Source organism: Capricornis sumatraensis, chromosome 8, assembly GCF_032405125.1.
Source record: "Capricornis sumatraensis isolate serow.1 chromosome 8, serow.2, whole genome shotgun sequence".
NCBI classification, from domain to species: Eukaryota; Metazoa; Chordata; class Mammalia; order Artiodactyla; family Bovidae; genus Capricornis; species Capricornis sumatraensis.
In genome coordinates this window covers 75,256,094-75,324,296 of record NC_091076.1, presented here as the reverse complement: position 1 = coordinate 75,324,296, position 68,203 = coordinate 75,256,094, and the positions used below count along the sequence as shown (strand labels likewise).

Below are 68,203 nucleotides of genomic sequence, written 5' to 3'. Positions count from 1 at the left end.
AGGGCTTCACCAGACACAGAAGGTTATGTCACCCACCTCCCCATGGAAACTCAGATCCAGCCCCCAGCCTCCCCATGGACCCATTCCTGTGTGCACACCGAGACCCTACCCATGCTCCACAGAGAGGCAGCCCCTGGCAGGGAGAGACAGGACTCCAACTGGGACACCTTGGAAACAGGGCATTAAAAGGGGGCCTTGTCCCCTGAGGGCCCAGTAACCGCAATCATCAGGCTTCTGCAGCGCATGACAAAGCCCTGAATGGGAGACAGGAAGCTGGGCCCTAACTCAGTTCTGCCCTGGTGTGTGGCATGACCCTAGACAAGAAACCTAACTGGTGTGTTTGTCTCTCTGGGAGTAGATAGGAGGATAGGCTTTAGATGGTCTGGAAGTCCCCCAGGTTCTTCCTTGGGGGAGCGGGGAGCCCCATCCCCTGTGGAGAGTGGCAGGGTAGCTTCTGTATTCAGGATTACATTCTCCACTGTCACGCATCTCAGAGGTGCTGTGGTTCTGGTAAGCTCCGTCCCCTGTTCATGAGTTTGCAGCTTTGACTGAAAAGATAATCCTGTACAAAGGGCTGAGGGCAGAATGCTAGGACGAGACAGAGCCTGGGGAACCAGAATTATGTCCTGTGCTCCACATACAGGTTCCAGGGCCCAGAGATGACCCCAGCATGGACGTGCAGCTAGCAGGTGCCAGAGTTGGCACTGACCTGGGGTTGGTGCAATACCTGGGCTGGGAGCTCAGTTCCCACCACAGGCTGCTCCAGATCCCACATCCATGGGCAGGTGCATCTCGTGAAGGTGTCGGCCGCAGTGAGTCATGGCATAGGCAACAGGTGATGCAGCACGAGGCAGCCCTCCCCACGTCCGCCCCACTGTCTCTTGTGAGCAGAGTTAATCCCCAAGCTGGTGTTTCTTGGCGCCTTCGAGGTGTGTTTTAAATTCTGCGAAGTGACTAAAAATATGCATCGTCGTGTTGGGTATGAATGACTGTGACTAGTGGGTTAGGAAAACATTTCATTCTGAAAGTTCTTGTGCTGCCTCTTTCCAGCTTGCTGAGTGCAGGCCTGCAAAGCTGGATGTGGGAAGTTCCACTGGGTGGCCCAGAATGGCAGGTGATCAAACAGGAAAGGACAGACCTAGGAGCTCTGTGGGGTTGGGACTGAGCCCTGGCACTGACCTTCATAATGATGTGATGATGCCAGGTAGAGGACAGAGCCCAGCCGGAGGATGTGGCCAGCTGTGGGACTGTCGGCAGAGGCAGAACCATGGCTCTAAGCCCAACACCATGGTCCCCTTCCCACTCCCCCAAATTCCTCATCCTTTCAGCCACAGCCCTGCCCAGGGAGCCGTTTTAGCTCTTAACCCGAAAGAGAGACCCAAGGAAGAAAAGTAATATACCTAAGGTCACATACCTAGTAAATGATGAAGTAAAAGTGTTAAGTTGCACAGTCGTGTCTGACTTTGCGACCCTATGAACTGTAGCCCACCAGACTCCTCTGTCCATTGGATTCTCCAGGCAAGAATACTGGAGTGGTAGCCATTCCCTTCTCCAGGGGATCTTCCCGACCCAGGGGTGAACTCTGGGTCTCCTGCATTGCAGGCAGATTTTTTACTATCTGAGCCACCAAGGAAGCACAGTAAATGATGAGGCTTGCACTAAACCTTGAGGGTAGGGTGTGTCTACCCTCTAATCCAGTGTTTCTTCTACTGCCCCACAGGAATGGGGGCAGTAGCTTCTCTTAGCTTCTCCAGGACAGAGCTTCCTCATCATAATGGGAGGCTGAAGTCAATGATGGCTAAAGGGCCTTCTAATATTCATTCATTAAGTTTAGATCATAATTTCAAAACAAATAGGGCACAGGACATTAGTGGTCCATGTCCCAAAGGTGAGTGTATTTGGGAAATGGTGAAGTAAACATAGAGCATTAGGTTCCCTCACTGAGGAACTTTTCAGAGCCTTTAATCTGAGAGTGTACATTGGGAGTCTCCCATGGGGAGGTATAGGCTGCCATCTGCCCATGTGTATGAGGCCACAGAACATCTTGGAAGATGAACACAGCTTTGCAGAACACACTCAGAGAAATACTGGCTCCCCCACGTCTGCTAGCTGGGAGCTCAGTCCACCTCGTCTCTGCTCGTCTCCCTACACAGGAGTGTCTCCAGTGCTTAGCCTCAGTCTCCTCCCTGCTCATGTGGCACACCCTCCCTCGGCAGCTTCTCACTCGTGCTTGGGTTTTCAACAATTATCCACATCCCTAGGACATCCCATCCTCCATCTTTAGATGTGACCCCATCTCCAAACAGTAGGTCTATATACAGTTTCCTGCACATTCCCCCCAAGACACCCTCAGCACCTTAAACTCAGCACATCCAAGACTGAACTCGTCATCTTTCCCCTCAACCTGCTCCCACCCAGTATCATTTATCTCTGACAAATAGCAGCAGCATCCACACTGTTACCAAGCGGGAAACCTAGAGGCCATTTGGGGCTCCTCCTTCAACTCCCACTTCTAGGGCCCGTTCCCTTTTTTCTTAATATCTTCAAATGTCTTCATTGCTCACAGACTTAGCTCTAACCTTTCATGTCTCACTTGGACCCTTTTAAAGCTCAACAACACCTGCTCCAACATTCCCCTCCAGTCTTTTCTTCATATTTCTTGCCATAATTTTCTAAGTCACACATACAAACCCTATCATTACCTTGCATAAAACCTTTCCATGGCTCTCCACTACTATAAGACTAAAAATATCTAAGTTCTTATCTATGAAACAGAAACAGATGCACAGATATAGAGAACAGGCTTGTGGTTGCCAAGGGGCTGAGGGGGTGAGAGAGGGATGGAGTGGGAGTTTGGGATTAGCAGATGCAAAGTATCATATATAGAATGGATACACAACAAGGTCCTACTGTATATCTTATACTAAACTGTAATGGAAAAGAACATAAAGAATATATATATATGTATGTATGTATGTATAACTGAATCACTTTTCTGTACAGCAGAAATTAACATGATACTGTAAATCAACTATACTTCAATAAATTTTTAAAAAAATATGAAAGTTCTTTAACATATCTCCAATAACACTTCATGACCCATGCCAATCTCCAGCCTCAGATCCTACTGCCCATCTCTCAAAATTACACTCATCCATACTGAAAATGGAGCTCCCTAGACTCACTCACAGTTATGATACTTTCTGGAGCCCAGAGGAGTGGCAGGAACTGGGAGCAATCATCTCTAGTTGCCCCCTACCCTCAACACAAAAGTCTTGTCCTGGTAACACAATGATGGTTCAGGACCACGGAGAGCGCCACCTAGGTAACCCCCTCCCCTGGCTTTTTGGTCTGGTTCTGCCTAGCTCACTCTTCCCCCTTGTCCTTCAGAAACCCAGCACAGACATGACTTCCTCCAGGAAGCCCTCCCTGACCTACTTATTGAAATTGTCATTTCCTCTAGGCTACTTGAGTACCCTGTGTACCCCTCCATCGCACCAAACTCATTGTGCTGATTATGTTTGTACATCAGTCCCCCGCTCCCCCTCACCAGCCCAACAACAGATTGTGAGCCTTGAGGGTTCAAACACTACCTGATTCATCTCCATAGTCCAGGGCAGAGGAGGTGGCTCAGAGAATGTTTGTTGAGTGAATGAGTAAATGACATTTAGCAGGTGCAACTCAGGAAGTGCGTGGTGATTTGCATCATGTATCTGTTGTTCTTCGTGATTCAGAAACCAGCCAGATTCCTCTCCTGGCCTGAGAAAGGCATTTTCTCCCCTTTGACTCCACCCTCCATCAGCTTCCATGTGCCATTTACATCCACCCTTTGACTACCTTCTCTACAGGTCACCACCCAAGGGTAGGGAGAGGATAGCTCCTCTCTGCTCCTGCTGTTGCCAAGCAGGGGACTTGGAGCCCCTCCACCTCCCAGCTCAGAACGCTTCGTCTCTGCCTCTCCCCTGCTCAGAACAGATGGCTCTGAGTCCCCACTAACAGAGAAGTTCCTGTTCTGTTATTTGAACATTTTAAACACTTTCTGAATTATAGAAGCTTCCATCTCCTTTGATCATGGACTCGGACTCTCAGAAATGAAGAATCCCTTGAAGGACACTGAGTCTGGCCTCTTCCCTGTCCCACGAGAGGCTGCATCTGAGAGAGGGCCAGTGGCCTGCCCAAGATCACTGTAATGGACACAGTCATTGGTATTTGTGTGTGTGTGTATATATATATATTTGGCTTCTTTTTTTTTCTTTCATTGCTGTTTTATTTTGATGCTCTTAAATGCATCCTGGTTTCCTGGTCTTAATGGAGCTATATATAAATCAAGGCATGGGCTAATGATCCAATCGGACTCTCCCATTCAGGGCTTGAAATCTTGAGTAGGGTGGGAAAAGGATAGGGAAAAATTGTCTGGAGCTCTCGTGAAGGTCCCCCAGTAAGATGGCCCAAGAGCCCTGGCTCCTGAATCTCCACATAGATGCTGTGAGCTCCTGATGTGCTTCAACAAATCCCCTTCTTGCTTAGGCTATCAGTCAGTTTCTGTTGCATACCAGCCTACAACCTTAACTGATGTAGTCCCATACCTCCCTGTACAGGATAAAGCTTGGCTCCAGCAGCCTCTCACTGCACCCTGCCAGCTCTGTTAGAGAGTGCATTAAACCAGCAAGCTCACAGGCTCATCTAGGCATGCAGGAGAGATAAGAGTCTTCAGAGAATGAAACAGACTGATGTCTGGTGTTGCAGGGATACAAGCCAGGATTGGGGTGATCATCTCAATGTGTGTGCTCAACCCTCCAAGCCTGAGGTCAAGGTGGAAGAAGAGGTTAATCATCCAGACCCTATCAACACCTGCTTTCATGCCCAGACACACAAATGAGCAGATACGGGTGCATGCACAAGGACAGGCACACCTGCATACCTGGCATGACACCTGGGAGCTGGAATGCGACGTGTGTCCAGGAAGCACAAGTAACACATAGCGTGAGCAGGTCAGCTCTGAGGGCCTCATCCTGCTCAGCAGCGAGGTCCCCCATCGACATTCCCAACGAGTGAGTCCAGAGTATCAGAGACTAGGGTCGCCCAGCAAGTGCCCTTTCGGCCAGAAAGGTGTGTTCTACTGACCACTCCTCCTGCTGAGCCTGAGTGGCTGGGCTCTCAAAGATCTATAGCTAGGACCTCAGCACAGCAAGGTCTGAGCGACCAGCCCCACTGGGGCAGGGGCTGGGAGTTGAATACAGCTAGGGTTGGGTTGCTTACAGAACAGATACTGTCTCCCCCGCCCAGAGTCCGCCACCCCGGCGCTCCTACCCTGCCTCAAAACACTTAGGATGATAACATCCTATAAACTCCTAGCAGGGCATTCTGTCTAGCTCAGTCCCAGAAAGCACCACCCTGCCCTGCCTGGCAACCTAAACTCCAGAAAGCACTTGAGTCAGAAGGGACTACCCTGATTACAGGGTCCAAGCCCCAGCTCCTCAACTGGCACGTGAGCCCTCTGGTCCCAGCCAGTCTCTCCTGCCTCCTCTCCTCTGCTTCCACACACACACACACCCCTCCTTTCTGACCACACCACACCTCTCCATGACTCACCACATACCTTCTGTCTCAGCCCCTGTGTCTCTGCCTGTTCCTCCACCAGGGATTCCCTTCCCCGTACCTTCTCTGGCTATTTCCCAGCTTCTAGGTCAACTTCTCACAACTTCTGAGGGATGGAATCACTTCTTCTGCCTGTAAGTGGTCCTCACTGGGCCCAGCTAAGTGTTTTCTGGTTCCTTCTGGGGCTATGAGGTCCAAGAGCATGGTTGGAGTTACTGCCCACCACCTAGATGGGCACCCATTGGTACCAATGTGTTTCTGGAACTGGCATAAATGAGATTTCTGATCTTTTCCCCAGCCCCTGGACTCAAGCTGGGGAGGTGGCAGCCGATGACCCTCAGGAAGCCTTTGCCCATTTCCTGGGAGCTGAGTCTCACAGGGGTCCTCCCCAGGACTGTAGGGAGAAGGTTCAGACCCTGGAGCTAGGCTTCTGTGGACCCAGTTCATGAGAAATCACGAGGTATATCTCTGGGTCAGGAAGATACCCTGGAGAAGGGAATGGCTACCCACCCTAGTATCCTTGCCTGGAGAATCCCATGGACAAGGGGAGCCTGGCAGGCTACAGTCCATGGGGTCACAGAGTCGGACACAACTGAGGGACTAACAGGCTAGAAAAGCCACATGCAATACACCTCTTAAATAGAGCCAGAGTCTGAAGCTGAGAGAGGACAGAGAGTCGCCCGGGTCACACAGCCAGTGAATCCCACACTGACTGCCTCCTTCTCAGGAGAAATCAAGTATGATAATGTCATTTATAACAAGAAATATATGTTTGGCTGCTCATCCTGTTTCTGGCATTGAGCTCCTAAAACCCTTGGAGTTTGCTAGGTGATGAGATCCTAAAAGTGTCTCCTGTTAGGTGACTTTTGGAACTCACCTAAAGACAAGGCTAACAGCAAACCCTGCAATTAGAAGGTTGGAACTTTTGGTCCCAACCCTGCCCCAAAACCACCTCCAGGAAAGGGAGGGAGGCTAGAAATTGAGATCACATTCCAATGGCCAATGGTATAATCAATCATGCCTGAGTAATGAAGCTTCCATAAAAATCCAAAAGGGAGGTGTCGAGAGAGCTTCCAGGCTGATGAACACATGGACCTCTGGAGAGCGTGGAGGCTCCATGCCCTTCTCCCATACCATACGCTGGCTGGGACCGAAGGAGCAGATGCCAGATGCTCAGATGCCCTACACATCTCTTTTAATAAATCCTTTGTAATAAACCAGCAAGTAAATGGGTTTACTAAGTTCTCTAGCACATTAATGGAACCCCAGGAAGGAGTTGTGAGAACCTTGGGTTTACATCCACTTACCACCTGGGCTTGTGGTTGGCATCTGTAGTGTGGGACGGGCCTGGTAGGGTCTTATAGGACTGAACCCTTAACCTGTGGAATGTGATTATTCTCTGGGTAGATAGGGCTTCCCTGATAGCTCAGATGCTAAAGAATCACCTGCAATGCAGGAGACCCTGGTTCGATTCCTGTGTCAGGAAGATCTGCTGGAGAAGAGATAGGCTACCCACTCCAGTATTCTTGGGCTTCCCTCGTGGCTCAGCTGGTAAAAACAATCCTCCTGCAATGTGGGAGACCTGGGTTTGATCCCTGGGTTGGGAAGATCCCCTGGAGAAGGGAAAGGCTACCCACTCCAGTATTCTGACCTGGAGAATTCCATGGACGGTATAGTCCATGGGGTTGCAAAGAGTCAGACATGACTGAGCGACTTTCACTCACTCACTGGGTAGACAGTGTCAGAGTTGAACTGAATTGCAGGATACGCAGCTGAGACGAGAGGATTGCTTAGGGGTATGGGAATGACCCTCTCCCTCCCATGCCCATGTTGTACTTGGGAGCAGAACCCTAAATGAGGACCCTCAGGAATCGTTTTTCTTGTAACCTCAGAGCCAGCCCATTTCATGAGCTCCAAGCATCAGACGGTGGGGGGCGGGGGCAGGCAGTCAGCCTGATGATGGCTGCTCCAGAGGGAGGGCTGAGACGGGGAAGTTGGGAGTGGCAGATGTGGGTTGAGCTGGAGAGTCCAGCTCCTGGAGCTCGTCCCCTCCAACCTAAGGGGCAGGGAGGACACCCATAGTGGGCAGGGATGGAGCAAACAAGGATCAGGAGGTGAGCGTGAGTCTGGGTCACTACTCTGCCCACAGCCGCTGAGAGGCAGACCCAGCGGCAGCGATCAGAAAGCGAACAGTGATTGCCTGGCTAGGCACCAGGGGAGAGGGCAAGACGCTTATGCTCATGGTGGAAAGAACATGCCTCCTCACTGCTACCCGCCTGGAAGCTGCTGATCTCCTGCAGGGCCTGCTGCGCCCAGCCGCTCTGAACCCGGTGAGTCCCACCAAGCCAGCCCTCCCCATGGGGGAGGGAGGGAGGGATGCAGAGCAAGGCACTCATGCACAGCCATGCGAGCCCCCCAGCTTGGGTCTGAGGCGGCTGGGTCAGCGCAGGCAGAGGATCTCCATGGATCTTGTGGCCACACCCCGACACCAGCACCCGAGTAGAGACCTATCTTCTAGAATACTGATTCAGCCCCCACCTTGAGTTCAAAGGCTGATGCACACAGAGCTGTGTCCCGTGCCCTCCCGACCCTGCAGAGTGGGGAAGCAGGGTCAGAGCGGACAGTCCAAGGTGGGCACGCCTAGAGACCCACGCTGAGCAGCCGTGCATTCTCCGCCCAGACTGCCCACCTCCTCCTCTCCAGCTCCTGATCCCAGCAGAGACACCTTGAGGCTATAAATAACATGATTGTCTAAAGGCCTATATCCACGGGCTTTGTACCGGCCACACTTTAATCGGGCCTGCTGGAAGCCAGGCTGAGGACTCCGGGCTGGAGTGAGTGGCTTCATGCTGGGTGCAGGCATAGGCTCAGGCTTCCCGCGGGGGTTGCTGACAGCTCAATTCCCAGCCCAGCCACAGGCGCTGCCAGCTCTCCAGCTGGGAGCAAAGAAACGGCAGGTGCAGCTCGGCCAGGGTCCTGGAGCCACAGTCAAAGGTGGGCAGAGGCACTGATCCAGTGGAGGTCACCCAGAGGGGTACGGACAGGGCAGGTGGGACCTCCTTGCTGCCAGGCAGAGCCTCAGGGGTCTTCTGGGGAGGCACCCCTGCCAGAAATCAGGCGTTGGTTCTCGCTCTCAAGGATCCCTGTGGGCGGAAATCACTCAGCCAGCCCCAAAGGAGGCAGAGGTGGTTGGGGACCATGCCTGGGCACAGTCTGCTACAAAATCCTCCAGCTTCCATTTTCAAAGTAAATTCCAGATCCAACCTGTTCTCCCCACCTTCAATGCTACCACCATGGTCCCAGCCCCTCTGCTTTCCCCTGATGGCTACAGAACCTCCCTTTGGCCTCCCTGTTTCAACACTGACCCAACCCCACCCTGCCACAGTCTGCTCTCAACACAGCAGCACCACAGTGGTGCTTTTATGATGTCAATCAAACACCCTGGGGCCTGTGCCCTGGAAACCCCATAGCAGCTCCTATCTCACTCAGGGTTAAGGCCTCAGTCCCTACAAAAGCCCTCAGTCTCCCCACGCTCTGGTCCTTTTACTGTCGCTCTCGTCTCTGCCGCTGGCCCCCCTTGCTCCTGCTTCAGCCATAGCGGCCTTCTTGCAGGTCCTCAAACACAAGCCGGTACATTCCCACCCCAGGGCCTTTGCACGAGCTCTTCCCTCCACCAGGAGCACCTTCCCCCAGACAGCTGCAGAACTCATTCCCTCCTCCAAATCTTTGCTCCAAGGTCACCTGTGCAGTGAGGACCTCTCTGGCCACCCTTTCAAAGACTGCAACCTGCCCCGCCCCCCCGTTCCTCTCGCCCCACTTTCCTGCCTTATGCCTCTCATAGCACTTATGACCTCAAACACACTCTGTCTTTTACTGCTTCTGTTTGTTTCTTGTTTGTTTCTCCTCACATGGGCTTGGACTTGATGTTCACTCCCCAGGATCTGCAATCTTGCCCGGCACATAGCAGGGGCGTACGTGTGCATGAATCAACAAATGAATGAACGGATAAATTAATACATTCAGGGGGTGGCCAGTGCTCTTTGCTCCTATAGGGTCAGCCCTGAGCCCAGCATGGGTGCAAAGGAGCAGGGTACCTGTGCCAGACTTCTGGGCTTGGGCCTGGTCTCTCTCTAGGTGCAGCGCAGTCAGCAGGAAGCAGCCGCCGCCCAGGGCAAGGACGAAGGCACAGCACAGGAAGCTCCGCTGAAGGCTGAGGAAGCGCTGCAGGTAAGTGTCGGGGCGCCCCGCCCGCAGGGCGCTGGAGATCTGCAGAGGAGAGAGGCGGGGTCTGCCAGGCCCACCAGGAAGCCACTGGGCCTCCAAGTGCAGCCCTTCCCTGGAGCCCCACCATCCACCCAGCCTTACAAGTCCCGTGAGGTAGGGGCTGCCGGCGTCTCCCAGGATGTGGCCCACTGTGATCTGAAGCGCCTCAGCTGTCGCCCGGCACCTGGGCACCACCACCGACTGCAAAACACAGGAACACCAGGGGATGTCCCTGAGCGAGGACAGGGATTGCTGGCCCCTCAGACCCTCTCCTTCCTGTTCCCCCGCTGCCAAGGACCTGCCTGGTGGGGCAACAGGCTGGCCGAGAGAGTAGGGTGGCAGGGGGTCACTGACCCCAATGCCTGAAGCCCCACCACCGAGACATTAGCCTCTCAGAGTCTCAGGAAGGCTCCCCAGTCCCTCAGGATGCAGCTGCCAAGCCCCCAATGAGGGCCACCCCTCTTAAGGGTTTGCTCTTGAAACAAGGGGCCCAGGCAGGGCTGTGACAACAGTGAAGGGGTGGACAAGTCCCAGGTCAGGGGTGCGGAAGGCAGCGGTGGGCTGGGGAATGAAGACAGGGTGCACAGCCAGGTGCCCATGTGGGCACCCAGGTGGGGTGGTGTGGAGGGCTCAGTCTCTCTCAGGAAGCCCGTCTGGGCAGAGACCAAAGGCAGCCTTGCTGAAAAGGCCCACCTGGAAGGGGGTGGGGAGGTTAAAGATATGAATTCTGAAGTCAAACTGTCTGGGTTCCAATCCCACACCCTTCACTCACTAGCTGTCTGACTCTGGGCAAGTCACTTCACATTTCTGTGCCTTAGCCTCCTCATCCCTATATGGGCATAATCATGGGACCTACATAAAGGGTTACTTTCATGATCATTCCTCATCCGGTACCTGAGGACATTAGGCTGAAATAAACTGAACCTGCTGTGCCTCCTGCTTGGCAAGCCTTCCCTTCTCTGGTCCAACTGGAGCATCCCCATTCGTCCTTCAGGACTGACCTTCAAGAAGGTCACCTCCTCTTGAAGCCTTCCCAGAGTTCAGGTGCCTGCCTTGAGCTCCCACAGCCCCTGTGTGCACCCCTAATTGAAGGCACATCCCCCACAGCTGGAAGGGTTCATCACCCTCCTCCCCTTACCCTTACATGGTCTGGCAGCAAAGCTCCTGCCTAATTTCTCTTGGAGTCCCTGGGGGTTCAGCAAGGCACCAGGCATGGCAGGGGCTAGCTGACAGCTTGCCAACTGAACAAGTCAAGTAGAATCATCTTGGAGACTGATCCCAGGAGAAACCCTGCTAGAACCCAGAGCTGCAGCAAGAGGATAGGAGGGAGGGAGGGAGGGAGGCAGGAGGTTCAACTAGAAGCCACAGGTCACACGGTCCCAACAGGACATCCACGGGGGAGCTTCCCACACCAACGCCTTATTCCCAAGGCCTAGTTGGCCATAATCTCAGCCCATCAGAGAATAATAACAACATAATTATTATTATTATAATAATTACTAACATTCATTAAGTGCTTCCTGTATGCATTTTATGTATCTCATATATATATATATATATATATATATTTTTATATAACCACTCAAGCAACCCATGAGGGAGACACAATTCCTATCCACTACTACAATTGATGAAACCCTCCACAGAGAGGGTGAGTAACTTGCCCAGGGTCACCCAGCCAGCAAACAGTGGGACTAAGATTTGACCCCAGGCCTTCTTCTCAGGATCTGATGGTTGACCATCCTGCTGTTAAAAGCAAAAAGGAGCCTTTCTAGCAATATTTACATGTTTGTAACAGAATGTTTGGAAAACAGTGAGAAGAACCAAGAGGACAAGCTCACCTCAAGCCCTGCAAATGGGGAACTGGCAAGGAGGGCAGAGAAAGGGACTCCAGACAGGGTGAGCCAAGGTGTGAAGGCCGGAGCCGCAGGAATGGAGAGAGGGGCTTGTGGGTGGGCAGAGCAGAGCAGCAGGAGTCACTCTTAAGGGTGACCGGCTGGTCCTGGAGTCACTGGCACTTAGCCACTCTGTCCAGGTGGTGAGAGAAGCTGGGCCTCCCACCCATCGCCAGGACCTGCCAACAGGCCTGAGGAGGAGCTGACCTCAGTTTGCACCTTCCGCAAGTGCTTCCTTCTCATTCCACAATTATGTGATTACTCACTGGTGCCTTTGGGCAGAAGGGCAGGGCCTCCCAGAGACAGCAGTCCCCAACCTTTTTGGCACCAGGGACCTGTTTCATGGAAGACAATTTTTCCATGAACGGGGTACGGGATGGTTTCAGGATGATTCAAGCACATTATATTTACTGCGCACTTTATTTCTATTTTATTACATCAGCTCCACCTCAGATCATCAGGCATTAGATCCCAGAAGCTGGGGACCCCAATCCTAGAACATAGGCTCTGAATGGCCACAAAAGTCCATGCAGGGGCCAGGGTTGCTTGGAGAGAGAAAGTTCCCTTCCTCCCTTCCCAGGAACTCCGACCTGCAGGACCCAGACCGGCTCCTGCTGCCAGTGGCAGGGAGGCAGGTCTCCCCCTACCTGTTCTGGGTCCCCAGGGTCTCCACATAACCGGGGGCCAAGGTTGGGCCTCGCCAGCAGCTGGAGAGCCAGGCAGGTAATTTTAGAAGCTTAGAGGCTTTTGGGTTCCCAAAACTCCAGGCTCACTCTATTCGGAGACAAAAACACCTCTGTTTTTGACTTGCCCTTCTTAGAAGAGCTGTTCCCTTTATAGCCCGGGGCATAACCAGCGCCAATCAAGGGCCCACAGAAAGTTGGAGTGGCAGTCACCAGGTGCAAACCTCCTGGCAGCCTGCCTCACGCGCCCCAACTCAGCCCTCACACCCAGACACCCCTGGGAGGGTGAGACAGACAAGTGAGCAGACGGCTCCCCAGGGGCAGAAGGCAGAGCAGGGAAGCATGGAGACGCGCGGATGGAGGGAGACGTGGAGGGTGCTGATCCCCCAGGGAAGGGGGCTCTGCTGAAGAGGTGGGAGGTGATCCCGGTGGCAGGAGTCCAGCATCCCAGAATACAGACCTGGGAGAGGGAGCGAGTCCCCCTTCTACCCGACTCCCCACAGCTGGGGATGGGCAAACTAGAGGGGGCCCCAGAGAGAGGAGGGTGGGAAGGGAGCCAGAGACACCATCAGTGGACCGGGGGAGATAGGGAGCTCATTTGGGGATATACAGTCTCCAGTCTTCCAGGGAGCAAGGCCATCCGAGGCCCAGCCAGGCTAGTGGGGAGGTTGCGGACGAGAGTCTGAAGTGGGTCTTGGCTGTGATGCGCCAAGATCCTTTTTATTAACCAAGCCACCAGGAGGCAGGGGTTTCCCAGGATGCAAGGAGTGAGCTGCCCATCAGAGGGGTATGTAAACAGGGGGTGGACGGGACTGGTCAGAATTTTGCAGAAGGTTCATGAGTTGGGGAGCTGGCTGCACTAGAATAGTGTCCTCCAGTGCTTTCTGAGAAGCAGCTCCGCCAGGATCACGCAGGACAGTTCAAGAGCAATGCAGATCCCTGGGCCCCCAACACAGACACAACTGAATCAGACTCTGAGGACACAGGGCCAGGAAAATGAATTTGTAATGAAAGTGAAGTGGAAGTGTCAGTCACTCAGTCAAGTTCAACTCTTTGTGACCCCATGGACTGTAGCCCACCAGGCTCCTCTGTCCATGGAATTCTTCAGGCAAGAATACTGGAGTGAGTAGCCATTCCCTTCTCCAGGGAATCTTCCTGACCCAGGGAGTGAAATTTGTAATAAGCTCCTCTAAACCTGATTCTTATGCTCAATGAAGTTTGAGAACCACTGAAGAGTCCCTGAAGTCTCTTCCCCAGAGAGAATCTGGATTCTCCTCCCTGCGGATAAGCAGATCAAAGAGAGCTGTGTCTCTGAGGCAGGACCACCGTGGGGCCTATGGAGCCCACAGTGACCCCTCAGGGATGCAGGCTTAGCTCTCTCGGCCCTTGTAGCCTGGGTGTAACTGGTAGGTACTGCCTTTATGTTAGGAGAAGGCAATGGCACCCCACTCCAGTACTCTTGCCTGGAAAATCCCATGGACGGAGGAGCCTGGAAGGCTGCAGTCCATGGGGTCGCTGAGGGTTGGACATGACTGAGCGACTTCACTTTCACTTTTCACTTTCATGCACTGGAGAAGGAAATGGCAACCCACTCCAGTGTTCTTGCCTGGAGAATCCCAGGGACAGAGGAGCCTGGTAGAAGGCCGTCTATGTGGTCGCGCAGAGTCAGACACGACTGAAGTGACTTAGCAGCAGCAGCAGCCTTTCTGTTAAATACCTATTGCACATTTGAGCACCCCAAGGCCAGCCAGAGAGAGGGGCAGAGCTGGGAGTGGAAGCAGGTGGACCATTCCAGAATCCTGGCTCCTGGGCTCCGCTGTCCTCTCGCCTTCCGGGCCTCAGAAGAAAGGGCAGCCAGCAAGGACCTCCCTGTACTTCATGCCACACCAGCGTCCCCATACTTCCTGCCCCAGCCCCACTCTAACCCCTGCCAGTCTCTCTCTACCCATCTCCCCTCCGGCCTCATCTCTAGAAAAGCAGCACTCGCCACCTATGACCCCCCAACTCCAGTGACCTTCCTCTCTTTCCCTCTCTCCCCCGTGCAGCTTCTCACAGGCACCGTCTACTCACTGGTTTACACTCCAGCCTCATCACCTCACCCTTCCCCACCCTGCTCCCGGTCTGTCCCTCCACTCCACAGCTCAGGTCCCCGCAGCGGTACCCTCACCAGCATTTGGCTTGAGACCCCTCCCCTCTGGAGCCCCTCCCCCTCTCTCTGCCTGGAGACTGAGCTCCAAGAACAGCAGAGACGTGGTCCAGCTCCAGCCAATAAAGTCTCACAAAGCTGTCCCTCCCGTGAGGCTTTGGGAAGGTGGGGAGGCAGGGGAAGGGGGGCTCGAAGCCTCCCTGGGTTGACAGGCCCCACTGAGCTTTGGGGGCTAGACGCCTCTACGCCAGGGGAGGAGGAGGAGCACCAGGTGGGCTGGGTCCAGTCTGGCCCCCTGGGCGGTACCCGCCCACTCCCCAGCACCGCCAGATGGGTCAGACTATGGTTGACTGGCCCCTCACCTCTCCTCTCCCCGCCACCCTCTCCCCGACCCCTGCCCCCAACCCACACGTGGCGTTACAAAGAGGCCAGCTCCGCCAGGTTAATCATTCCTGCAAACACAGACCATGGGCGGGCGCAGTCTTCACATATCTGTGGGGCTGTCATGTGGAGCGGGAACAGGGATGGAGGGGTGGCAGAGGAAGCTGAGGGGGGCCAGGTTTCAGAGGACAAGCTGTGTTGGGGGTGGGGGCAGGTCATTGCCCTGTGCCTACAAGTGGGCAGCCGCACTCGGGGCAAGCTTTGCCAGCATAATCCCATACACCGAGGGCTTTCCCTCAGGCCGTCTTGCTCATCCCGTCAGGGCAGTTATGATTGCCCCTTTTTATAGGCAAGGAAACCGAGGCCCAGGGCCGTTCAGCAGGTCTGTGGCTGAGTCTGGGCTGGAGCCCAAGTCTCCTGTCTGGAGGGAGGAAAAGAGAAGAGCCGACAGCCTTGCAGCTGATACACTCACCCGGGAGTCACAGACAGGATAGCGCTGTCTACACCCGCTAGCCTGGGTCAAAGGAAGGGCCAGAGCATCTAGACAGAGAGTGAGCCTCCTGTCCCCAGCGGTATTCAAGCAGCTTTTGTTGGCTAATTACATGACTACACTTCCCCACAGCCCTGTCAAACTCAGATTCCAGGAGGCCAGGATTCCTTTAGGAGATGGGAGATGAGAAAGTAGCAACTGCTGACTTATTACCAGAGCCCCGGGCACAGGGCACAAGCTTTACAGGGATCATCTTGTTTCACCCTCACCATAATCCAGGAGGTCTTTTCATCCCCATTTTCTACACAGGGAAACTGAGGCTCAGCGACACAAAGTGACTTGCCTAGGTCGCACAGAGTTAGCAAGTGGCAGAAGCAGGGCTGACACCCAGGTTCGTGAGCCCGACTTCATGCCCCTGCACTGGACCACCCTCAGGACAGCTCTGGTTCCCTCGTGCCCAGTGCTGGACCATGCTGGGCTGCCAGGAGGTAGGAAGAGGGCTCTCGGGGTGTCGCTAGGTTGGGGACCCTGTGTAATCCACAAGGGCACAGCCCTTCAGTGTTTAACAACTTCCCTGTGGTCTCCAAGAAGGAGGCAGGGAGGCTGGATGGAGAGTGTGAGGCTCAGGGAGGGTCGTGCTAGACTCTGGACCTAGCAGCATGTGGTCAGGACAGCATCAGGACTCACTGTAGCCTGAGCCTTGTAGCCCATGATATGGGAGCTGGAGTGGCCCAGACCCACATGGGCTTGGTGGCCCTGAAGTCCAGCATCCCTGACTGCATACCCAGTGTAGAGGCCAAGGAGACCACTTGCCGAGAAGGATAGCAGTCAAGAAACAGGGGCAAAGAAAGAGGCCTGGAGTCAAAAAGACTAGGTCCCAGCCCTGGCTCAGTGCCTCTGTAGGCTGTGTGACCTTGGTCCAGGCCCCTGCCCTCTCTGAGCCTCCATGTGCTTACCTACAACACAGGACTGATGGTCAGAGGATACGATTGAGAGTGTCAGGGAGGCCCCTGATCCAAGTAAACTGCTTGCTGACCTCAGTCCCTGACCCCATGGTCTCTGAAGCCCCACCTGACCTCTGGGCCACTCAACAGCAGAAGTCCGGCCCTGAGCAGGACAGACCCCAGGACCAGCCCTCTGCCCTGACCCCCACACCTACCAGCAGGATGTCGGCAACCACCGCCCAGTTGCAGGACAGGAGCAGCTCCCCAAGGGCCAGGAACACCTGTGGACACAGGGGGTCAGGAGGAGGCTCCCTGGATTTCAGTCACCAGCCCCTCCCCGTGGTGTCTTCCCAGAGGGAGACTAGTCTGCACACAGGAAGCCCCATCGAGACTTCCTGGGGTGGGTGAGGTCTGCAACTGTTATCCCGGTGGCAGCAGCCTCCAGTCATGTTTAGTCACTAAGTCATGTCAGTCTCCTGCAACCCCACAGACTGTAGCCCACCAGGCTCCTCTGTTCATAGGATTTTCCAGGCAAGAATACTGAAGTGGGTTGCCATTTCCTTCTGCAGGAGATCTTCCTGACCCAGGGATCAAACCTGCATCTCCTGCACTGACAGGTGGATTCTTTATCACTGAGCCACCAGAGAAGCTCCCAGAGTGGGCAGACATTCCCATCTGGGCACATGGGCAGCCATGACCCGGAGAGGAGTTAGGGCCCAGGCCTGGGAAGAGCACGTCCCTTGATGGCCCCAAGGCCCAGCTCACTCCCCAGGCCACTTTATATTTATTTATTTACTTATTTTCATTTGACTGCACTGGGTCTTAGCTGCAGCACGTGGGATCTTTAGTTGCGGCATGCCAACTCTTAGGTGCAGCATGTGGGATCTAGCTCCCTGACCAGGGATCAAACCCAGACCCCTGCATTGGGAGCACAGAGTTTTAGCCATTGGACCACCAGGAAAGACCCTCCCAGGCCACTTTTAAAGGTGGGGAAACAGAGAAAGGTACAGAGGCTGCTCTGGCCTTGCCCACCCCTCCCACTTTGTTCCCCTAAGGCCTGTATACACTAAGGAGGCACCTACTGCATGCCAGCCAGACCACCCAAACCAGGCATCCCATCCACAGCCCCTCCCACGCCTTCCCCTTCCCAGTTCCCTGGAGCATCACAGGGAGGTGAGCAAGGCTGAGGCAGTAAACTGTGCCCGGATCAGGGCTTGTCTGAGGTCATCAGCTGGCCAAGGACAAAGCCAGACTGAAACACGAGGCTTCCAGCCCCTGTCCGGTGCCCACCCCTGCCCGGGGCACCTATGGGGCTCAGAAAACCTGTTTGCCTGTCTGCGGGTGACTGGAGGCCACTGTGGGCCTGTCTCCTCCAGCTCCCTGAACCCCCCACCTCATGCCAAAGGATTAGGACAATCTTCATTCCACTCACTCAAGAAGAGTTTAATGAGGCAGGAAGAAGGAGGGGGAAAAGTCTCATTTCTTAGAGCTCCTGAGAGCTTATTGCTGGAGTGGAATTAGTCATTCCTGGAGTCACGGGGCTCTGCCCAGGGCAGCCCAGGCTCTGGCACCCAAAGGCCTACAAGCACCCAGGACAGAGGAACCGAAGGGTTACTGCCTGCCCACTGACAACACACTGGGCCTGTCTCCTTTTGTCATCTACCTGACTCTCAGCCACCTCGTAAGACTGGTACCATGACTCCCACTTTACATATGAGAAGGATCAGGCCCAGGTCACATATCACTTTCTGGTGAGCCCCTCACCCCAGTGACAAGATGAGGGACAGGAAGCTGTCAGGGGGCTGGGGGAGACTCTGAAAGGCCTAAGAAGTTGCAGTGCAGGGCGAGGCTGGTACAAGGGAAGTCAGAGGACAGCTCAGGATGCGGAGGGCTTCCAGGTGGAGGTGGCACTGAGCAGAGCCCTGAAGGATGGGCAGGATCGGGATGGGTCTAGAAGAGTCCCAAGCCCATGCCAGGCAGAGAACCCGGTGAGCAGAGGCGAGGAGGCCAGAAGGTACCTGCCAGGCTGGGCGGGCAGGAGTGTGGCCAGGGCTGCAGAGAGAGGGCAGGGCCCTCTGGGGAGGGGTTGCAGCAGGGGTCTTCTCCCAGTCTCACCAGGCCTTGGCCCTCCACAAACTGGGGAACTCTTGAGGGCAGGGCAGGCCTCCTCTGGGCCTGGGCTGGGCATCCACAGGGCTAGGAATCAGGAAGTGGCCGGTGGGCAAGCCCTAGGTGGGGCCCAGGCAGGCCGCAGACCCGCATTCCACCTAGACAGGATCTGCCAAGCCAGCCTCCTGGGGCCACATGAAAGCGGGGACCGCTCACACCCATCCTCCCCTCGACTCCCACCTCCAGGGCCGGCCAGGCCACTGTCCCCCTCCCCCTCTAGCTCACAGGCCGGGGTCCTACCCTCCACAGCCCTGCGCCAGCCACCCTGAGCTGCTTTCTCTGCCGGGGCTGTGTTCTACCTCCTGTCCGCCCCCCACACCCACAGGACACACTGAAATACACCTTTTCCTTCCTCCAGCTGGAGCAGGGTGGATCCTGTCCCAAAATAGAGCTGATCAGAGGGAGGCTGCAGCCACAATGGAGCCTTTCAGGCTGAACAAACCGCCGGAGGAGGCCAGGTTTCCTCAGACACACCTGGAAACCCACCCCAAGCCACCAAACCCTTGTCTCCATGCGGCAGCTCTGAGGGGCAAAGAGAGGCCCGGCTAGGGAGAGGCCACCTCCTCATCCCATAATTACAGAGCCTCCTGAGGCGCCGCCTGGGCTCAGGGAGGGTCACTCCTTCAAAGAAGTGTGACCCACTAAGAGTAGACAGCTCAGTCCCACCCTGCCACACGGGGCCGCTCCGAGGAGATCACCACCCACTGGGCCTTGATTTCTCCAGCCCCACACCCCACCAGGTGCCTCCACAGTGCCAAGAGCTTGTGCTTCTAAAGCTGGGAGAGAGACTTCCCTGGTGCTCCAGTGGCTGAGACTCCATACTCCTGGGTTCGATTCCTGGTCAGGGAACTAGATCCCACATGCTGCAACTAAAACCAGTACAGCCAAATAAATTTTTTTACACGAGAATAAGAAATAACCTAGGAGATAACCTCAGTGGGTGCTGTTTGTGTTCTCCACAGGCTGTGTGCAAATCAGGCAAATCACCAGCAAGCTGCCCAGGTGCCTTTGCTCCTGGATGGCCCCTGTCCCCCCATCATTCTGGTTAGACACAGACAGGGGGAGGCAAGGGTGGGGGTTGCTCCTGCACGCCTTGCTTGCCCTCACACCCCTCCAGACAGATTCCTGCCCATGCTGACCCTAGATGCCCCTCCCTCTGCCCCCTCCTCCCATCCACCGTCTGGCCTGGGCCAGTCCCTCCTCCTCACCGGTTTCCCAGGCCCCAGGGTCCCCCCCCACAACAGCAGCCCCAGAGGGGACTTCCGCAAGGGAAATCTGACTCTGCCCTCATCCCCTTAGGACCGGCACATGCTTCCCCTGCACCCTGACTCCATCCCCCAGGCCACAGGGCCTGGGAATGCCGCTGGGAGCCTGAGAAGCATGGGGCCCCGCAGTCCCTGGCCTTTTCCATCTCAGGCTCAAGAGGATTTCCCCCTCGAGTTGGGGCAGTGATGGTGAATATTTCTAGCCTGAGTCACCCCCAGCCAGAGAGGCATGCGCACACACACATATGCACTCACACAAAACCACTCAAGCACGCACAGACACAAGCATCCTCAAGACCACACACACACACACACACACACACACACACACACACAGAGCTCCAACACCCATGCACACATACCTAGACCCAAAACCTGAGATGCACGTGCAAAACTCACACACCACAAGGAAACACATAAGCAGGTAACACGGATGACATTCCAAGTATAAAAACATGTATAGCAAGATTACCAACCAACCAGATAGTGGCTGACAACATTGAGGCAGGCTTGCTGGGGTGAACCTGTTGGAAAACAGCCTAGCATGTACACATGCCTGCTTGTGGTCTCATGATGTGGACAAGAAGTCACGCACACACAATCACACAGGCACACACATATGTGCGTGATAAGTCACTTCAGTTGTGTCTGACTCTTCGCAACCCTATGGACTGTAGCCCGTCAGGCTCCTCTCTCCATAGGATTCTCCAGGCAAGAATACTGGAGTGGGTTGCCATGCCTTCCTCCAGGAGATCTTCCTGGTCCAGGGATCAAACTTGTGTCTCTAAATGTCCCCTGCATTGCCAGGCAGGTTCTCTACCACTGACTATCTGGGAAGCCCACATACGCATATACAGATACACAAATATACTCTTGGTTTTGCACTCAGGCACCTATATACACATAGACGTGCACACACTCATACCTTCACACACATCATCACCCCTCCTTGTGTACACCTGCAGGCACATGTAGGCATGGGCAGGGAGCAGGAGGGAAGCTGGAACACCTACTCCAGAGAAGACTCAGTCCCTGTGGGGTAGAAAGGACAGTGCCTCCACCTTGGTCCATCTCACTTTTCCAACTGGATAGTCACTGACCTCTGAACTGGAAAGATTGGGTTCTAGGTGCCCCCAGGAAGGGGGAAAGCAAAGGTCTCCCCAAGGCTCATGGAGACTTGGGGAGAGCTGAGACCGATCCTCCCCTTGCATGGGTCAACTCTTCACCCAGTGTGGCTGAGCCAGTCAGGATGCAGGTCCCCAGCACAGACTGGTCGTCAGCAAGCTGCTGGGCAGGCTGGCACACTTAGCCCCTGGGCCTGCCAGCCTGTAACCACAGGAACTGGCTCAAGGCACAAGGGTACCGTCCGGCTCCCAGGGGCCAGCAGCCTGGGAGGCAAGCAGGTGGGGAACGGGCTCCAGTCCTCCTGGAGAACTCAGCTGACACGGCGGGTTCTGCTGCACATCCAAGAAGAGACACCTGCTAGCTTCCCGCAGGGACTGGGTCCTCAGAAGAAGGGTAGATGGGCCTCTCTGAGCCCCTCTGAGGCAGCAAGTCTCAGTTACTCCAGCTCAAGATGCAAAATAAAATTGTCCAAGAAGCCCCCAAGGGCCAAGTGGTAGGAGAGCCCCCCACCCAACCTGGGCTATCTGCACAGCCTACCAGTCTCGGTCGTGTACACTGAGGAGGCGCCTCCTGCATGCCAACCAGATTGCCCAGACCAGGCATCCCATCCACAGCCCCTCCCAGGCCTTCCCCATCCCAGACCCCTGGAGCATCACAGAGAGGTGAGCAAGGCTGAGTCAGTAAACTGTGCTTGGTTCTCCACCAAGGGTGACAGCAGATCCCAAAACCAACTCTGGAACCCTCAGCTGACCCTGACCACAGCTACAGGGTGGACACACATCCTGGCTGCTTCCTGCCAAGCACCACACAAGGTTCCCTTGTTGGCACCAGACTGGCAGATGTGGGGCCTTCATCCTTGGTCCTTGCTCAGGAATCTCCAAGGCTGAGGAAGGCAGCATCCCCTCCCGGATGTGAAGGCCTCAGTGACCACCATGCTGACTCTGCTTTGTCGTGGTAGCTGCATCTCTCCTTGGGCCACTAGAGAACTCAGAGTTATAACCCAGTTTGGGCTGGAAGGAGCCTAAAGGTCATCTGGAGCAACTCCTGGGTAAAAACGCATTCAGGTGCCCAACTCTTTGCCATCCCACGGACTGTAGCCCACCAGGCTCCTCTGTCCATGGAATTTTTCAGGCAAGAATACTGGAATGGGTTGCCATTTCCCACTCTAAGGGATCTCCCCAACCCAGGGATCAAACCTGAGTTTCCAGGGTCTCCTGCATTGGCAGGCGGATTCTTTACCACTCTGCCACCTGGAAAGTCCCCACACTACACTTGATCTTAGCTAAAAGGCTGAGAAGTCTTTTGTAAAAATGGAAGGTTGCAATTGCATCATAGACCTCCCATCCCCCAGAAGTAAAAAAAAAAAAAAAAAAAAACGCCAGGGGAAAAAAATGTTTTTCACCAAAGAGAAGAACAAAGCCTAATGAGATAAGTATTAAATATTGGCAACCAAGGCAAAAAAACCCAGATGATTCTAGGGTAGAAAATATAGCCCTTCCTAGTTATCCCTCCCCAAAGCTATTCTCCCAAACTCCCATATCTAGAGGGAAATAAACTGAGCAGGGGTCCTTTGTTTCCACTCTCAACTGAGACCCAGTGGCAAAAGCTGCTGGGGAGAAATGGGTAGAAGTGGAGAAAGTGAATGAATGACACTAGTTACTGACTTCACGTGAGGCCTAAAATCAGCTCCCATCCCAGAAGAGGGGATACACCCAGTCATTAAGTAGAATGAACCCTGTGATTGAGCATTTACCCAAATCCCAGATGAAAGAGCAGCGTCCAGGTGTTCTAACAAAGCCACCCCCACCTTACCTGAGCCCTGCAATTCCCTCCAGTGACAGAAAACCTAACACTCAACTCTCAAGCTGCAGCCCCTTTGGGGAAGAGAAGAGTCACAGAGAAGGCAGGAAGAGGGTTGAAGAAAACAAAGAGTTCCCCACACTACGTCACAGCACTTTGACATCAGAGCAGAGCTGCCCACACCCAGGCTGGGGAGAGCGCGCAGCATGTGAACTCTGCAGACACACAGAAAAAGAGAGAGGGGGAGGGAAGGGGGAAGGCAAGTGGGGAGGGGAGGGGGAAGAGGACCGAAGGGAGCAAGGCAGAGAGGAGGGAGGGAGGGAAGAAAGAGAAAGCAGGGAAAATAAAGGGAAAAAGGATGAGAGGCAAAAGGAAGGGGAAGAGAAAGGAGGGGAGGAAAGAAAGGAGGAGGGAAGGAGAAGGAAGGAGAGAGAGAAAGAGAGGGAACAGAAAGGTGGAGAAGGAAGAAGAAAGAGAGGAAGGAAAAAGAACCCGACCTGGACGACAAAGGCCAGGAAAGGAGCAGGAGGAAATTGTTGATAATGGTTCCAAGCCAGTTGTGTGCTCCGTCGCTTCAGTCGTGTCCAGTTCTGCGACCCCATGGACTGTAGCATGCCAGGCTCCTCTATGGAGTGCATTGCCAGGCCCTCCTCCAGATCTTCCCAAGCCAAGGATCGAACCCGGGTCTTCCTCATTGCAGGTGGATTCTTTACCACTGAGCCACTGGGGAAGCACTTGCAAACTATATTGAATATTAATTCAATAAAGAAAGAACTCAAAGGACTTCCCTGGTGGTCCAGTGGCTAAGACTCTGTGCTCCCAACGCAGGGGCCCCGGGTTTCATCCCTCGTCAGGGAACTAGACCCTACATGCCACAGCTAAAGATCCTGCATGCTGCAATGCAGAACGACGATCCCACATGCTGCAACTAAGATCTGGTGCAGCCAAATTAATAAATAAATAAATATTTTTTTAAAAAGGAAAAAAAGCTGGTCAGGATTCGTCAATAAGTCCAAAACTTTCAAATTAATTTGAAGTTAAACAATTCCTTCGATTTCAATTCAGTTTCTTCAGGGGAGTTCATACAAATGAATGAAACATTACATGATTCTATTTATATGAAATATCCAGAATTGGAAAATCTATAAAGACAGAAAGTAGATTAGCAGTTACGTAGAGCTGGAATAGACAATGGCTGGGGGAAACGGTGAATGATTTGTATGACTATGGAGTTTCTTTGTTTTAATAGAAAGTCCAAGAAATGCATTTACTCTGTTGTCCCTTAGGAAGTTTCTTTTTGAGGTGATGAAATGTTCTATAGTTGATGTGGTGACGACTGTAAAACTCTGCAAATATACTAAAAACCATTAAATTTTGCACTTTAAATGGGTGAACTGCATGGCACATGAATTTCATCTCAATAAATCTGTTTTTAAAATTACCATATAGGGACTTCCCCAGTGGTCCAGCGGTTAAAGACTTTCAATGTAGGAGGCAAGGGTTCGATTCCTGGTTGGGGAACTAAGATCCCACGTATCACAAGGCACAGTCAAACAATTTTTTAAAAAGAAACGAGAAAAATTTCCATATAACCCCAGTTTAATAAAAGTGTTTCTAAAAACATAAACCTATGTTTATACACTGAGAGACACATATAGAAGGAAGGTCACATAAAAGTGGAAACAAACAGGCCAAGAAGTTAAGAGTAGCTGATTCTGGAGGATGAGAAAATGGAAAGTTGTTATTTTCTTCTTCAGGCTTTTCTGGTTTTGCTTTTTTTTTTTAATTTTCCCCCAAATAAAAATAGAAAGGTCACTGATAGAGTGTGCTGGATTGAACTGCTGGTCTCAACGTTTTGAGTTTACTGTGGTAGCATGTGGCTGCCACATCCCTGACGTGTCAAGGGCCCCAGAGTATCAGCCTCAGTCCTCTCCTCTTCTCTATTCAAGCTCAGGCCCGTGCTGATTTCATTCAGCCTCATGGCTTTAAATAACCAGCCTAGACCTCTCTCCCGAACTCCAGACTCATATATTTCCAACTGCCCCTTAACATCTGCAGGTGAATGTCCCAAAAGGCACCTCAAATTCAAAATGTCTAAAATTGAACTCCTAATCCCACTCTTTTCAAAAGCAAAAACCAAAAAAACAACTCAGCACCTCCATCTCAGTAAATGGCAGCTCTGTGTTTCCAACGGCTCAGGCCAAAAACCCTGGAGTCAACCTTTCTCTCATCCTTTTCTCTCACACCCCACACCGAACCCATCAGGAAATTCTGTTGATTCTACTTCCAAAACACACCACGAATCTGACCACTTCTTCACACTTCCGCTACAACCAGCCCAATCCAAGCCATAGGCATCTCTTGCCTGTATTATTGGAAAGTCTGATAATGGATTTTCCCATCTCTTATCTGTTTCATTTTGTTATCATCACAGCAGCCAGGAAGACCTTGTTAAGCCACATGCTAGGCAGTTACAAGTGAAAATGAAAGTGGTGGTTGCTCAGTCGTGTCCTACTCCTTGCGACCCCATGGGCTTTAGCCTACCAGGCTTCTCTGTCCATGGAATTCTCCAGGCAAGAATACTGGGGTGGGTTGCCATTTCCTTTTCCAGGGGATATTCCCAACCCAGGGATCGAAGCAGATTCTTTACTATCTGAGCCACCAGGGAAGCCCAGGTAGTTAGAAAAAGTCCCCAGCTGGGACTTCCCTGGTGGTCCAGTGGTTAAGACTCCATGCTTCCACTGCAGGGTGCATGAGTTCAATCCTTGGTCAAGAAACTCAGAGCCTGCATGCAATAAATGAATTAAAAAATTTAACAAAACACTTCCCAGTGAATCATGCTTCTTGGTATTCACATCCTTGTACAGTCCTCTCCCAAGGGGAAAACTGGGCCAGCTTTACCCTTTGCTTCAACCAATGCCGTAAGGCAGCAGCGATGCTCTGCTCTTCCTGGCATAAGCCTTAAGAGACTTCACGGCTTCCATGCCTGCTGTCTGAGAATGTGGCCCTGAGACCACAATGGAAGCAATGGGTTTGAGCCAGTGGAGGATGAGAGACTGAATGGAGGAGCCCCAGCCAACCACCAGACATGAATGAGATCAGCTTCGAGGTTCAACCCAGTCTTCCAGTTAAAGGCAACTACGGAGTGAGCTATGGGCTGGTTCCCAGCCATGAACCCATCCAGCCAACTCACAGAATCATAAGAATAAATCATTACCTGAAGCCACTAAGTGTTAACGGTGATTTGTTACTCGGCAATAGCTAACTGATACAAACCATCAGTCAGAGCATCACCTCTGAGCTAGAAATCTTCTAATGGCTTCCCATTTCACTTAAATTGGAAGCCGAAGTCATTCGATGTACAGGGCTCCATACAATCAGCAGCTCCCCCTCCACCCCCACCATTCCCTCTGACCTCATCTCCTCTGCTCTGCCCGGGTTGGACCCTTTCCAACTGCATTTCCTAGAAGACACCAGAATGCTTCCCCCGCCCAGGGCCGTTGCACTTGCTGTTCCCTCTGCATGGAGGGCTCTCCCCACCTCTACCCCCGTATCCACATGGCTCCTTCCCTCACTGGCTTCAGGCTCCCGCTGAAGCATCATCATCTCAGTGAGGCCTCCCTGACCTCCTGGCACAGCCCAGTCCCTCTTCTTGTCCACTCTCTGCACTCTGTTCTTTTCCACAGAACTCAGCCCCATCTAACTCACCATTTATTTTACATCTTTTTTTTTTTTTTTTTTTTGGCCACATGCACAGCATGTGAGATCTTAGTTCCCCACCTAGGGATTGAACTCATGCCCCCTGCACTGGAAACATGGAGTCTTAACCACTGGACCACCAGGGAATCCCCTATTTTACATCTATTTTGTTGCATACATATTTTTGCCTGTTTTGTTCAATGATGCACCCTCAGAGCCTAGAACAGTACCTGGCACACAAGATATGCTTGGGAAATGCTGGGTAAGTGAGTGAGCTTCATTTCTGCTCATCCTGGCTAGGACCTGCCTTGCAGCCACCTCGCCATGCCCCCAGCTCTGCTCCCTCAGCCCGTGATGCCCAGCAGGATGTGAGGGTAAAGACCGCCCACTCCCAGGCTTCTCACCTGTGAGACGAGAAGAGCAGCACGGAACCAGAGACGACCTGGGCAGGGGTGGGGGTACACCCGTGGGGCTTCGTGGCTGCGCGTGCCCAGATATAGCTCACCATAATGCTGGATAGCAACGGGACCCGGGGCTCAGTGAAGGATGAGCCTCTGAGCCACAGAGCAGACTATTTTCCCAAAACAGCCACTGCACTATTTCCACATGCTCTCTCAGATCACTACTAGTCTCCACCAAAAAGAGTAAATCCATTCCCTCTCCCTTTGAATCTGAGCATGAAGTTACGGCTCCAATGAAGAACAGAACGCAGTGAAAGTGACGCTCTGTAACTTTCAAGGGTATGTCATCAAAGACTATACGGCTTCACCTGGCTATCTCAAAACTCTAGTCCTTGGAAGCCAGCCACCATGTTGTAAGCAGGCCCCAGCCACATGGGGAGGTCATGGGCAGCTGCTCTAGCCCGTAGCTCCAGCTAAGGCCTCAGCCAACAGCCAGCATCAAGCATCAGCCCTTAGCCTTTGACATCCAGCTCCCACCCCTTCAGCCTAGCTAACCCCAAGTGGTAACAGATATGTTACCCTCTCCCCCAACCTTGTCCAAACTACAAAGTCAAGAGCAAAATAAGCGTTCTTATTTTTTTAAACCACTAAATTCCATTATGTATCTATAGTAACTAGAACTGGCCCCAAAGTTCATTTATCTCTTCAGTTAAACCAAGGGGAAAGTACTAGCACTCCCATTTTATAGCCGAGAAAATCGAGGCTCAGCAAGGTCGAGATCTTGCCCTAACTCACACAGCTAGGTGGTGAAGAAGCAGGAAGAGGTTTAGGTCTTTCAGATGCCTCGATGCATGCTTGTTGCCATCCCCCAATTCTAGCTCCTCCCTCTGGACCACAAAGCCCACCTAAGGGGGTAGTGCCAATGTTCAACCAGCTACCAAACCAGCGATGATGGAGTTCCTACCCTGAGCTCAGTCCCTCCACTGAATGCAAACCCCTTCTCCTCTGAAGGGCAGCGGCTCTGGGAAGAAGGCCAAGGAAGAGGGTGTGAGCCAAGACCTGCTGTGCGCGTCTGGATCCCAATTAACAGCCGAGAAGTCAAGTTTCCCTGCCAAGGGGACTGGAAGGAGGGAAGAGAAGGAACCCTCTGCTCCTGCAGGTGGGCCGCAGGGCACAGGCTCCCCCACAGAAGGCCCCAGACCAGACTTTAGATGCTCAGGAAACCTCATCACCGCGAAACATACAGCATGACTTGGCCCTATTTCAGCAAACTGGGGACGAGCACGCCCACGATGCTTCCCCAAACCCTTCCTTCCAATGCAATGCAGCCACAAAAGCAGTGGAAGAAAAGCTATATACAGCTGCAGACACATGTGTACACACATCCCACACAACTATCTGCTTGCCTGGATACACATGAATGCGCACACTCACACACAGACATGTATGCAAAACAGCACCCTTAGACACACTCATACACACTGTTCATACATACACTGAGCATACATGTACATGCAGTATACACAGAGCCTGACTGTACGGGTACACAGAAATGGACACACGTGAACGTACATATATCTGCATTCATATTCACAGACCTGCATACAGTCACACTTAGACGCATGCACACACCAGCACACACGCCCACATTCCTGTGGGCCTTCCCAGGAAGCCCCATCAATTTCCCCTGGAGCCTATCAATTTCCCCAGGACTGGCAGAGACAGTACAGGAAGAACTGTGGTTCCTTCAGTCTGAGAAGGTGAAGGATGGATGGATGGGTATATGGAAGACACTCAAGTGACTTCCTATTTTGAAGCTAATTTGAACAGAAGCCAATTCCTCAGCCCCCTTTGGCCACCCTTTCTGATACTGACCCACATAGGTCTCCAAAACCTACTAACAATCCTTCACGGTGAACTGCAGCCAGTTCCCACCCTCTGAAGTTTCAGGGGTGGTGTCATATCCAGGGACTTCAGACTTGTGTATCCAACTCCACTAACACCTCTACTTGGATGTCAACCCCCTGCCACAAACTCAGAAGGTACCAAACCAAGCTGCTCATCTCCCCCCAGATTCCATTGTTCCTGCCTACTTTCCTATCTCAGTTAATGGCCTCTTTCTCCTTCCAGCTAAACAGGCTAACATCCTAGCACTCGCCTTTGAGTCTTCTTTCTCTCACACCCCATACTGAATCCATCAGGAAATTACGACAGCTCTACCTTCAAAGTGTATCTATAACCCAACCGTTTCTGACCACCCTGACACTTCTGCTCTTGCACTCTCCACCCTCACGGGAAGTCCATTCTCAGCACTGAAGTCAGAGTGATTTCACTGACAGAAGTCAATGGCAGAAGAACAATAGAGAAAGTCAATACAACCACTGTTGGCCACCAAACTGACCAACCTTTAGTTACGCTGACCAAAAAAAGGAAAGAAGACTCAAGTTACAAAGATCACAAATGAACATTACTACCAACCTTACAGAAATTAAAAAGATTATAAGAGAATACAATGAATGAAATTCCTAGAAAGATGCAAACTACCAAGACTGGCTTAAAAAGAAATAAAAAGCCTTAATTGACCAATAACAAGTAAATATTGAGTCAATAATCAAAAAAACGTGCCACAAACAAAAGCCCAGAACCAGATGGCTTCACTGGGGAATCTGAACAAATGTCTAAAGATGAATTAACACAAATCCTTCACAAACCCTTCCAAAAAATAGAAGGGGAAGAATCGCTTGTCAACTCATTCTATGAGACCAAACAAAGATATCACAAGAAAACTACAAAGCAATACTTCTTATGAATGGAGATGCAAAAATCCTCAGCAAAATACTAGCAAGCCAAATTCAGCAACATATAAATATGATTTTACACCATAACCAAGAGAGGATTTATCCCAGGAATGCAAGGTTGGTTAAACACACAATCAATGTAATATCCCATACTAATAAAATAAAGGACAAATGACGCGATCATCTCAACAGATGCAATAAACATAAGCCAGACCACCTGCTCCTTAACACAAAACTCACTCTCAGTAAAAGCCACCTCGACCCAACGCCCACATGGCCCAACAAACTTTGTCCCCATCACCTCTCTGTCCTATTCTTTCTTCACTCCACACTAGCCACAGTGCCCTTTTTGTTGGTCCCTAAACCTACCAGATACACTCCTGCCTCAGGGCACTTACAGTTGCCATTCCCTTTGCCTGGCACACTGTTTCCTGAAATATCCCATAATTCACCATATTGTGAATTTTACTTATATGTCTTACCTATTAGCTATCTCCGCCAACTAGAATATGAACTCCTTAAGAACAGAGCTGTTTTTGGCTGTTTTATTCACTGATATATCTGCAGTATTTAAACCAGCATGCCACTTGGTAGGCACTCAATAAATAGTTGTTTAAAAAGAATGAATGCACAACAATAGCTGGTCACTCAACCATTCACACAGTGAGCAATGATCACCCCACCCCACCCCCACCTGCCCGACACCATGCTTTGAGCTAGGAGGGCTGAGAAAGATCAGAACCAACCTGGGCCCAGCTGGGAGGGGCGATCAGAGCATATGTAACCAGAACCTGAGGAAGACAGTGCTGAAGAGCGGCGAGGATGGAGAGAGAGGGCAGGACCTAGCCGTGAGCGATGGCTCCATGGAGAGACGGTGCTCCAGCCAATCCGTGAGGGCCCTGAATGATTCAGGCACACGGAGAAGGGGAGGAGTAGAGAGAGCAGATGGAGAGCCCGGAGGTAGGGAGCAGGGGGCATGTCCTGGGAACCAGGCGGGGAACTGCATGGCAGGACCACATAGGAATAAGGCTACTAAGGGTATCAGGGCCATCCATGAGGGGCCTGGAATGCCAGGATGAGGAGTCAGACTTAGTTTTCCTGGAGGCGCCAAGGAGCCATGCAAGGCTTCTGAGCAGGAAAGGTCCGTGGTGTCACTCTGGCAGTGCGAGAGGAACAGGTTGTGGTGGGGGAGCAGGAAGACAAGCAGACCAGGAAGCTGGCTTCTTGGGACAGTCCCAGAGAAAGACAGCGAGGTGTGAGCCAAGACGGGACGGAGGGGACCAAGAGAACAGGGGCAGAGGCTGCCCCGGTGGTAAAGACTCCACCTGCCAGTGCAGGAGACACACAGATTCAGTCCCTGATCCGGGAAGATTGCAGGTGCCACGGACCAACTCAGCCCACGGGCCACAACTACTGAGCCTGCGCTGCACACCAAGAGAAGCCACTGTGATGAGAAGCCCGCGCACGGCAACCAGAGCGTAGCCCCCGCTCACCACTAGAGAGAAGCCCGCACAGCAACGAAGACCCAGCACAGCCACAAAGAGATAAATCAATAGAAATTACTTTTTTTAGTCCATTAAGGAGATAAATTTACAAAAAGAAAAAAGAGAAGAGGGGCGGTTTGGAGGTGTTAGGGTTTGTGACTTGTGTTAGTGGGCAGGGGTGGGACGTGGGGAGGTTGCGGGGAGCTGGAGCCTGAATCTCGGGACCTCAGGAGCACAGAGCCATGGATGTGGCCGGGGGGGCCTGGTCAGGGCGTCCAGAGGGAACCACACCACTTCTGGAAGGCTGAGAGTTCTGGGGATCCCGTCCAGCCCCTGCAGGAGCCACAGGGAGGAGCAGGTTCCCAACACAGGAAGGTGGACATGTCCCAGACCCACCCACCTTCCTGCCCCTCAGCCCCTCATGCCCCAGGGCGGGCCCAGAGAAGAGATTCTCCAGCTGGCTTTGTCAGCCAAGATGCAGTGTCATTTCTAGATGAGCCATCCAGCTCTGGAGATGCGCCAGGCTACGGAGGGGGGACAGCTGTGTCCCCGCAACACAGCCAAGGAGCCACTTCCCAGAGCCAAGCAAGACAGTGGCAGAAGCAGAGCTGGCAGGGGCTCCGTGGGCCCAGCCAATGCAGAGACAGGCCTTCAACAGGGCCTCCATCTGCCCAGGGCCACCGCCTCCCTGCAAGGTCAGGCTCATTCAGTCCCCACCAGCTGGAGATGATGATCCCAGTCACGCTCTCGGCCAATAAGCACTAAGGCATTTATTAGGCTGGCTTGGTGTATGCCAGCCTCTGTTTCTCTCCCACGGGGGTGACAAGGGTCAATGTGGCATGAAGGACATAGACTTTGGAGCCTGCAGGGGCGGAGTTAGAGGCTTATCTGTCTCATTGTTGGTGCGGCTGTCTCTAGGCCTCAGTTTTCCCATCTGTTGAGTGGGGATAAGAAAAACCCTTTCCGACAAGGGCATATGGTGGTGGTGGGTTCGTTGCTAAATCGTGTCCGACTCTCGCAACACTATGGACTATAGCCTGCCAGGCTCCTCTGCCCATGGGATTCTCAGGCAAGAATACTGGAGTGGGTTGCCATTTCCTTCTCCAGGGACAAGGGCATGATAAGGACCAAATAAGAGCACATGCAGGAGGGAGTGCTAACAGAACTTGTCTATTTCCCAGGAATTTCAGCAGAAACCCAACCAAAGCTGAGGATGCTGGTGAGAAACACTCATACCTTAAAGGAGGTGCCACCTACCAGGGACAGTACAGGGCATTATATCTACCCACTTTGGTCTAGCTTATGACACTCCTCCAGGCAAATATTCAACATTTAATTTTAAATAGAGAAGAAGATAAAAGACTGAGACTTTCCCTGCATACTTCTAAACTAGAATAATACAGTAGAAGAATCATTTTTAGAAGAAATGAGGTCCCATTATCTCCAATCAAAGCATTAACTAGGAGAGACTTCCCTGGTGGTCCAGTGGCTGAGATTCCACGCTCCCACTGCAGGAGGCCGGGGTTCAGTTGTTGGTCAGGGGACTAGATCCTGCATGCCAAAACTGAGATCCCATGTGCTACAGTGAAAACCCAGTGCAGTGAATAATTTTTTTTTTTTTAAGCATTAACCAAGAGCTCAAAGGACACACTTTACAGTCAGAAAAGCTTAGGCTCAAATCCTAGCTTTCTACCCCTTCCTAGCTGAGGCTCTTGGTATGCCTTAGTTTACTCATCTCTTAAATGGGAATATCAGAGCTTCACCTGGAAGGAGTGATAAATATAACATTTGGGAAGACCCGGCACAGTGTCAGCCTATGCGAAACAGTAGTTCCCTACCCACCGCAGCCCACTCCCACCTCTGAAAGGGCCCTCACTTACATAGGAGGCCAGGAGGGTGGTCGGGGCCAGGATGAGAGCCAGGTAGAGGCAGGGGGCTGCAGCAAGCAAGCTGGCAGCACAGATGAGGGGCTCAGCCTGAGGGTTGATTTTCTTGTACCTCCTTGAAGTCTCTGCTCCCAGGATGACCCCAATAATGCCAGTCACAACAGTCAGTGCCCCGAAAATCAGGCTGATGGAAAAGAGCAGAGAGGGCTTGGTCAGCGGTGGGATCAGGATAGGGGTCCAGCCACCTGCCCTCCAGTGCCTGACCTGGTATGTGTGTGTGTTCAGTCATATCCAACTCTTTATGACCCCATGGACTGTAGCCAGGCTCCTCTGCCCATGGATTTCCCCAGGCAAGAATACTGGAGTGGGTTGCCATGCCCTCCTCCAGAGGATCTTCCCGAACCAGGGATTGAACCCATGTCTCCTGCATCTCCTGCATTGCAGGCAGATTTTTTACAGCTGAGCCACATGATGTGGTACCTGCAGGGCATGTGGCTGTGGGCTTCTTCCCCTCCCTCCTAACCTGGGTCCTTGGGACCCTGCTCAGGGATCCATGTACTCCTCTACCCTTCCCATCCCCTTTCCTGCCTCATCCTTGGGACTTCACTGGCTGTGTGGGAGACGTTTCCAGCACTCCAGCACCCAGCCTGTCTCATCACCAGCAACCTCCTGCACTGTCTCAGCACTGAAAACTGCCCCACTCAGAAATCTTAATTCTACAGTCCCACTCTAGCCCCAACCTCCTTGCCTTCCAGCCCCAAATACTAATGGGATGGAGATAAGTGAACATTTACTTATAGAGCTCCTATGATACTGGCTGGATGTGAGAGTTGGACTGTGAAGAAGGCTGAGCGCCGAAGAATTGACGCGTTTGAACTGTGGTGTTGGAGAAGACTCTTGAGAGTCCCTTGACTGCAAGGAGATCCAACCAGTCCATTCTGAAGGAGATCAACCCTGGGATTTCTTTGGAAGGAATAATGCTGAAGCTGAAACTCCAGTACTTTAGCCACCTCATGAGAAGAGTTGACTCATTGGAAAAGACTTTGATGCTGGGAGGGATTGAGGGCAGGAGGAGAAGGGGACGACCGAGGATGAGATGGCTGGATGGCATCACGGACTCGATGGACGTGAGTCTGAGTGAACTCCAGGAGATGGTGATGAAAAGGGAGGCCTGGCGTGCTGCGATTCATGGGGTCGCAAAGTCGGACACGACTGAGCAACTGAACTGAACTGAACTGAACTGATGATACTGGCGCTCACCTGGGAATTTGACACTTCTTGACTCCATCCTTCACTCTCTGCCTCTGAACATCCCTCAAGTAGCCCCTCCTTACTTCACTACCTTTCCCACCTACTCTTGGGCCCACTTCCACTCCACTTGGTCCCTCTTGCAGCTTCTTTCTGTAGAAACGTCATTCCAGGACAACCTCCATACAGGTCCCCAGAGGATGCTTTCTAGGACACCAATCTGACCATGTACCTGCCCAGCTCCTGTCTAAAATTCTCCACCAGCTCTTAAATATCCAACAGATTTGATTCCAGTTCATTGTGGTGTACATGGCCCTTTCTGATCTGACCCTCAGTGACCTCAACCCCAAACCCCAATTCCATCCTCCTCAACCCCTGGACTTGTTTCTGTCCCCACTTCATATCTTTATTCCTTCATCCAGAACACCCTTCACTGATTTTTCTATTTACCAAACTCCTATATATCCTTCAAGACCCATCACAAATGTCTCCTCTTTGGGGATGCCTTCTCCTGTCCATTTGCTGATTCATTCACTCTTTCAGTTACTATAGCACCTTCTGCGTCTCTATCATCAAGATCACTCACTAGACTTTGAATTCCTGGAGAACAGAACCAGGCTTGGTTTACTTTCTTGACTCTAGGCTGGGAGCGTAGAGTCTGGAACAAGCGATATATGTTAAGCAAATGGCTCACTAATCTCTCCCAGAAGTTCCCAAGTGAACAGGTGAGGAAGGTGAGGTTAAAAAAGGTCAAGGCCAAGACTACCCAGCTAGTAAGTGACAGAACCAGGATCTGAATATACATCTTCATCCTGCTGGTCCATTCTAGCCCAAAGGATGGACCCAAGCCTCCTTTGAAGGGCAAAGGGATGCTGAGACTGACTAGCATGAACTCTTGAAAACAACAAATGTAACTAAGACTTTTCCAGCCCTTAACTGGCTTCCTGTCATCCTCAAAGCTCCCGGCCAGCTCTGCAGCACTGGCCTCCGATGACCTGTGTAACCTCCCTTCTTTTCTCCCTCCCTCACTCTGCACAAATGATTGAGAATTCTCTAAACTTACCCTACATTTTCCAGCTTCGCTGTCTTGGCCCACACTCTTCCCTCTTCCTGGAGCACCCCCCCCACCAACAACCATTCTCCACCTGGCCAGGATCCTCTCCCAGAGCCAGACCTCTCCAAAAGTGCCAGGTGCCTGCCATGACCTCCCTGGGTCCCACCAAGGCGTAAGAACATAACAGATGCAAGACCATGGTTACTGACAAACTGAATGTCACCAAAAAAAAATCTCCAGAGAAGACAGGGACCTGCCTGAGGCCACACAGACCCACACCAGCAAAACCAGGGTCTCCTGGCTCTCTTCCTACTGAACAAAGCATGTGTGTCCTTAGGCAGCTTAAAGGTGCTTAACCAAACCTTCCTAGGCTTCCAAGCTGTACCAGGCTCCAGCTCAGCCCAGTCAAGTGACCCCGAATCCAGACGAATGCTATCTGCCTCTGAGTCTTGGTCTGAGCCGAACCTGGCAGGTTCTCAAGACCTTTCCAAGACTCAGGATTGATTATTTGGACAAATGATTTAGATGGGGGCCCCCCAGAGCCCCTGATCAGAGGGGTGGACAGAGGATACACCTACCACGAAGTGTCCCCACCCCCACATCGCAGCCCCAGAATCAGACTCTCAGAGCCAAGAGGGTCCTCAAGGCCTGCAAGTTCTGTGCTGATCCCCTGTACAGTGGCCCAGGCAAGCAGCTATCCAATGCCTACTTACATGACCCCAGGGGTGTGAAACTCAGTAGCCCCTTGCTGCCCCTTCCGTCTGGGCTCTGGATATTGGAAGTTTTCCCTCTGGCTGAGCTAGAATCCTGCGTACTGTGGCTTCCTGCTCCCATCCAACCCTTACCCAAGGGCTTAGCCTAAGGAGGGTGTATGAACAGGTAAGTTCTGGGGACTTCCCCAGTGGTCCTGTGGCTAAGACTCCACGCTCCCAATGCAGCAGGCCTGAGTTCAATCCCTGGTCAGGGAACTAGATCCCATATGCCACAACTAAGACCCGGCACAGCCAAATAAATAATATTTAAGAAAAAAAAAAGCTAAGATCTATGCAAAACCAGGGCTTTCTACCCATCCTGGGGTAGACTAAACAATGCCCCCACCCAAGACATCTATGTCCTAACTTTTGGAACCTGTGACTGTTCCCTTGTACGGGCAAAATAATCTTTGTGGATGTGACTATACTAATGTTCTTGAGCTAGAGAAATTTTCTTCCACTTTTTAGGTGGGTCTTTCAGTGCAGCTACAAATGTCCTTATAAGAGGGAAGCAGAGGGAGATATGAGACTGAAGGGGACAAGGCACTGTGACCAGGAATGCAGCGATGCGGCCTCAACCAGAGGCCGCCCACAGGCACCAGAAGCGGCACCGGAGGAGGCTTTCCGAGAGCCTCTCGCGGGAGCGTGGCCCTGCTGAACTTGGTTTTGACCCAGTGAAACCATTCTGGACTTCTGGCCTCCAGGACTATGGGAAACATTTCTGTTGCTCAAAGCTACTGAGTGTGTGGACATTTGGTCCATCAGCCCTGGGACCCAAACACTAACTCCCATGTCAGTTTCTCACTCAGGTTCTGGGAAGGAGCCAAGTTAGAGGAAGAGGCTGAAGCAGAGAAAGGGGAAATCACCGGCCCAGGAATGCACAGCCAGTGAATGCCTGAAGTGGGATGGAGTCCTGGCTTATTTTTCCACTTTTTCAAGCTGCTGGGGGACTTTTGGACTCAGTCTTTGCCTCTGGGGAGATAAGAATCTAGCTGTAGAGCCAGGATAAACATCATAATATCCTGGGACTTCCCAGGCAGTCCAGTGGTTAAAATTCTGCACTTTCACTGCAGGGGCACAGATTCAGTTCCCTGGTTGGGGAACTAAATCCCCACATGCCATACAGTGCAGCCAAAAAAAAAATCACAATCTCCTTTGGTGCCTCAGTTTGCCATCTGTAAAATGGGACAACCTCATGCTTCAGGTCCCTCTGAAGCAAGGCTGCCTAGAAATCCCACCATTCCCTAGGTCCCACAGAAGCTTCACTCACCCCCAAGTGCCTTCTGGACCCTCACAGTGGCCCAAGAGTGAGAAGATAGGGAGTAGGGCCCGGAGAGGACAAGGGAACGGCCTGTGGTCACTCAGCAGCAAGAGCTCTGCCTGAGCTAGAACCAGGCCAGTGGGCCCCCGAGTCCTGGTGTCCACCCAGAGACTGAGTCTTGGGACTCAGAACACCAAGAACTACCCCATCAAGAGCCCAGATGTTGGGGACGTCCCTGGCAGTCCCATATTCGAGACTCCACGCTTCCATTGCAGGGGGCATGAGTTCGATCCCTGGTCAGGGAACTAAGGTTCGGCATGCTGGCTGTGTGGCCAAAAAAGAGCAGAGATGTCCCTCACCTGTCCTGGCTGTTGCACGGCTCCCGAAAGCAGGGAAGGAGCAGCCCGTGCACCACACGGGCCTCGAACAGAAACTTGGGGGCCCAGAAGCCCAGAGCTCCAGTCACAAAGGCCATGGCTGTCACGCCAAGCGTCGACCACACAAAACTCCAGCTGAAAGAAAGTGGATGAGACAGAGGACAAGATGGTTGGATGGCATCACCGACTCAATGGACATGAGTTTGAGCAAGCTCTGGGGAGACAGTGAAGGACAGGGCAGGCTATGCGGTCGCAGAGTTGGACATGACTGAGCGACTGAACAACAAGGAAAAGTGCTCTGGATGGAGCTGGCAGAGGGCTGGGGCTGTCGGAGCCTGTCCGCTCCCTTCCTCCATCTCCTGGGCACTCAGGTGATCCCTGATCCTCCACCAACACCCCCTAAGCAGCCTGCCTGCCCGTCCCACCTCCACACCTTCGCTCCCACTCTGCCTTCCTCCCTTTTGTCTGAGGACCAAGTCTCCCCCACCAGGGCGACCCAAATCCAACATCACATTCTCCAGCAATCTGTCCCTCTCCCCTGCCCTCCACTCGGCTCATGGCTCTGTAACAAAGAAGTGGCGTCCGGTCCATGCCCCACATTATGGTAAATTATGAGACCTGGGTAGGTGACCCCCACCCACCTCCCCAGCCATGCCTGGAACAGAGGAGGGATGCTCTCCCATGAGGCTCAGAGAGGTGAGCGTTATACACTCGGGCATCTCCCCAACAACCTGAGAAGCCGGCAAAGCTACAGAACCATGTCTGCTGAATAAATGAGGGGAGTGAGGCTCCAAGTCTCAGGTCACTCAGGGATAAGGCAGTGGCAGAGCCAAGGCCGGAGCTCCCTCCCTCCCAGCCCAAATTCTGTCTCATGGCAGGCAGAGGGAGGCCTCTGAGTGGGGGAGTGACATCTCAGCTGGTGACAAAGAACTCAAAGGAAGAAGAGAGCTGTGAACGCTGGTGGGGCGGGCAGGGAGGGCTCCCTGGAGGCGGAGGGAGGGAGGGTGGTGATGCTGGGGCAGGCAGGGAGGGCTCCCTGGAGGCGGAGGGAGGGAGAGTGGTGATGCTGGGGCGGGCAAAGGGGTTTTCAATGACATGCAGGGAGGAGCAGAGACACTCACTTTCTCCACAAGTAACGGACGTCCTCACACCAGCTGCTCCGTGGGTCCCCCGTGGTTGCGACCCCCTGCTTCTCAGCAGCTCCCCGGGGTGGGTCTGGAACCAGCATGATAAGCAGGATCAAGGCCACAGCTTCCAGGCAGGGCATGATCTGGGGACAGGAGGGCCCAGGAAGCTCAGGGCTACATTCCTGGAAGCCAGGAGATCCCAGCTGTGACTGCACTTTGTGGACCAGGTTCTTTGGTTGCTCTGTGCCCCAGGGGATAGGGGAAACGGGCTCATATTGGGAGAGCTGGTTATACAGAGCTTGACATACCGCTGCTTCTCATCCCCTCACCCCTGAGAGGACAGGCTCCCTGGGGAGCATGATCCCCCTGGGATTTGACTTGATACCTGTCTGTCCTGTACAGACACTACTCTGTTGGAATCAGTGAGACTGACACGGTTGAGAACTGGAGGCTGGACTACACTGACCCTGACTGTTGAGTACTTACTGCTCCAGTAAGGGTTTCTTTTCCTGGCCCACACCTCCATCTGCCACGCCAGCCCTGTCCAAGGGTCTTCCCCTCCCTTGTCTCACTGATCCTTAAGATTCCATAAGGTAGCTTTACTTCCCCACTCTACAGATAGGTAAAGTGAGGCCCCAAAGAGGGAGGTGACTTCCTTGAGATCACACAGCTAGCAAACTGAACAGCTGGGATATGAACTAGGGGCACAACTTCCAGAGGCCATGGTCCATATGCAGCCCTGAAGCTGCCGATGTCTGAACACCCGCCATGGCGCCAGACACTGTGCCAAGGGGCAAAGGCCACTGGAGACTGGAAAGTCCCCACTGGCCCAGGGGGGAAAGCAGAGGGAAGAAAAGGAAGCTGGACTCACTCGGAGGGCCCAACGCCAGTTCCCAGTCAGATCTGTCACAGCCGACCCCAGCACATAGCCCAGACCACTGCAACAGAGAAGTGGGGGGAATGGGCTGTGAGAGGAGGCAGGCGGCCCCAAGACCAGACTGAGCCAGGGCGTCCCTACCCCAGGGAGCCAGCTCTCAGCAGCTCACAACTGGGAAAAGTGAGCCACATGAGGCCCAGATGTCCCCTGCCCTTGGTAAGTCACCAGTGACCTCTGGCTCCAGGCCCATCCCAACCACCCACTGTCTCCCTATATAAGGACCACTCACCCCACCTCTCCAAGTCTCAGCCCTGCCCAAGTCAGGTGATTTCAGGAAACATAAGTCAGAGTTCAGGGGTCCGACTGCAAAGCCCTGTCCTATCCCATTGTGGGGTGTGTGGCCCAACCCTAACACAGTTCCCTGCCTCACCTCCCAGAGTCAGCCCCTCCCTGTGTAGCCCACACTGCTGAGCTGCTCTTTCTCCCTCCTCCTGGAGTGTATTAGTATGCAGGGAGCATCTCCATTACATATCTCTAATCCCCATCGTAGCCTGCAGCTAGGTGTTATTGGCCCCATTTACAGATGAGAAAACTGAGGCTCAGAGAGATAAAGTGACACAGAGAGGAAGGGTAGAGTTGGGTTTCAAATGCAGGCCCTTCTGCTCGATGTCTCCTACATCCAGCCCAGCCCCTGCTCTGACCCCTCTGGGCCTCAGTTTACCATCCAGAGAAGTAGATCCAGGGTAATACCGACCTTCCAACAGGAATAAAGATGTAGAATATGGCCAGCACACGGGTCCGCTGGTCCCTCACGAAGAGGTCTCCCAGGACAGTGGGTGCGATGGTGGAGTAACTGGCTGTGCCAGTCCCCACCAGCCCCCGGGACAAGAAGAAGAGCCAGGAGTACTGGGAAAATGGGCACAAGACCACAGTGAGTTCCAGAAATCACCCTCGGGGCAAAGGGGACTTAAAGATCTGTCAGAGGGACCAAGGGCATCTTGTGACTCAGAGATCAGGGCTCTAAGTGAAAAGTGAAAGTGTTAGTTGCTCAGTCGTGTCCGACTCTTTGCAACCCCATAGACTGTAGCCCATCAGGCTCCGCTGTCCATGGGATTCTCCAAGCAAGAATACTGGAGTGGGTTGCCGTTCCGTTCTCTAGAGGATCTCCACAACCGAGGACTCCAGACACCTCACTATTCCCCCAAATCACACAGGCGCCCCCTGCTGGCTCCCACAGCCACTGCCCTGAGGAGCCTTCTTCCTGGGCATCCTGGTTAGCAAACTGGCCTTTGCTCACCAGGTCACTTCCACAGACAGTAGCAGTTACCCTCACCCCCACCCCTAGCTCAGTCCAGAGGAAGATGCCAAAGAGGAAGGCCCCTGTTAAGAAAGTCCAACGGCCTGTTGAGAAGACCCCTCCCTCAGCCCCTGGAAGGCAGTCCCCCACAGCCAGCCTGGAGCCCGGAACAGAGCAGAAACAGCTCTGCTGGAGCTGGATCACAGAGGAAGAAGATGGGGGAGGCCCACCCCAGCGGCCTGGGAAGGAGTGAGGGCACCTACCCGGGGGGAGACGAAGGAGCTGGAGAGACCGGCTCCGGACCAGAGCAGGATACCGAAGCTCAGCGTGGCCTTGCGGCTGTGTCGGTCGCCCAGGTAGCCAAACACGGGTGCAGACAGCAGCAGGAAGCTGATGAAGACTGGAGGAGACACACAAGGGGCAGCATGCAGCAGAAGGCTCCAGTAGGCCCAGAAAAGGAAACTGACTCAGCTTGCTTTAAAGTGAGTAGAAACCGACGAGAGAAAAACCTAAGCTGAATCCCCCAATCCCCGCCACAGCCCAGAGTCAGGGGGAGTGGGAGGAAAGGGTGGGGGGGCTGGGCCCGGACTCAAATCTCAGCTCTGCGGCTAGCTCACTGTGCAGCCTTGGGTGACTAAGGAGTGCTCTCTGAGCATCAGCCCAACAGTGGAGGTCAACATTCCCCCCTCCCAGGCTGTGTAAAGGTGAGACAGGAGTGAGCACAGGGTCTGGCACGGAGATGCCAGGGCCCTGTCTTTAGGAGAACTCCCACCCCTGTGAACCTGACTTTGGGCCTGGTGAAATTTTGCTCTCAGGCCCCTACTGGAGGTACCGGGTGGAAGGCCAGGTGGGCGGGGTGTGGGCCAGATGCCTGCTTTGAGCAGATGAGCACGGTGAAGAATGAGCATACTGATTATAAACCAGCGGCCCCTGGAGGCTGGAAGAGACTTGGTTTTCCTAAGTAAAAGATTCCCCTGACGCTGCACTTGTATTTATACCATTTTTCCAAAGTACCTAACACTTATGAATTGGTGACTGGATTAATGAATGCGTTTACTATTCTGCGAAGACAAAGAAATTGCCACGTTTTTGCTTAACTACACCACGTGGATAGGTATACCTTCACTGCTTCTGTTCCTCAGATAAAATCGCCTCCATCCTTCTCGCTGAGTCCGCTGCCTCCGAGAGCCGGCAGGTGGCCAGGGTAAGGTCTAACCCTTCGCCACCCGGTCCCCCCACCCAAGGGCCTTGGGCTCTTCGGGGCCCCGCCCAGCGTCTGCGTCTTCATTCACTAAGCACAGATGATTGACGTTTTCTGAATCCAATGAATGCCCAGAGGCGTCCCAACTCAGGTTCCAGCCCCTCCTACTTTGCCCTGACCCGTTATCGTATTGGGTTACGCCATAAGCAATTGGCGGAAATTAAGCCAGTTTTGACCTACAAAAATGGCAATTGAATGTGGTTTGACCTAGTACTCCGCAGAGAATGGTCTTTGATGTCAACGGCATTTAAAAATTTAATAACTACTGCCAAAATGAAATGCGAAAATTGGCCTCCAAAAAGGCTCTATCAATTTACGCTGGAATAGAAGTATTACATATTGTTTGCTGACACTTGATAGGATGAATCGATTTATTTTTGTTCATTACATATTGTTTGCTGACACTTGATAGGATGAATCGATTTATTTTTGTTCATTACATATTGTTTGCTGACACTTGATAGGATCAATCGATTTATTTTTGTTCGTTTAATGGTTAAAACACAAATGGTGTCTCCCCGACGTTTTAATCAGCATCATCCTTTTCCCCAGTGAGGCTGAGTATCAGCCCCTGTGTTCACATCCTCAGCCTATTTTTTTCTGTTGGCGCTCTGTTGATAATTTCTCCAGTCCCTTACATTTGTTTTAAGGATTTAAAATCAAATTCTGAAACTGAATTCCTGGGCTCACATTCTGACCCCACCGCTTCCTAGTTGTGTGACTTTGGACAAAATCCTTTACTCTCTGATTCCCCTTTTATCAGAGTACAAAAGTAATAGTACTTCCCCCCTAAGCTTATGAAGAAGATTAAATAAAATAAAGCATATAAAAGATAGGCTTTCTGTAAATACCCAACAGATGTTATCTATTATTATTGCTAATTGCATTTATAGTTTCAATCACCATCATACAGAAAAATTTAGCTTTGATGTAATCAGATGTATCAATCTTTCTCTGGGGAGGTTGTTTTGTGTCTTGTTAACACATATCTTTGTCACCTAAAGGTTCTATTTCCCCAAATGTTCTAATACTTTATGAGATTAGGGGTAGGGATCCCTCACAGTACGTGTGTGTGCATGCTCAGTCGCTAAATTCTGTTGGACTCTTTGCTATCCCATGGACTACAACCCACCAGGCTCCTCTGTCCATGGGATTGTGGATTGCCATTTCCTTTTCCAGGGAATCTTTCCGACCCAGAGATGGAACACAAGTCTCCTGCATCTCCTGCATTGGCAGGCAGATTCTTTACAACTGAGCCACCCGCAGGATATAAACACTTTAAACCAGCAGATCTCCTGGAATGGAGAAGCCCGTCCCTAAGTGGAAGGCAGGCACACCTTCACTCCCAGCACCTCCAGATTCAAATCATTCCTGTGACAAGGTGGAAGTCATTAAGGAGCACAAGGTTCAGAGAAGGACTCTATAAGCAACCACCTGGATTTGAATCCCAGCTCTCTCACAAGCTATGTGGCCTTCAGAAGCCCCACTGGCTTTCTGTGCCTCAGGTTTGCCATCTGTAAAATGGGCATAATAATAATAACCCCTGCCTTGTGGGATTGTTGTGAAGATTAAATGGCTACATGTTATTAAGCCCTTAGAACAGCACCTGGCACATGGTAAAAGACACATCAGTGTTTGTTTTAAATATTGTAAATCAGTTAACTAACTCCAGCAGCTTCTCTGTCCCATTGCAGTGGGGCAGAGGGGGTGGGGGGTGTCTGACCACTGCTTCGCCCCACCTCCCACCCCATTCTTACAGCTACACTGAGCCCTCTGAGCCATCAGTTTCCTCCAGTCTGCACCCCTGCGGTGACTCAGAAAAGTAAGAAGACTCACCTGAAGTCACCGGGGACAAGCCTGGTTGTCAGGCCTCCAAGCTCACTGCCCTTCCCACATACCTGTTTGGGCTACTTCTGCAGAAAAGACCCTTCCCTTCATCCAGTCTCAAACACATATATGCACATGCACGTCCCCACTACACACTAACAAGCACATCTCTGTGTTCACAGGCTTTCCCTCTCTCCCTCTCTCCTGTCCTGTCTCTCTCACACACAGACTTCTCCCTCCACACAACTCATTTATCAGGGGCCTTGCGGTAGTAATCCTGGTCGCCATGGTAAGAACCAGGGAAGGGAAATACTGACTCAATTTCCATTATCTGTTTAATCTAGAAGGTTCTGGGTGTTGAGCCTAGAAAGCCTCCCTCTGGCTACAGTATGACTGGAAGATGAGCACCATCTGCCCACCTTAGCCCTGAGATAAGAGCAGCTGGGAAAGACTGCCATCTAACGCAATGATCTAACTCTTTGGTTCGGTGCCTCCATTTGCAGAACCGTGTACCCCTTTGCATGTTTCCAGCTGACATCTAAGGCATTTTTTATCATAAGTTTAACTAGCTGCAAAGGATGTGATTTCCAGCCGTGATTGTATTTTTTAAACTAGATTGTCATCAGTCCTTAGGGCTGCAGATCAAGTTCATGGAAAACATGCATCACAGAGCCTTATGGGCAAAGTCAGTCCTCATCTGGCAAATCGATAGGGCAAATCAGACTGATTGTGAGAAAGATAAGAAAATGTCAGCTTAGTTTTTTTAATTAATTTTTACTGGGGTTTTGTTGATTTACAATGGTTATCTTGGTTTCTACTGTACAGCTTCATTTTTTTTTAATTGAAATGAATGTGTTGATACCCATGCCTGAGACAACCATCTCACTTCTGAATTCTCAGTTGTAGATAAAGAGAAGACTGTCACACACACGCACGGGCCAGCGAGATAAGGCTTGGTGCCTTGCCATCCCGGGTTTGTGGCCTGGAGCAAACATCTGTCCTGCCCGCAGGGCCTCGTCAGCAGAAGCCAGCAGCCGTGAAGGGTCCCTCTGTCTGATACGGAGGCAGGCGGGGGGGGGGGGGCGTTAAATATTCTATTTATTTATATGGGTGCACCAGGTCTTAGTTTCACTACTCAGGCTCCTCCTTGCAGCATGTGGAATCTAGTTCCCTGACCAGGGACTGAACCTGGGCCCCCTGGAGTGGGAGGGTAGAGTCTTAGCTGCTGGACCACCAGGGAAGTCTCCCCTGGAGGTTTTTTACACCTAGTAAAACTCAGAATGGGGAGAGCTGTATTTTCCTCCCCAAAATAGTGGGCAGGTAAGTATTAAAGGGGAGGTGGGAAAAAAGACCCAGATGCTTGTTCTCAGGCAGATCTATCTTAGGAAAGAAATATATGGGCTTGAGGATCCGTACAGGGATTCTCAAAATAGTAAAGAGCACACATGTGTATGCTATGTTGTGACAGTGTGTGCACACATGTGGGTATGTGTGTGTGCATCTGTGTGTCACCATCCAGAAACCCATAGAGAAAAAGTTAGCACCTCATGACCCCAACCGCCCCCACCTTGAAATGGAAGGTGTGGCTGCTCCCCTCTGCTGGACTGTAGGCCCCAGTGGGCCCAGACCCCATCTGAGCCCCTGTGGATATGTGTCGCTGTCTGTCAATCTACTTTTATTTTTTTATTTTTGGCTGCACCACGCAGGATCTTAGTTCCTTGACCAGGGATCGAACCCACACCTACAGTGGAAGCACAGATTGGAAGCACAGATCTTAACCACTAGACCACAAGGGAAGTCCACTGTCTGTCTGTCTGGGTCCTAGTGACCAGGGTTTTCAGATCCCTGAGAAGAAAGCACATATTAGAAATTCTAACCCCAGCTACAAAGCTGAGCTTAATAGACATGAAGGATGAATGACCAACTCCCCAGCCAGGATCTGAAGCCTGGGAGCCTTTTCAATCCCCAGATGCCTCCCTTCTTTCCCCAGCCTGTGTGCATGCTAAGTTGCTTCAGTTGTGTCCAACTCTGCGCAGGCAAGAATACTAGAGCAGCTGCCAAGACCTCCTCCAGGGTATCTTCCCAGCTTGGGGACAGAACCCGTGTCTCCTGTGGCTCCTGCATTGCAGGCAGATTCATTACCGCTGAGCCACCAAGGAAGCCTCCTTGCCCCAGCACTCACCCTCAAACCCTAAGAGGCTGTTCAGGCACCAGATCCCAGCCTCTGCTGCCTCCTTCTCTGACACAGACTGTCCCTTCCACCCAAACACCACCTACCCTCTGCGCCAGGGGACTCAGCGGGGCTCAGGCTGGCCCCCTCACCAGCAGCTGGAGCTGCGCAGAGAACAGGACCTGCCAAAAGACCCCCGCCCAGCGTGAGCCGACGACCCCAGGCTGGGGACTCCCTCCTTACCTGTCTGAAGCAAACCAGCACTGCTGTCACTGATATGGAAAAACTTCTGTACGTCCAGCAGCACTCCTGTAGACAGATGGACAGCGCTCAGGAAACGGGAAGTTGCCTGCCAGGCCTCCAAATGCAGCTGCCTCTGCATTTGGGACAGGCTCACAGCTGACCAGCTCAGCACAGACATGGCACCCGGGCCCACTCTTCTCATCCCCCTCTCCCACGCATGTGCACAACCACACACACACACACACACACAGGATCCAGCATATCCCAAAGGCACAGACATACCAATTCACGCACGAGCATGGATGCCTGGACTACACACACATACTCACACATCACAGACATGCAGACCCACATAGGCACATGCAAACAGGCACACCCAGAGATATATACTCCCAGAAGCAGAGACACTCACACACAGGAGCCAGCACTCACAGCCCTGTAAGTCCAGTCTCGTACACCCACACACATGTACACTGAGAGGTACCCATAAAGACACACCCACAGGCCTATGTGCATTTGCACATATGCAGGCCTGCCATTCACACCATAGTCAGAGTGACTGGTGTGCTCACTCAGTTGTGTCTGACTCTTTGCGACCCCATGGACCGTGGCCCACAAGGCTCTTCTGTCCCTGGGCTTCTCCACGCAAGAATACTGGAGTGTGTTTCATTCCTTTCTCCAGGGGATCTTCCTGACCCAGGGATCGAAGCTGAGTCTCCTGAACTGACAGGCGGATTCTTTACCACTGCGCCACCTGGGAAGCCCCGGAATGACTGGCAGCCATCCACTTAGACTATGGTGTAATGAAAGTCCCTGAAACTGTGCAGCACAGCAGCCTTACTTGTATACAAACTCCAGATATTCATAGATACACATATACATGCATGAGCATGTACACGCAAAGATATATGTGCCCTGGCCTGGCCCAGGTGCACACACAGCACGTTCTTCCAGAGGCATGAACACACCGACATGGAGTGCCTGTGAGAGCTTCAGAGATAGGTCCCATTTAGGTCTGACCTTGGCCCCACCTCCCTGAAGGTTGTAGGTTCTTGCTCTAAGATCTTGCTAGCCTAATATCCCATCAGTCCCTAGTAGTATATCAAAGCCAGTCAGGGTCCAAGGCACCTACCTATCTGAGCTGTGAGGCTCTGACCCTGTCATCACTTTGAATTATGAGATGGCTGAGGGCCATCAGTATCACTGTCCCCATTATACAGACTGAGAAACAGAGGTCTCAGCCACCTATGGCTGTACAGTTGGGACCATCCCAGCCAGAGGCAGCCTACCCTCCCACCCAGTGTCACAAATGGGGCTCTGCAGAAACGCCCCCACAATGAAGAAGAAAACCTGCCATTCACACCTCGAAGACCTGCCAGCAGGTGAAAAAGATGGAAGAAACAGAGAAGTCAAATAAGAGATTTTTGTTCTGATATTTACTTTGGACCCAACTGCCACAAAATCCAGATACTAGCTTCTATGTCTTTCCTTCTCTCTTAATACTTTTAATTACATGAATTAGATATATTCATTGTCAAGAAAGAGACAACACAGATAAGCAAAGTCAATGGTGGGCTTCCCTGGTAGCTCAGTGGTAAAGAATCTACCTGCCAATGCAGGAGACATGGGTTTGATCCCTGGTCCAGGAAGATCCCACATGACGCAGAGCAACTAAGCCTGGGCACCGCAACTACTGAGCCTGCGCTCTAGAGCCCGGGAACGGCAACTACTGAGCCCACATGCCTTAGAGCCTGTGCTCCACAAGAGAAGCCACGGCAATGAGAAACCGGTGCATCACAACTAGAGAGTAGCCCCTGCTTGCTGCAACTAGAGAAAAGCAAAGACTCAGCGCAGCCAAACCTAAATAAATAAATGAAATTATTTTAAGTCAATGGCTAAGTAAAAAATTCTCTACAATCGCATTCATTTTAGGGACTGGGACTCAGCCCCTTGTTTTGGCCACTCCTGGGCTCCTCCAAGCCCCATGCTGCTCCGGAGGCAGCCGGGGGACCGAGTGTGGGTCCAGCCTTGTTTTCATCTTTCTGCTATCACTCTGGCCTCCCAGAGACCTGCTTCACACAAGAGAATTCTTGGTGCGTGAGAACCACCTGCCTCAACAGTCCCCAGGCACGGGGCAAGGTTTCACTTCCCCAGGCCTCCCTCAACCCAATAACCATGGCCCTGCTACTCACACAGCCAGAGGAAGTCCTTTCAGTCCTCGGGGGCTGAAAGACCTCCATACCCCCAGTTGCCCCTTCCCCTCCTCTTCAAGCCCTCTACCCCAACTCCAATGCAGGTCTCCTCAGCTTCAGCCTGATCTATCGCAGTAGCCTCTGACTGACCTCTGTGTCTCCTGTGGCCTCCATCAGAGCCTCAACCCCAGTTACAGTCTCCCCACTTGAAAATTTTCCGTGGCTCCCCATTGCTTCAGCAGAAAGTGCAAGCTCCCAGCCTGGTCCCCAAGAAATCTATGATACAGCCCCAAATACTCTTTCAGAATTATTTCCTGCTTTCTCCATATCTCTCCACCTCTGATCAGACCCTGCACTTTTGCCCCATTCCCTGCCTTACCAACTTTCTCAGCCTTCAAGACCCAAACCTTCTGCCTCTCATCTGTGAATTCCATCTGAACCCTCAGTGTTTCATCCTGGGAAAGTTATTTGCTCAGTTGTCTCCAACTCTTTGGGACCCCACAGACTGTAGCCCACCAGGCTCCTCTGTCCATGGGATTTTCCAGGCAAGAATACTGGAGTGGATTGCTGTTTCATCGTCCAGGGGATCTTCCTGACTCAGGGATCCAACCTTGGTCTCCCGCATTGCAGGCAGATTCTTTACCATTTGAGCCACCAGGAAAGCCCCTTTTTTTTCATCCTGGGGCTGTCCAGCTAATAGTCACTCAGCTCTGTCCTGGGTTAGAGACACTTGAACGTGTGTTCTGTGTCCCTCTGAGCTCTTCAAAGGGAGTCACCCACAGGGTCTGGTGCTGTCTGCAATCCCCAAGTCACCTTCATTCTGCATTTGCGAGCTGGTAACTGATTAATCCACATCCTGGCCTCAAGGAGCCCAGCTGCTGCAGACACCTCCTCTGAGCTCCCCAGGTACCCTCCCCGCAACCCATGTTTCCTCATCTGGCTGCATCTCTCTGTCTCGCAGGAGTCCTATTAACAAGTTTCTCTCTCTGCCGCATGAGATGGTCATTCCTGCGTTCAGGAGCTACAAGGTTGAATCCCCCTCCACTGGGTCCCCAAGGCCCATAGCACTCAGTTCATCTTGAATGAGCGCATGATCAAGGCAGAAAAGAAGGTTGAACTTTGAACGAATGAACGAAGAAGTCAATGAGTGGTGACATGTAGACAGAGCGAGTTGAGCCCTGGGGCCTACAGGAAGGAAGGCAGAATGTGCAAGGTTTGCATGCCGCCTGCTGCCCCAGAAACAAGCAGCCAGCTGGTCCTTGCTTGGAAGCAGAGCCAGGCCACCCTGTCCTACGCCAGGACCTCACCTCAACGTTCCACCCAGAACTTCCAGAGCTTTGTCCGAGGCCCAGCCCTCCCTGGAGTCCTCACCTACCCACTGCCATCAAGCACCCACACCTGTAGGCACACTTAGTCGGGGGATACATTGGGAACTCGTTTGGTCCTCTCCCCATTCAGGCTGGCCTGAAACCACTGCGGGGGGCGGGGGCGCAGAGGTGAGAATAGCAGAGATGTGCCGCACAAGGAGAAAGTTTGCTGGGTGGAGGGTCACTGTGGACACACAGCACCAGCTGGTGGCAGGTGCTGCCCAGCTTGCCCGGCCCCTGCCTCACCTGCAATGATGAACCAGTTCATGTAGTTCAGGAGGTTGACGTAGCAGAGCACGGCAGCAGCCACATAAGCTCTCCAACGGGGCAGGCTCCAAGGCGCGGGCATGGATGGAGAGTCTGTGTCCGCGGCCCTCGAAGGTCCACCTGGCCCCGGGGACTGACTGTGAAGCCCCTCTGACTGCCTGACCTCCACAGACATGCCCCCAGCCTCTCCAGCCTACAGCTCCCGTCCGAGGATGGATGCCGGGATGAAAGACACATCAGCTCTGCACAGAGTCACTTCCTGTGGGCTCCCAGTCGCCCAACCTCAAAGCAGCTGCCCTAACCGCTCAGGATCTTATCACAGGTCTCTGCTGAGCCCACTGCAGCCTCACTGGTGAGATTTCACCATCCACAGCCCCTGAGGCTCGAGGTGGGGGAAGAGAGCTCCTGGCCCACCACCCAGAGTAACTGGTCCTTTTGACCCAGCCTGCGATCCGGTAGCTGCCCTGAGAAAGAGAAGCTTTGCAGGACAGGAAGTGAGAGGAGTTTCCTAGAGTCCCGTGTGCTAGGGGAGGGTCTGGCTGCCACACACGAGAAGGACTTGAATGAGGGATTCGAATCTGGGTCCTAGGTGTTGGCCAGGAGAGCGACACTGGACTGGACTGTAAGTGGAGGTTAACCCCTGCTCCTGTGTAAAGTCCTACCTGGAGAGAGGCAACGACGATGAGGGGCTGCCGACAGGAAGGCAGCCCGAGGGCAAAGTTCACCAGTGGATGTGAAATTTAAGGGGAGATTTTTGATGAAGAGCAAAACATTGGCATGCTCTTAAAGTGTTTCTCTAGGGACCTCCCTGGCAGTCCAGTGGCTAAGACTCCATGCTCCTAATGCAGGAGACCCAGGTTCAAACCCTAGTCAGGGAACTAGACCCCTTCATGCTGCGACTAAAAGATCCCACGTGCCACAGCTAAGACCCAGCACAGTCAAATAAATAAAATAGCATCACTAATGAGGGGCAGAATTCCCACCAGGATTGCATGGCCCCAGTCTAATCACGACAGAATCTCAGACAAACCCAAACGAGGGACACTATTTTTTTTTAATAGACTTTATTTCTTAAGAGCAGTCATAGGTTCACAGAAAACTGAGCAAAATGTTTAGATTTCCCACTTACCCCTCTGCTCTCACACATGCCTCCCCCATTATCGACACCCCTGCCCAGAGCAGGACACTTGTCACAGTTGATGGACTTACACTGACACGGCCTCATCACTCGGAGGCCATCATTCACGTTAGGGTTCACTCTCGGTGTTGTCCCTTTTATGGGTTTGGACAAATGAGTACCACCTGTACCTATCATTATGAACTGGAGTCCATGGTGCTAGTGGTAGAGAATCCGCCTGTCACTGCAGGAGACTAAGAGACGAGGGTTCAATCCCTGGGTCAGGAGGGTCCCCTGGAGAAGGGCTACCCACTCCAGTATTCTTGACTGGAGAATCCCTATGGACAGAGGAGCCTGGCCGGCTATCAGTCCATGGGGTTGCAAAGATTTGGACACGACTGAGCTGCTAAGCACGCATGCACATCATTATAGTGTCTTACAGAACAATTTTATTGCCCTAAAATCCTCTGTACTCTGCCTGATCATCCCTCCCTCCCCTCATCCTCTGGCAACCACTGAAATTTTTACTGTCTCTATAGTCTTCCTTTTCTGGAATGTCATAGAGCTGAAACTGTACAGCATGGAGCCCTTGCGGACTGGCTTCTTTCTCTTAGTCATTTGCATTGAAGTTTCTTCCATGTTGCTTTATGGCTTGAGAGCTTCATTTTTGCTTAGTGCTGAATAGTATTCCACTGTCTGGATGGACTGCAATTTATCCATTCACCTCTGAAGGGCATCTTGGAGGCTCACAAGTTTGGACAATTATAAATAAAAACAAAAATAAACAAATGGGACCTTATGAAACAAAAAAAGCTTTTGCACAGCAAAGGAAACCATAAGCAAAACAAAATGACAGCCCTCAGAAAGGGAGAAAATATTTGTAAACAAAGCAATTGGCAAGGCATTAATTTCCAAAATATATAAACAGCTTGTGCAGCTCAATATCAAAAACACAAGCAACCCAACCAAAAAATGGGAGGAAGATCTAAGTAGACATTTCTCCAAAGAAGATATACAGATGGCTAAAAAGTACATGAAAAGATTCTAAACACCACTAATTATTAGAGAAATGCAAATCAAAACTAATGAGGTACCACCTCACACCAATCAGAATGGCCATCATAAAAAAAATCTACAAACAATGAATGCTGGAGATGGTGTGGAGAAAAGGGAATCCTCTTGCACTGTTGGTGGGAACGCAAACCGATACAACCACTATGGAGAACAGTATGCAGATTCCTTAAAAACTAGGAATAAAACCACGATATGACCCAGCAATCCCACTACTAGGCATATACCCTGAGGAAACCAAAATTGAAAAAGATACATGTAACCCAATATTCATTGCAGCTCTAGTTACAACAGCTAGGACATGGAAGCAACCTTGATGTCCACTAACAGATGAATGGATAAAGAAGCTGTGGTACATATATACAATGGAATATTCAGTTCAGTTCAGTCGCTCAGTAGTGTCCGACTCTTTGCGATCCCATGAATCGCAGCACGCCAGGCCTCCCTGTCCATCACCAACTCCCAGAGTTCACTCAGATTCATGTCCATGAGATCCAGCTATCTCATCCTCGGTCGTCCCCTTCTCCTCCTGCCCCAATCCCTCCCAGCATCAAAGTCTTTTCCAATGAGTCAACTCTTTGCATGAGGTGGCTAAAGTACTGGAGTTTCAGCTTTAGCATCATTCCTTCCAAAGAAATTCCAGGGCTGATCTCCTTCAGAATGGACTAGTTGGATCTCCTTGCAGTCAAGGGACTCTCAAGAGTCTTCTCCAACACCACAGTTTAAAAGCATCAATTCTTCGGCGCTCAGCCTTCTTCACAGTTCAACTCTCACATCCATACATGACTACTGGAAAAACCATAGCTTTGACTAGGCAGACCTTAGTCGGCAAAGTAATGTCTCTGGTTTTGAATATGCTATCTAGGTTGGTCATAACTTTTCTTCCAAGGAGTAAGCGTCTTTTAATTTCATGGCTGCAGTCACCATCTGCAGTGATTTTGGAGCCCCCCAAAATAAAGTCTGACACTGTTTCCTCATCTATTTGCCATGAAGTGATGGGACCGGATGCCATGATCTTCATTTTCTGAATGTTGAGCTTTAAGCCAACTTTTTCACTCTCCTCTTTCACTTTATCAAGAGGCTTTTTAGTTCCTCTTCACTTTCTGCCATAAGGGTGGTGTCATCTGCATATCTGAGGTGATTGATATCTCTCCCGGCAATCTTGATTCCAGCTTGTGCTTCTTCCAGTCCAGCGTTTCTCATGATGTACTCTGCATATAAGTTAAATAAGCAGGGTGACAATATACAGCCTTGACGTACTCCTTTTCCTATTTGGAACCAGTCTGTTGTTCCATGTCCAGTTCTAACTGTTGCTTCCTGACCTGCATACAGATTTCTCAAGAGGCAGGTCAGAGGGTCTGGTATTACTCAGCCATTAAAAGGAAAGTATTTGAGTCAGTCCCAATGAGGTGGATGAACCTAGAGCCTATTATACAGAGTGAAGTAAGTCAGAAAGAGAAAAACAATTATCTTATACTAACGCATATATATGGAATGTAAAAAGCTAATAAACTATTTTCAGAGAGGCAGTGAAGACACAAACACTGAGAGCAGACTTATGCGCAGGAGGAGGAGAAGCTGGGAGGCATGGAGAAAGTGACATAGAAACATACAGTACCATACGTGAAACAGATGATAGCCAATGGGAGTTTGCTGTATGACTCAGGGAACTTAAACTGGGGCTCCATAACAACTGCGAGGGGTGGGATGGGGAGGGAGGGGGGAAGGATGTTCAAGTGGGAGGGGACATGGGTAAACCTGTGGCTGATTCCTGTTGATGTTTGGTAGAAATCAATACAATACTATAAATCAATTATCCTTCCATTAAAAATAAATAAATAAATATCTACAACAAGAAATATTGGAGAGGATGTACAGAAAAGGGAACCATCCTATACTCTTGGTGGGAATTTAAATTCATACAGTCTCCATGGAGAACAGTTTGGAGGTTCCTCAAAAAGCTAAAAATAGAACTGTCATATGGCCCAGCAATCCCACTCCTGGGCATATATCCAGAGAAAAACATAACTGGAAAAGACACATGTACTTCCGTGTTCATTTCAGTACTATTTACATTAGCCAGGACAAGGAAACAACCTAAATTTCCATCAACAGAGGAATGGATAAAAAAGATGTCACACATATATACAGTGGAATATTACTCAGCCATAAAAAAAGAATAAAAATGCTATCTGCAGCAACACAGATGGACCCAGAGATTATCACACCGAGTGAGGCAAGTCAGACACAAAAAACAAATATCATATGATATCAATTACATATGGAACCTAAAAAAAGGGGTACAAATGAACTTACTTACAAAACAGAAGGAGAGTCACAGATGCACAGATATAGAAAACAAACATGGTTACGGGGAGACGGGGAGGGGAGGACTAAATAGGGAGACTGGAATTAACATATACACACTACATACACAAAACAGACAACTAATGAGAACCTGTTGCATAGCGCAGACACTTGGCTCAGTACCCCATAATGGCTTATGGGAAAAGAATCTAAAAAAAAAAGAGTGGATATATGTGTAAGTGATTCACTTTGCTATCCATCTGAAACTAACACAATGTTGTAAATCAACTATACTGCAATCAAAATTTTAAAAAAAACTTGAGCTGACTAAAGAAAGAAATAAAGGTGATTAAAAAAAAATCCATGTGCAAGCATTTGTGTGGACATAAGCTTTTAACTGGGCTTTCCAGGTGGTGCTAGTGGTAAAGAACCCAGCTGCCAATGCAGGAGCTGTGGGTTCAATCCCTGGGTCAGGGAGATCCCCTGGAGCAGGAAATGGCAAACCACTCCAGTATTCTTGTCTGGGAAATCCCATGAACAGAAAAGCCTGGCGGGTTACAGTCCACCGGGTCGCAAAGAGTCGGACATGACTGAGCAACTGAGCACGCACACAGGCTTTTAAATAGAGCCCTTGCTCTGCAGCAAGGAAGCCCACATGAACAAGCAGAGCCTGTGTGGTGCAATGAAGACCCAGCACAGCCATAAATAAATAAATAAGTTTCAAGTGTCTTAAAGAAACCACAATGATATATTATTCTTCATGCCCACTAGTATGGACTAGAAATTTAAGCTTTATCAATTAAAAAACCAAAAATAAGTGTTGGCGAAGATATAGAGAAATTGAAACCTTCATACATAGCTGCTAGGACTGAAGATGGTTCAGTTACTGTGGGTTGAGAGGAGGACCATAAAGAAGGCTAAGCACTGAAGAACTGATGCTTTCGAATTGTGGTGCTGGAGAAGACTCTTGAGAGTCCCTAGGACAGCAAGGAGATCAAACAAGTCAGTCTTAAAAGAAATCAACCCTGAATATTCACTGGAAGGACAGGTGCTGAAACTGAACCTCCAGTTCTTTGCGAAGAGGCCATTCACTGGAAAAGACCCTTGCCATTCCCTTCTCCAGGGCATCTTCCTGACCTAGGAATTGAACCCAAGTCTCCTGCACTGCAGGCAGATTCTTTACTGACTGAGGTACCAGAGAAACCCAGTGCAGGAGACCCGGGTTCAATCCCTGGGTCAGGAAGATCCCCTGGAGAAGGGAATGGCAACCCACTCCAGTATTCTTGCCTGGAACATCCCATGGACAGAGGAGCCTAAGGAGCTATAGTTCATAGGGTCACAAAGAGTCGGACACGACTGAGCAACTAACACACACTCACACACACACACACACTTACTGTATAACATCCCCACAAACACGGCTTTAAGCAACTATGGTTGGTGGTGGTTTAATCGCTAAGACATGACCGACTCTTTGCAACCCCATAGACTGTAGCCCACAAAGCTCCTCTGCCCATAGGATTCTCCAGGCAAGAATACTAGAGTGGGTTACCATTTCTTTCTCCAGGGGATCTTGCCAATGCAAGGGTCAAACCCATGTCTCCTGCATTGTGGGCAGATCCTTTACCACTGAGCCACCAGGGAAGCCCTTAAGTAACTGTAGTTATTTATTATCCCTCATGGTTTCAGTGGGTCAGGAATTCGAGAGCAGCTTATCAGGTGTTCTGAGTCAGTCTCTTGTGTGGTGAAGAGAGATGCCACCCAGGGCTGTGCTCATTTGAAGGCCAGACTGGGGCTGGGAGGGTCCATCTCCCAGGACCCCTGAGGTTCACCCACATGGCCGGCAAGTTGGTGCTGGCTGTTGGCTCCTCTCTGCGGAACTGTCTGAGTGTCTTCATAGTGGGGTATGTGCCCTTGTGTGTCCTTACAACGTGGTGGCTTGTTTCCTTCAGAGGAAGCAATCTGATAGGAACCAGGGCAGAAACTTCAAAACCTTTCACTTTCTGAGTCTGCATTCTGCTGCGTTCTCATCTGTCACACAGGCCAGCCCTGATTCATTGCAGGACAGGACTACTCAAGGGCACGGATAACCAGGAGGCAAAGCTACCTGGAGATCCTCTTCAGCCTTCATCTGTAGGCTTGACCTTTCACATATAAGAAGAGAGGAGATGTTTCCTGAAAGATGGTCATGTGCATTTATCAGGGAGGGAAGTCTTCCCTAGAAATCCCCAGCCAGCAGCTCCTCTGGACCCCTCAGCAAGGTTTGAGCCAATGTCCGTGACCCAGCTGCATGAGAAGCTGGGAAAGTGGGCACGGGGTGAGACTGCCTCTGTTCGTGAAGAAGAGGAAGGAAAGCAGCCGTTGGATGAGCCAACAACGCCTTTCGCAGATGGCTAACCACCTCAGCGCCCTCCAAGAGGGACTGAGCAACCGTGCTCCCAGGAAAAGGGGGTGTCACATAACCCTTGACGTTTGGAGGGTTGAAACAAGCCTCCGGTGTGGGTTCCCAAGGAGAAAAGGAAATACTGTCCTAACCTGGGGCTCCTGAAGCTAGTGGTCACCCTAACTAGTGGGAAAAAAGTGAAAATGTTAGTCGCTCTGTTGGGCCCGACTCTTTGCAACCCCATGAACTGTAGCCCACCAGGCTCCTCTGTCCGTGGAATTCTCCAGGCAAGAATACTGGAGCGGGTAGCCATTCCCTCTTCCAGGAAAGTGTACGGGAAAGAGAGCTGCTGCACACTGAGTGCCACAGTCTTGAGATGTCAAGCCTGAGGAGGCCCTAGCTGAGTTCAGCCCATTTTCAAAAAGCACGGGCATCCTTCACCAGCAAGTCCTAGGGACCGGTTGGGACCAGGCTCCCATAGCGACACCCTGTGGCCGTAAGAAGCAACAGTGGTCAGAGCTATTTCAGGCATTGTGTAAGCAACCAAGTTAGTTATGGAAACTTCAGGGTGGGCTCAAGATCCTGGATTGCTTGCGAATGAGACACGTGCAAGTGTGAGTGATCAACTGGGAAAATAAGAGCTGTGATCATATTGTATCCCACATTATGGAACCGACCATGAACCCAGGGCAAAAGCATAGACACATATATCCCAAAGGGTTAACAGTACTTACCTCAGGCACCTAAAATCATAGGTACTATCTTTCCTTTCTTTTCTTTTTTCCTTACTTGCTAATGGTTGCTGCTGCTGCTAAGTCGCTTCAGTCGTATCCGACTCTGTGCGACCCCAGAGATGGCAGCCCACCAGGCTCCCCCGTCCCTGGGATTCTCCAGGCAAGAACACTGGAGTGGGTTGCCATTTCCTTCTCCAATGCGTGAAAGTGAAAAGTGAAAGTGAAGTCGCTCAGTCATGTCCGACTCCTAGCCACCCGTAATAATAACAAATATTAACATAGTACTTTCCATGTGATGGGTCCTGCCAGCTACCTGAAGTGGGTATGATAATTATAGTTATCTTTTAGACACAGAAACAGCCCCCAAAAGGCTAAACAACTGCCCCTCTGGCTCTGAACTCTGTGCTCCTCTCCTTTATGCTTTACTTTTTCTTTTCTTTTCTTTTTTTTTGGCCGAGCTTGAAGGATCTCAATTTCCCTGACCAGGGTTTGAATCTGAGCCCCAGCGGTGAAAATGCGGAGTCCTAACCACACTGGATTGCCAGCGAAATCCTTATACTATCTTACTATCTTATTTGTTTATACTAAATTTTCTGCAGTATCCCACTTATGTAATAATAAAAAAAAAAAAAAAAAAGCAGTGGCATGGATAGTTTTTACGATCACACCAAAAAATAACGCACACAACAAAGCAAGAAAAACGTGGCTGGCCATGAACTGTGCTTCTGGCCGGGATGGGAGGGTGTATGTGGCAGGGGTCAGGGTTGCTGGTGTCACGTGGGTACAGCTACACCAGAAAGTCAGGATTTTGTGCCTGCACAGGCCCACATCCCCTCTTCATGTGGGCTATCCTGATTTTTTTTTTTTTTTTTTTTGACCACACCACTTGGCTTGCAGGATGTTTGCTCCCTGACCAGAGATCAAACCTGGGCCCTGGTAGTGAAAGCACCAAGTCCTAAGCCCCAAGTCCTAACCACTGGACCAGCAGGGCTCTCTTGATTTGGGAGCAGTTTTGAAAATTCCTCCTTTCCCTCAGAATCTACGAATGCAAGGATTAACAATTAATAGGGACCCAGCCCTGGTGAGTGGTGGGCCTGCACTGGGGGTGGGGTGAGGCTGAAGGAGGCTGCCAAACTGAAGGAACGATGGGAAAAGAGAAGGAAAGGAAGAAAGGGAAAGGGAAAGAGGAAGTGGAAGAAGATGGATAAAAAAAAAAGGAAGATAATTTTCTCAACTTCCCCCATCCCTGGCTTTCAATATCCACCCATCAGCCTCATGATGCTACCTACCTCCTACTGGTGTTTCCAAACTCCACTCAGAGGTCACCTCCTTCAGGAAGCCTGCAGGCTTGGCTTATCTCTATCATGAAACTTACTGTTCATTATTGAGATTTTCTGTCTTCCCTGTGGGTCATCAAGCCCCTCAAAGGAAAGGCCCTCTGCCTGCCTTCTCCAGAGTCTGACCCTGGCCTTGACCAGAGAGGAAACACAAAATGGATGTTGTGAGTGAGTGAATGAAACTTGGTTCTCAGGCTACCAGCTGCACCAGCCTGGGAGTAATCGTTCTCAGCAGCGGCATTTCTGTCGCTCTAGCCTTTACCAGCAAATAGCTAGAACTCTCTTCCTTTTTGAAAACATGACCCCAAACACTTCTGTGGGGATCATACAGAGGGAGGCTTGCTTGTGCGTAAAATGTTTCTCCCAAACATAGAGCACTCAGGAGCTCTCTGCACACAAGGGCACCTCTCTGGGGCCTGGGGAAGACATCGCTGTAGCAGTGTTCACAGCTCCCTCCCCCTCGGGTGTGGACAGGGTGTCAGGCACAGAGCACAGCCCAAGTGGTGGGCAGGAGCCCTATGTGGCATCACTCTGCCCTCCAGCACTGGAGGTTTGCCCTCATCAAGCTGGAGGCCCTGTGACTTCCCTGGTGGCCCAGTGGTTAGGGCTCTGTATTTCCACCGCAAGGGGCACAGGTTCGATCCTAGGTCAAGAAACTAAGATCCCACACACCACACAGGACTGTCAAAATTTTTTTTAAAATTACACTGGAGGCCCTGACTCTTTGGTTAATCAAGGCAAATTATTTTCCAGGCGGTGGGGGGCTTCCTTGGTGGCTCAGATGGTAAACAGTCTGCCTGCAATGCAAGAGACCCAAGTTCGATGAGGCAGGAAAATCCCCTGGAGAAGGGAATGGCCACACACTCCAGTATTGTCCAGGGACCTCATGCAAATAGACACCACCTGTCTTCCTCAAGTATTCAAGTGTAACCGAAAGCGACAGGAGGACACAGATGAAACTCAAGCTGAGTCATGACTTTTATTGAAAGGATTTGGAGAGGCAGGGGCTTGTGGCTTAGGTTCTAGTTCCAGCTCTGCTTCTAGGTATCCTGTGTCCAGCTGTAACACTCATGCCACCAAAGAGAACAATGTGTCCTTGGCTCTTGGCTCCACGTGAGACTACCCCACCACCCAGACATTGGAGAGACAAGGCCTTCACAGCTACCCGAGAGAGCAGACACTGGAGAACCTAACTGCCCCACTCCTGACCCCAGTCACCTGGCAAGCTAAGGTGCCAAGGAGCCCATGGCCCCACACTAGGCAGCTTGAACTAATTATCTTTTGCTGCTTAGCAAATTACCCCCAAATTTAGTGGCTTAAAACAATAATAATATTTTTAATTATAAGGATTATGCACCATGACCAAGCAGGATTTATCCCAGATTGGTTTAATATCTGAAAAATCCACTGATGTAATGTATCGCATCAATAAGCAAAACTCACATGATCATCTCAATGAGTGCAAAATAAAAAGCGTTTAGTAAATCCCACACCATTTCCTGATTAAAACACTGCAACTAAGAGGAACGTGCCCATTCTGAAAAAGTACATCTATGAAAAAAATCCACAACTGACACCACAATTAATGACAAAAGACTGGATGTTCCCTCCCACCAAGATGAGGAATAAGACTAGAATGTCTGCTCTCCCCTCTTGTACTCAACATTTTAGCGGAAGTAGTAGTCAGGACAATCAAGCAGCGGAGCGTTCCCTATGCAGGGGGCCCAGGCTCGATCCCTGGTCAGGGAACTAGATCCCACAGGGAGCAACTAAAGATCCCAGGTGCTGCAACTAAGACCGTACGCAGCCAAATCAATAAATATAAACATTTTTAAAAAATGGAATTCTTGGTTCCTGCTCCCAAGTTCCTCCTTCCTCCGTCTTCTCACACCATTAAAGCGCCATCATCCACCAGACGCTCAAGTAAAAACCCAAATGAGCCTTTTTCTTCCTTCATCTCCCATACTCAGTCCTTCAGCGAATCCTGCCCCCTCTAAAACACATTTTGAATCTATCCTTTTTCCCCTCATCTCCACCAGCCCTCACCTGGACCCCCACAGTGGGAAGTGAACTGGCCTCTCTGTTTCCACCACTGCCTTACCGGCCCACAAGCTACACAACCCCCGAGTGATCTTTGTAAAATGGATATCAGATTAGGTAACTCCCCTGCTTGAGTAAACCACTGGAAGTGGTTGGAACTACTTTCCAAAGGTTTTCTCCCACACACAGTGTAAAATCAAATCCCTTTCCCTGAATTCAGCCTCTAGTGATCTGACTCTGCTGACTTGGCCCCACATCTCTTATCTCCCTCCCTGCTCCCCATCCTGTTTGTTACAGGCATGCTTTCTCTGTCCCTCAAACACAAATGCTCATCCTCATTTCAAAAACTTAATCCCCTCTGCCCGGAATGCTGTTCCTTTAGATCGCTGCACAACCAGCTCATTCTTATTAAGATACTAGTGTAAATGTCACCTCCTCCAGGAAGCCCTCCGTGACTACTCAATTTTTTTAAAAGTCACCCAAGGACTTCCCTGGTAGTCCAGTGAATAGGTCTCCACACTCCCAATGGAGGGGGGCCCAGGTTTGATCCCTGGTTGGGGAACTGGATACTGTATGCAGGCTGCCACAAAGATCCCACAAGCCACAACTAAGACCCAGCACAGCCAAACTAGATAATAAATAAATTTTTGAAAAACAAAAATGTCACTCAATGTGGAGAAGAGGGAATCCTCCTACACTGTTGGTGGGAATGCAAGTTGGAGCAGCCACTGTTAAAAAAAAAACAAAACGGTATGTAGGTTCCTCAGAAAACTAAAAATAGAACTACCGTGTGTGTGTGCTCAGTCGTGTCTCTTTGTGACTCCATGGACTGTAGCCTGCCAGGCCCTTCTGTCTATGGAATTTTCCAGACAAGAATACTGGAGTTGGTTGCCATTACCTACTGCAGGGGATCTTCCCAATCCAGGAATTGAACACTGCTGCTGTTGCTGCTAAGTCGCTTCAGTTGTGTCCGACTCTGTGCGACCCCATAGACGGCAGCCCATCAGGCTCTGCCATCCCTGGGATTCTCCAGGCAAGAACACTGGAGTGGGTTGCCATTTCCTTCTCCAATGCATGAAAGTGAAAAGTGAAAGTGAAGTCACTCAGTCGTGTCCGACTCTTAGCGACCCCATGGACTGCAGCCCACCAGACTCCTCTATCCATGGGATTTTCCAGGCAAGAGTACTGGAGTGGGGTGCCATTGCCTTCTCCGAATTGAACCCTAGTCTCTTGCATCTCCTATATTGGCAGGCTAATTCTTTACCACCAGGCCACCTGGAAGCCCAGAATTACCATATGATTCAGCAAGACACGGAACCAACCTAAATGTCCATCAGCAGATGAATGGATAAACATGTGGCTCATATATACAATGGAATACAACTCAGCCACAGAAAAAGACAAAGCCATTTGCAGCACCATGAATGCAACTAGAGATTCTCATACTAAGTAAAGTAAATCAGCGGAGAAGGCGATGGCACCCACTCCAGTGCTCTTCCCTGGAAAATCCCATGGACAGAGGAGCCTGGTGGGCTGCAGTCCATGGGGTCGCTAAGAGTCGGACACGACTGAGCGACTTCACTTTCACTTTTCACTTTCATGCATTGGAGAAGGAAATGGCAACCCACTCCAGTGTTCTTGCCTGGAGAATCCCAGGGACGGGGGAGCCTGGTGGGCTGCCGTCTATGGGGTCGCACAGAGTTGGACACAACTGAAGCGACTTAGCAGCAGCAGCAGCAGCAAAGCAAATCAGAAAAAGACAAATACCACATGATACCACTTATATGTAGAAAATAAAGTATGACAAGGGTTAAGACTCCATGCTTCCAATGCAGACTATGAGGGTTTTATCCCTGGTCAGGGAACTAGATCCCAAGTGCTTTGCAACACACTCAAAAAATAAAATAAGACCAAATGAACCTATTTATGAAACAGAATCATGGACATAGAGAATAGACTGCAAGGGTGAGAGGTTGTGGGAAGGATGCAGAGGGAGGTTGAGGTTAGCAGATGGAAGCTTTTATATATAAAGTGGATAAACAACAAGGTCCTACTTTATAGCACAGAGAACTGTATTTAACATCCTATGATAAACCATAATGGAAAAGAACATTTCTTTAAAGTATGTATGTGTGTGTGTGTGTGTGTGTGTGTGTGTGTGTAACTGAAACACTTTGCTGTATAGCAGTAATTAACACAGCAATGTAAATTTCTATACTTCAACTAAAAAAAAGTCATCCAGTCACTTTCTGTCCCAGCTTCAGTTTAATGCTCTGCATGGTTCCTATCACTGATTGTTTTTTCTTTCTTCCCCCTCTGTCTTAACAACGGCTGTCATCACCAGCACCTGACACTCAAACCGTGCTCATTCACATTTTAATAAAGAAAGGAATGAATTGCTGTGTGACTTAAGGCAGGACAGTGCTATTTTTTGAGCTTTCTCCACAAAAAAATTATGTGACTGAATAAGCTCTGTCTCTAAGGACCAATAAGCCCTTAAGGCAAATCAGAGCTATGATGGTCAGTGACCACCAGGTGTCGCTAAAGACAGCTTTGCTAAGAAGTGATTCCATGGCACAGCCCTTTCAAGGCTGCACCAGAGGGCTAAACCATCAGCTCACCATTAAGAAGGTCTCCAAGAACACTTGGGAGTCAACACACACCTACTAGAGGCCAGCCAGGAAAATGCCCTGGGGCCGGACTCTGTCTTCCAATCTGTCCGGGTATAAACTCATTGTCCAGGTACTAGGTCAAACACTTCCACCGCTGCAGAATTGGGGTGGGAGGAAACAAATTTAAAACATTTCCTCAGGGACTTCTGTGGTAGCCCAGTGGCTAAGACTCAGCACTCCCAATGCAGGGGGCCCAGGTTTGATCCCTGGTCAGGAACAAGATTCCACATGCCACAACTGAAGATACCACATGCCCAGTGGTATCTTTACTAGATCCAGTGCAGCCAAATATAAATAAATATCAAAAATAAAAACATTTCTTCAGAGAGTTCCCTTGTGGCCTAGTGGTTAGATTCTGGGGCTTTGCTGCTATGGCCCAGGTTATATTCCTGGTCAGGGAACTGAGATCCTGCACAGGGCAGCCAAAAATAAATAAATAAATAACATTTTATCAGCATGAGAAGAAACCCTGTACCCATGAGTAGTCACTCTGCATTCCCCCCAACTTCCCTCTTCTGCCCCTTACCCCAGACCTGGTAACCACCAGTCTACTGTCTGTCTCTATGGATTCGCCTGTTCTGGACATTTCATACGAGTGGAAGCATACATGTGGCCTTTCGTATCTGGCTTTGTTCACTAAGCATAATGTTCTCAAGATTCATCCATGTCCTTGCCTGGATCGGTACTTCGTTCCTTTTTATAGCTGAATAATATTCCATTGTAGGGATCCCCTACCACTTGTTTATCCATTCATCAGTTGGGTTGACATTCGGGTTGTTTCCACTTTTTGGTTGTGAGTAATGCTGCTATGAGCATTAAGTTTTTGTGTGAATCTATGTTTTCAACATATTGCATATATATCTAGAAGCAGAATTGCTAGATCAAATGGCAGCTCCATATTTAAGTTTGAGGAACTGACAGAATGTTTCCCACAGTGACTGTTCAGTTCAGTCGCTCAGTCGTGTCCAACTCTTAGCGACCCCATGAATCGCAGCACACCAGGCCTCCCTGTCGGTCACCAACTCCCGGAGTTCACCCAAACTCACATCCATCGAGTTGGTGATGCCATCCAGCCATCTCATCCTCGGTTATGCCCTTCTCCTCCTGACCCCAATCCCTCCCAGCGTCAGAGTCTTTTCCAATGAGTCAACTCTTCGTATGAGGTGGCCAAAGTACTGGAGTTTCAGCTTTAGCATCAGTTCTTCCAAAGAACACCTAGGACTGATCTCCTTTAGAATGGACTGGTTGGATCTCCTTGCAGTTCAAAGGACTCTCAAGAGTCTTCTCCAACACCACAGTCCAAAAGCATCAATTCTTTAGCGCTCAGCTTTCTTCACAGTCCAACTTTCGCATCCATACATGACCACTGGAAAAACTATAGCCTTGACTAGACGGACCTTTGTTGGCAAAGTAATGTCTCTGCTTTTTAATATGCTGTCTAGGTTGGTCATAACTTTCCTTTCAAGGAGTAAGCATAACATTCTACATTTCCACCAACAACATTCGAGGATTCTGATTTCCCCACATCCTTGTAAACATTTGTCATCTGCCTTTTTGATTCTAGCCATTCATTCTAGTGAGTGTGAAGTTGTATCTTATTTACTGGGGGTTTGATTGGTACTTCCTTCATGACTAATGATGTTGAACGTCTTTGAGTGTGGTAACTGGTCATTTGCATATCTTCTTCAGAGAAGCGTCTACTCAAATCCTTTGCCCATTTTTAAACTGGGTTGTCTTCTTATTGTTCTTTTGTTTTCTGCTTTATTTTTGGCCATGTGGCTTGTGGGGTGTTAGTTCCCCAACCAGGGATCGAACCCCCACACAAGGAAGTAAAAGTGCAGAGTCCTCACCACTACACTTCCAGTGAATTCCCTCAGTGTCTTTTTATTGTTATGTTTTAAAAGTCCTTTATAATTTCTAGATACAACTCCCTTATCAGCTACATGATTTGCAAAACTTTTTTCCCATTCTCCCACAGGTTGTCATGTTCTTGATATTTACTTTATATGTCTTAAGGTGACTTGTTTCATCTTAGTAGGTTACTCCTAGAATTATGATGTAGATATTCTTATTTTTCCCCATAAATATTTATTTTAATTTTTCACTTTTATTGGGCTATAGACGATTAACAATATAGTGACAGTTTCAGGTGAACAGCAAAGGGACTCAGCCCTACATATACATGTATCCATTCTCCCCCTTCATAATTTTTTTTTTTTGTCTTAAATAATGGTTTGATATTTGCAGAGACACACCAGCTTTCTTTTGGTTAGTATTGTCTATTTACTTTCAACCTTCCGTTTCCTTGCTTTAGATGTTTCTCTTTGTAAACAGCATGAATCTGGGCTCTTCTTATAATCCAGTCTGACAGCCAATCTGGTCGAGTTGGTGCATTTACAATTATCGTGACTGAGGCTAATCAGAGGTGTCTGCAATCTGCCATGGACTGGACGGGAGGAGGGAAAAGGAACAGCCATTTATCAAATGTTAGTTCTGTGCCAGCCCTGAGCCATGTGTGTCCCACAGGTGGCCTTGCTCAATGCTCACGCTGTGTTGGCATAAACATCATTACTCCTATTTTTTTGGAAGGTTTTTTTTTTTCTTAATGGCCAAGCCATGTGGCTGGCAGGATCTTAGTTCCCCAACTGGGGACTGAACCTGCGTCCTCAGCAGTGAAAGCTTGAGTCCTAACCATTGGACTGCCAGGGAAGTCCCAGAAGTTTTTTGGGTTTTTTTGAAAGTTTTTTTTTTTTAATTGAAGTACAGTTAACTTGTTTTTTTAAGTATACAGCAACACTTTTTCAGTTATACATAAATATATGTATATATATGCATGCCTGCAAGCTAAGTCGCTTCAGTTGTGTCTGACTCTTTGTGACCCTGTGGACTGTAGCCCACCAGGCTCCTCTGTCCATGGAATTCTCTAGGCAAGGATACTTGAGTGGGTTGCCATGCCCTCCTCCAGGGGATCTTCCCCACCCAGGGATCGAACCCATATCTCTTACATCTCCAGCATTGGCAGAAGGGTTCTTTACCACTTGCACCACCTGGGAAGCCTATATATATATATATATATATATATATATATATATATATATCCTTTTTCAGATTCTTTTCCATGGTAGTTCAGACGGTAATGAATCCACCTGCAATGCAGGAGACCCAGGTTCAATCCCTGGGTAGGGAAGATCCCCTGCAGAAGAGAATGGTTACCCACTCCAGGGTTCTTGCCTGGAGAATTCCATGCACAGAGGAGCCTGGTGGGCTACAGTCCATGGGGTCGCAAAGAGTCAGTGTTAGTCACTGAGCAAGTAACACTTTCCATTATAGGTTATTACAAGATACTGAGTATAGTTCCCTGTGCCATACAGTAGGTCTTTGATGTCTATCTATTTTATATATAGTAGAGTGTACATGTTCGGAGAAGGCAATGCCACCCCACTCCAGTACTCTTGCCTGGAAAATCCCACGGATGGAGGAGCCTGGTAGGCTGCAGCCCATGGGGTCACTAAGAGTCGGGCACGATTGAGCGACTTCACTTTCACTTTTCACTTTCATGCACTGGAGAAAGAAATGGCAACCTACTCCAGTATTCTTGCCTGGAAAATCCCAGGGACAGAGGAGCCTAGTGGGCTGCCGTCTATGGGGTCGCACGGAGTCGGACACGGCTGGGGCGACTTAGCAGCAGCAGCAGCACAGTGTACATGTTAACCCCAAACTCCTAATTTATCTCCCCCCTCCATTATTCCCATTTTATAGAGAAAGGAATCAAGGTTCTGCATGGTTAAGTACCCCAAAGCCACACAGCTGGTAAGCAGCAGAGTCGGGGTCCTGGCTGGACTCCAGACACCATCCCTACAACTTGCAGGGCATCCAGGATCCATCCCAGAGCGAGCAGTATCCAGCTGCACCTTGAAGGTCAGATTGTGATAGAGAAGGAAAGGGTTTCCAGGGAAAGGGTACAATCACAGCTGTTGGGTACTTAGGTGAATCATGGGCTGGAGGGTGGGGCCCCTGTTCCACTTAACCCAGCCCATCCACATGTGTAGAAATATCTGTTCTCCACATTCACCCCTTGCCTACCAGCACTTCTGCCTGTGACGGGCACAGTAGGTCATGCTAATAGGTTACACGGGAATGTGGGAAATAAGGTCATTCTGTTCCCGTTCCAGTCGTGTCCTGGGGAAATGTTTAG

The 68,203-nt window shown here is 50.7% G+C and overlaps 1 protein-coding gene across 1 annotated transcript; it reads right to left on the bottom strand.

The window, feature by feature from the left end:
• Positions 1 to 8,479: 8,479 nt before the first annotated feature.
• SPNS3 (SPNS lysolipid transporter 3, sphingosine-1-phosphate (putative)) lies at positions 8,480 to 50,363 on the bottom strand. The gene is made up of 12 exons (XM_068977564.1): positions 50,327 to 50,363; positions 46,522 to 46,587; positions 41,284 to 41,420; positions 40,478 to 40,629; positions 39,718 to 39,784; positions 38,841 to 38,989; positions 37,702 to 37,854; positions 33,022 to 33,211; positions 16,616 to 16,681; positions 9,964 to 10,062; positions 9,693 to 9,864; positions 8,480 to 8,741 (listed from the first exon to the last, which is right to left on the bottom strand). Exons 1-12 carry the CDS (start codon positions 50,346 to 50,348, stop codon positions 8,677 to 8,679), a joined length of 1,338 nt encoding a protein of 445 aa, XP_068833665.1. The 5' UTR covers positions 50,349 to 50,363; the 3' UTR covers positions 8,480 to 8,676.
• Between the last annotated feature and the right edge of the window lie 17,840 nt (positions 50,364 to 68,203).

Excerpts from the sequence above, each read along its gene's own strand:
- SPNS3 (XM_068977564.1), bottom strand. The coding sequence starts at position 50,348 with ATGAACTGGTTCATCATTGCAG. Across the intron at positions 10,063-16,615 it reads TGGTTGCCGACATCCTGCTG|TCGGTGGTGGTGCCCAGGTG; the intron begins GTAGGTGTGGGG and ends TGTGTTTTGCAG. Across the intron at positions 8,742-9,692 it reads AGCCCAGAAGTCTGGCACAG|GGATCCTTGAGAGCGAGAAC; the intron begins GTACCCTGCTCC and ends TTCCGCCCACAG.